Below are 72,089 nucleotides of genomic sequence, written 5' to 3'. Positions count from 1 at the left end.
AAGGATTGAAGGAGCTGAAGGGGTTTGCAACCCCATAAGAACAATACCAACCCAGAGCTCCCAGAGACTAGGCCACCATCCAAAGAGTATACATGGACAGACCCATGGCTCCAGCTGCATATATAGCAGAGGATGGCCTTGTTGGGCACCAATGGGAGGAGAAGCCCTTGATCCTGCCAAGGCTGGACCCCCCAGTGCAGGAGAATGTCTGGGAGGGGAGGTGGGAAGGGGTGGGTGGATGGGTGGGATAACGCCCTCATAGAAGAAGGGGGAAGGGGAGGAGTTAGGGGGGTTAAGGATGGGAAACTGGGAAAAGGGATAACATTTGAAATGTAAATAAATAAAAAAAATCCAATTTAAAAAAAAAAAAAAAGAGCTGCAGAAGAAAAATCACCCAGCAATGTAGGTGAAAAGGGAAAGTGGATGCCCAGAAGGTGACAGGGCAGCAAAACTAAAACATAGATTTATAGGTGTTGAGCAAGGAATACCAGAGGGAAATGTGTGCTAGCCATGGGGAGCTTTAGAAATGTCCAACCATTGAGTTAGTCAAGGTATGTCAAAATTAGCTGGCACATGGGTATCTTTCATTCAAGAATTCAGAGAGATTTTGGGCGGGTACGTCGCACACAACACCCACCACCCACCAGGAGCCACAGTAGTTTAACTAATTCACCGCTACACCATTTAGTTAAATACAGTTAAAAATAGCAGGTCTACCTCAGGGCCTATAACCTCCCAGACATAGGAATTTAGAAGGCTTACGGCAGCAGACATGACATTTCTTCTTGGGGAGCAGGACTTAAATCTAGTTAGAAAGTAGTTTGTGCCACCATTTGCCAGTGGGTGGGTCTTGTCTGTCATGTCCACAATGTAGCCTGCAGAATCCAGCTCTGAGTAAAACAATTAATTCCTTTTTTTTCCTCAGAAGCCTGCATAGCATCTTCAGGCTCAGTGAAAGCTAGCCAGAAGAGAGGAGGTTTTCCCAGCCTGTTTGAGATTGACTTCTACGCATCCTGGATTTGATCTGTGTAGGACTTTCAGCAATCAGGTCTCACCATGTAGTTATAGTGTATCTCTGATAACAATGCCAATAACCATGTTGGTATAGTGTGTATCTGATGGCAATGCCAATAACCATGTTGGTATAGTGTGTATCTGATGGCAATGTCAATAACCTGCATTGTTTTAGATACCTCTGAAGCCTCCCTCACCAATAATTCCTAAGGAGGTTGCCTATGTTTTACACTACAATGTTAATAGTCCATGTCTTCTGGGCTAACCATGCAGGTTAATTCCACTTAAACTCTTGTCCTCTTACAGTCATATTTTGAAGTTACACTGATAATTCATAGGTTTTCACATATATCCTTGGTTTTGGTTAACTGACCAACAACCCCTTCTCTCTCTCACCCTCCCACCCTTGCTTTAATCCTTTAGTTCTCAATGTCCCCCTCTTATGTCACATATAGTCTACTATACCTTCCATTACATTTTACCTGGGTTGTGAGATAGTTGGCTTCCACATGGCTTTTCATGGATCTTCATTTGGGGTTGGCTCTCCCCCAACCCATGATTTCCTCCATCCTGCTATACCCCTTCCTCATTTAGTCTTTCTGCTCTCAGAATTCCACCATGATGCTGTCCTCCCCACTCCTTTATCTCTCTCTCTCTCTCTCTCTCTCTCTCTCTCTTTCTCTCTCTTTCTCTCTCTCTCTCTCGCACACACACACACACACAGACACACACACACAGACACACACACACACACACACACACACACACACACACCTTTTTCTTTCATGGCCGCTCTGGGAGGCAGGATGTGGGAAGTCTGACTGCTCTTACCCCTAGCCTTGCCAGGTGGGTGCTGGGCTGTAGCAAAACAGTGAGGCACTGCTTAGGCTGGGAAAGAACAGTCTGAGGAATGGGACAGCCGAAGCTGACTCAGGGGTCCCCAGGCCTGTGAAGAGGCTGGGGCCATGGGGTTCTCTGGAAGTTAAGGAAGAGCTGAGAAGGGAATCTAGGCCTGAGGCACGGGGCCTGGGGAAAAGGGGAGCTCCTGCTGGTCCCACAGGCTTGACAGTCCGTAGTTCCAAATCATGTATTGCCATGGTAGAAAATGGCTGTGTAAAGCCATTTCCCAGGGAGGAATGTCTGGGAAGGAAAGCTTATTGGCTAAACCCTCCAGACCTCTTTGTACCTCATTAGAATGGGGATCTTTGTCTTGAGCCTATGTGACCACAGGTCATGCCTTTTTCCTCATCTACATGTGGAGGGCCTTGGGGCATTGCCCTTAAGTGACTTGTGGCCATAAATCCATGAGAGACTGTGGCTAGTGACAGGGGCCTAGTGCCCCAGAGCATGTGAATCTCCTACTGTCCCTTCAGGGTCTCTGGGGCTTCTAGCCTTAACTCAACCAAGGACCAGGCTACCTTTCATGGTCCACTTCCCCACAACTGTTAACATGATGAAATATAGAGTCACCTGAGGGCCAGCCTCTGAACATGCCTATGGAGATTATCTTCATTAAGTTTAGTGGGAAGAATTACCTATTACAGGTGGCACAGTTTCTGGGTATTGGATCTTGGACAATATAAAAAGAAGTAAGCTGAGACTACACATTTGCTCTCTGCTACTTGACTGTGAACACAGGTAATAAACTTCCTCAAGCTTCTGCTGCTGTGCCTTTCCTACGATGATGATCTTTAGCCTTGAACTAGAAACCTTGAAAAGAAACACTTTCCCCCTTGTTTTGTCATTATATTTTATCACAGTAACAAGAATAGTAGCCAAAGCACGTGGCTATGGGGGAAACGATACCATCCATTGGATGCTGATTCATAGGACATACAATCTTCTGGAGAACCATGCATCAGTCCTCTTGGTTACTGCCACCTTGTTGAGGTTGTAAGTGAACGTTTAGCGGACATTCTACTACCCCTATCAAGTCCTCTGCTTCACGATAATGAAGTTAATTCCATGAACATAGGCTGCTTACATCTGATTTTCGTCTAGAGGCCAAGATGGGTGGTGAGGGTGGGCGATAAGAAGTGTTAACCTTGTCTTGCTCAGCATTTCCTTCAGGGAAAAATCCTTGCTGGATCCAATTGACAGTGGAAGATTAATTTCCTCAGGCAGGGCAAAGAAGCCAATGGAGTGAGGGAAAAGGTGCATCCTCTTTAAAATAGAGTGGCTACTTCCTCGGGCAAAATAAATCTGTCATGAGAATCTGAGAATTCAGTGGCCTCAGCCTCATCAAAGTCCTCCAACATATCTCCATTCCTAATTACAGGACCACATTCCTTTCCAATTTATGCCCTCATTTTAACTATTGACACCCTTGTGAGACCAGAACTTAAAAGTTTCATTATAACTCAATCAGTCATATTAATGAGAACTAGAGGTAGAAATTGATTAGGTGGCTTCAAGTGAAAGACCAGAGAAAAGTAACCAGTTTTTTGTTTTTGTTTTTGTTTTTGTTTTTCTTGGCTAAAAGCCAGAAATGTCCTTAAGAATGTCTACAGCCTTGTCCTTGCCAGACCCCAGAGATGCCAGAAGTATTTACCATGCCAAAGGTGCCTCTGGCTCTGCCAGAACCAAGGATAGCAATGCTAGGAAGGAGTCTGCTTTTCTCTCCTCTCTAATGGAATCGTTGGTCTCCCTTTCCTGGAGACCAAACTGAGGCTATGACTGAAACCTTGAAGGAAGGGGCTCTGGGAAAGGGAGTAGAGGCAGAGAAAGAAAAGGGACAGAGAAAGACAGAAAGAGAGGGGAGAGGGAGGAAGAAGGGAAGAAGCTGGTCAGGAATACCTGGGAAGAGAGGAAGAAAATGGAGAGGGGGGAGGGTAAGAGAGGGGAGAGAGGGGTAGAGAGGAAGGGAAAGAGAGAGGGAGAGAGAAAGGAAGAAAGAGAAAGAAGAAGAAAGGAAGGAAGGAAAGAGAGAGACAGGGAGAGGGGAAGGGAGAGAAAGAGAGAAAAGACAGAATAAGTGAGCCAGACTCATACCTGGCTGTTGCTAAGTAACTTTTGGGTAGAGCCTAGAGGAAATGCTAACAGTAATTGACTACCACCTTTTTATTCCTTACTTTTCTAGAAGTAACTGATCAGAAGTTTTACCAAGTCACTAATTCCTTTATCAGGACCATCAAATATATTTATCTCGCACAGGTCATTAAATGTCAGTGCTTTCTACACTAACTGGAGAGCCTCTAGTAGCTTTCACTATAATCGAAACTGAGAGTCAGTTCTAGATGCTACCGATCCCACTAGAGAAAGCTGTCCTTAATGTAGGATCCCTCTACACACAGCAAATGTTAGTCAGGGCTCCTTAGAAGAACAGAACTCATCGAACAGGTAGGTGTGTGTATGTGTGTGTGTGTGTGTGTGTGTGTGTGTGTGTGTGTGTGTGTGTGTGTGTGTGTGTGTGTTTGTGTGTGTGTGTGTGTGTATGTATGTAATGGGGGTTTTATATTTGCTTACATGCTAGGGCCTGAGTAGTCCAATCATGCCTACCACATCATGCCTACCGCATCCTGGAGAAGCCTTTGTCCACAAAGCTGGATATAAACTATCCTGATCTGGGGTTGAAGGCCAGGGGGATAACTGGAGAGCTACTGGTCTGTACAGAAAAGCTAGGCTCACTACCTAAAGACTATACATGGACTGACCCTGGACTCTGACCTCATAGGTAGCAATGAATATCCTAGTAAGAGCACCAGTGGAAGGGGAAGCCCTGGGTCCTGCTAAGACTGAACCCCCAGTGAACTAGACTATGCGGGGAGGGTGGCAATGGGGGGAGGTTTGGGAGGGGAACACCCATAAGGAAGGGGAGGGGGGAGGGTGATGTTTGTCCGGAAACCGGGAAAGGGAATAACACTTGAAATGTATATAAGAAATACTCAAGTTAATAAAAAAAAAAAAAAAAAGAAAAGAAAAAAAAAAAAAAAAGAAAAGCTAGGCTCTGTCAGCCAAGAATGGCCATGGCAGTGAGACAGATGCTACCACCAGCAGGAAGAGGAGGTGGGCAAGCAGCCCTGCTTCATCCTTCTATCTCTGGATAGAAGGCACTGGAATGTGCCGCCCACTATGGGGAAAGCCTTTCTCCTCTCAGTTAACCCTCCTGGGTGCACAGTCACAGACTCTCACAGAGGCGTGCCTCTACGTTGATTCAGGCCCACAGTCAACACTCAAGAATAAGCATCAAACATTTTTGTTGTTGTTGTTGTTGTCTAAAAGAGCATGTGTCAAAACTCAAGCTGCCCCTAGACTTACTATAAGAACAACTGAATAATAAAATGTGTGGCCGTTTATTTTTTTACATTTTGACTTGACGTCTGACAAAATTGCTTTTCTTGGCATATTTAATTTAAAATGTGCGTGTGAATATAAACATATTTAGGATAAGTTTTGACCCTGTAGTTACGTCGTTCACACTGTAGGAGCTATTGGCCTGTCTGCCTGTGTTCACTCCTCATTTTCCTGCTGCTGTTGCCTTACTGTGGCTTATCTCAGCCAAACCTAAAAATGTACAGATATTTAAGAGTTAATTCTTAAAAACACCATGGGGTGGCTGGGGGCGGGGGTGGGGGGAGAGGGGGGACTGAAGATCAGGGAGGGGAGTGTCATTTAAAAACCAAGCATCTCTTGCATGGTTGGTATGAGAAGCAAGACCCTCACACCATAATAATGAATTTGAGGCTTCGGTTATCTTGAAACACAAATTCCTGGAAAGAAGCTGTGTCTGCAAACCTGATGGATTAGAAGTTCAGTGGTGTGGAGGGGTTGGGATGATGCAGGTCCACATTCATTACTATTGATTTTGGATACCTTTAGGCCACAGAGAGCCATTCCTCGCTCATCTCTGTGTCAGACCTTGCATCCTGAGAAGCAGATAAAAAGCTGTTCAGAGTGTATTATCTTAACAAAGCCCTGTTCTCCACCAGTCAAATGGATGAGAACCCTGCCTACCAGATCACATATAAGGCCAGAAGCTGGGAGTTCTCCCTCTAGTTGTAGAGAGCTCTCCGATGCTCCCACCAATTGATGCTAAAAGATTTATGACTTCCCTTGTTCTGTCCCCATAAAAACATCATAAAACTGCTCCTATGCTGTAATACGAAATTCGGGATAACTTAAATCTGTGTTCCCAGGCCACAGTCTTATGACTATGTTTCTGTGTAGGCCACCAAAAATGAGGTCATTTCATCATCATTTCTGCAATGCTGGTTGTCAGCCCAAAGGAGAGTGAAAACGCCTGACTCATCAACTTGGCACAAATGAGGTTGTAGACTCTCCCTGGAGCCTGGTTCGAAGTATCCAATTTATTTGTTTCTTTTATACTTAGTTTCAGCTTGCCTTACCTAATGTATATCCTGGGGCTTAGCATGCCTGCTACTTCCCTGTAAGGTGGTGTTAGGGTTCAAACCTGAGTCAAATGACTGACATGTCTATTTAACATACCAAAGTGAACCCTGGCTACCAAGTTCTCCCTGCAATCCCTCACTCCCTACCTTTAACAGCCCCCACCCCAACTCTGGCTGGCCTACCTCACCCCTTACTCTGAATTCTCCAGTCCAGAGGGCTAGGCTGCTCTTCCCTATATAATCCCACCATTTTGATTACCCACTCTCTTTGTACCTTTGAGCCTCCGGGCTGCTGTCTACGACTCCCCTCTCTCCCAACTCCTTTCCCCACACTCCTCTGCCTACACAACACAGCTTAGTCTGGTCGTGACTACTCTGGATTCATCCGGATGTTCCTGTCTATGCCTCTAACTACACTCACCCTTTTATGCACAATAAATATTTTCCTACAACATACCTAGGACCAGTCATGTTCTCCTTTTCCTTTCCTTTCTGATTTCTTTTTTTTTTTTTTTACTCACATGGGCTCAGTTACAAAGCAAACTGTTAGTAACTTTTCAATCCAAAAATAAACTCAAAACACCTAGGCAGGCAGGCATCGTCTCCCAGGTGTTAATCCTGCAATTCACACACACACACACACACACACACACACACACACACACACACACACACACACCCCACCACCACCACCACCAACAACAACAACAACAACAACAACAAACAACCCTCCACCATTTTGGCTAAAGTTAAAACAAGCATTTGTTAAATATTAAATACTGAACAAGGATGAACTTTGGTCAGGACTGTTCACTGGAATTTCCCAGCTGGAATGGCCTGGAGACACATGTTGCAGGGGCTTGTAAGGACAAACTTGTAGGCCACCACACTTTCCCATGAGGCTTTGTTATTTCCCAAGACTACAATTTCCAGCATTCTAGGAAGTTACCTGGTTCCTAGACATGTGGGGATTACAGGTTAGTTTTGGGAATCACACAGAAAAGGCAGGAACCTAGGGCCTCCTGCATATTTGATGTTGGTATTTAGTCTAGGCTACGCCCCCACAGTTACCTGGCAACAGACAGGTGTGCCTGACTCATTCCTGACCCTCCTGACCTCTCTCCACCTGCTCCTGGCCGGCCTGCCCATCTATCTCTCTACCTCTTCCTCTCTCTCTCTCTCTCTCTCTCTCTCTCTCTCTCTCTCTCTCTCTCTCTCTGTGTGTGTGTGTGTGTGTGTGTGTGTGTGTGTGTGTGTGTGTGTGTGTGTGTGTCTTGGTCTCTCTCTCTCTCTCTCTCTCTCTCTCTCTCTCTCTCTCTCTCTCTCTCTCTCTCTGCCTTTCTTTGTCTCTACTACCCTTTCAACTCCCCTCCTATGCCCTGAATAAACTCTATTCTATACTATACCATCTTGTGGCTGGTACCTCAGAGGAGGAAGAGATGGGCCCACAGAGGCACCCCTTCCCCCACACTATACCATACTGCCACCAAACATATCTCTGTCCTCTCTTATCTTTTTATAAAACACAACCCAGGCACACACATACACACATATGCAGGCAGCTACCAAAAGGATACAGGTTGTTTTATTTTGTTTTGTTTTGGTTTGTTTTGGTTTGGTTTGGTTTTGGTTTTGGTTTGTTTTGTTTTGTTTTGGTTTGGTTTGGTTTGTTCTGGTTTGGTTTGGTTTGTTCTGGTTGGGGTTTGGTTTGGTTTGGTTTGGTTTGTTCTGGTTGGGGTTTGGTTTGGTTTGGTTTGGTTTGGTTTGTTCTGGTTTGGTTTGGTTTGGTTTGGTTTGGTTTGTTCTGGTTTGGTTTGGTTTGGTTTGGTATGGTTGGGGTTTGGTTTGGTTTGGTTTGGTTTGTTCTGGTTTGGTTTGGTTTGGTTTGGTTTGGTTTGTTCTGGTTTGGTTTGGTTTGGTTTGGTTTGGTTTGTTCTGGTTTGGTTTGGTTTGGTTTGGTTTGGTATGGTTGGGGTTTGGTTTGGTTTGTTTTGGTTTGGTTTGGTTTGTTCTGGTTTGGTTTGGTTTGGTTTGGTTTGGTTTGGTTTGTTCTGGTTTGGTTTGGTTTGGTTTGGTATGGTTGGGGTTTGGTTTGGTTTGGTTTGGTTTGGTTGGGTTGGGTTGGGTTGGGTTTTGGTTTGGTTTGTTTTGGTTTGGTTTGGTTTGTTCTGGTTTGGTTTGGTTTGGTTTGGTTTGGTTTGTTCTGGTTTGGTTTGGTTTGGTTGGGTTGGGTTGGGTTGGGTTTTGGTTTGGTTTGTTTTGGTTTGGTTTGGTTTGTTCTGGTTTGGTTTGGTTTGGTTTGGTTTGGTTTGTTCTGGTTTGGTTTGGTTTGGTTTGGTTGGGGTTTGGTTTGGTTTGGTTTGGTTTGGTTGGGTTGGGTTGGGTTGGGTTGGGTTGGGTTTTGGTTTAAGTAGGAGCAGGGGGGGTTGTTTTCCATACCTGGGCATATTGTTTCTGAAGGTAGAGCTGAGGTCAGGCAAAGATAAGCTGTTCTTTTATAGCTAGGGGCTACTGCCCAGTACAGCATAACTCAATTTCTCATGCAATTTTTAAAACTGGGCAAAGCTGGGTGTGGTGGCACAGGCATGCCTTTAACGCCAAAGGCCACTTGAGAGCCACAGGCAGTTGGAGCTCTGCGATCACAAGGGCAGCCTGGTCTACAGAGCAAGTACCAGGACACCCAAGGCTACATAGGGAGACACTGAAATAAATAAATAAATAAATAAATAAATAAATAAATAAATAAATAAATAAAACCAAATATAAAAGAAAAGAAATGTGAAGATGGACAAAAGACTATATAAGCCATTACTATTAAGGGGGATTTTTTTTTTAATTTTATTTAAAAATTTTTTATACTCCAGATTGTATTCCCCTCCCAGTCCACCACCCTGACAGTTCCACATCTCATACCTCCTCCTTTACCTCCCCCTCTTCCGGGGAGGCTCCACAAGGATGTTCCCACCCCACCCACCCCACCAGACCTCTAAACTTCCTAGGGCCTTCAGTCTCTTGAGGGTTAGGTGCATCTTCTCTGAGTCAACCCGGACCCAGGAATCGTCTGCTGTTTAAGAGTTGGGGGCCTCATCTCAGCTGGTGTATGCTGCCTGTTTGGTGATTCAGTGTCTGAGAGATTTGGGGGTCCAGATTAATTGAGACTGCTGGTCCTCCTACAGGGTCGCCCTCCTCCTCAGCTTCCTCCAGCTTTTCCCTAATTCATCTCAGGGGTCAGCAGCTTCTGTTCATTGGTTGGGTGCACATATCTGCATCTGACTCTTTCAACTGCTTGTTGGGTCTTTGGAGGGCAGTCATGCTAGGTCCCTTTTTGTGAACGCCCCATAGCCTCAGTAATGGTGTCAGGTCTCCCGTTGAGCTGGATCCCACTTTGGGCCTCTCGCTGGACCTCCTTTCCCTCAGGCTCTTCTCTATTTCCATCCCTGCAGTTCTTTCAGACAGGAAGAATTATGGGTCGTAGTTTTTGACTGTGAGATAGCAACCCCTCACTTGATTCCCTGTCTTTCTGCTGGAGGTCAGCTCTACAAGTTCCCTCTCTCCACTCTAGGGCACTTCATCTAAGGTCCTTGAGAGTATCTCACCTCTCAGGTCTCTGGTACATTCTGGAGGGTCCCTCCAACTTTCTACCTCCCAAGGGTGCCTGTTTCCATTCTTTCTGCTAGCCCTCTGTCATTTTTCCCCACCCAATACCTGATCATATTCTCCTCTTCCCTTCCCTGTCTCCTTTCCCACACAGTCCCCTACCTCCCTCTCCGTCCTGTGATTGCTTTCTTCCAAATAGGATTGAGGTGTCTTCACTTGACCTTCAGCTTGTTAAACTTTTTGAGTTCTAATGACTGTATCCTAGTGTGAGGAGCTGTCCGAGGAGCTGTCCTCACAGAGATGTGAGGAGCTGTCCGAGGAGCTGTCCTCACATATGTGAGGAGCTGTCCTCACAAACTCCATTACAAGATGGCACCGGCATCCGGCAGAACGCACCTAGTAAAAAGGGCAATACGCAGGCGCCTGGTAACGTCCCTACTCAAAGGGACACGTACGTTTTGGTACGTCATCTGGCATAATTGGCAGCGACCAGTCAGAGAGTGACACGACCTAGGCGAGGATAGTTTCCTATATAAGGGACGGTTATTCCTCACTCTCCGTCTCCGCATTGTAAGCTTATGCTCTCCCTCTCAAGACGCATTAAAGCTTTTCTGTAGTAGGATCCTGTGTGTGCCGCGTCGTTCCTGCTGGCGAGACGTAGCGCGGGACATCTGGTGCCGAAACCCGGGAAAGACCTCACCATCGTCAGCACCTTCGGAGATCCCTTGGCGACAAGGAGGATTCAGAACTGCAGGTAGATACGTTCGGAGAGGCAGCCCTCTCTTGGACTTTGGTCTGGGGTTGTCACCGCCTTGGGAAGGATTTGTTGAGGCTATAGTATTTGTCCTGGGAGCCACACTATTCTTTATGTTCTGTTTTCACCGTTTTCGCTGTTAAAAGGACGATCACAGCAGCTGAAGGCGCGTCTCAGTCTCTCGTATATAAGTGAGCTTCGCGCAGCTCCCTTTTACCTTCGATTTTGACTGTTGAGGAACAAGGACGCGATAAGGCCGACGTAGATAAGCGGCACCGTCCGGGGAGGTGCGTGTAAGACTCCCGTACATAAGAGAGCAGCGTGTCCGTCTCTACCCTTTCACCTCACGCCTTGTCAGACGGACGTAGATAAGCCGCCGGCGTTCCTGGCCCATCATGGGATCCTCACAGTCTGTGGTCACGGCCTTGGAAACAGTGTTAAAGCAGAGGAACATCAAAATTGGAGGAGGAACACTTAAAAACTTTGTGAAGGAGGTGGAGAGGGTGGCGCCTTGGTTTGCCTGTTCAGGCTCGTTTACGATTGCCTCATGGAACAAACTTGGAAAAGACCTTGACAGAAAATTGGCGGAAGATGATCTGCGCCTAGGGACCAAAGCTATATGGAAGCTGGTTAAGAATTGTTTAAAGGATGAAACGTGTAAGGCAGCAGTAGTAGAAGGACAGGCCACTCTCGAGGTAGTCCGGGAAAGTCTGTCAGAAACCGAACGTAGTGAGAGGTTGGGCGCGCGCAAGAAAAAAGACGTCCTAAGAAAAAGTGCCCTCCCGGTAAGTCCACAGACAAGGGAGCGTTGAAATTTTCAGATTCCAGCACTTCCTCCTCTACACATAAACCAGGAGGAGGAGCCAGCCTATACCCTGTGAAAGAGCTAGAAGCGCTGAACCTCGACAGTTCTGAAAGCTCTGAAAATAAAACCTTAGACTCAGAGGAGGAGGCCGAGCTAGTGCTGTTAGTATTCTTGAAACCGCCAGTATAATTAAAACCATTAGTAAGGTGGCAGATGTTTTCCGAAAAATCCAAATTATCCTATTAAATAGAAGATTCCCTGTATACATTACTCATATACGGGCCCATTCTGGACTCCCTGGCCCAATGAGTTCACAGAATGATTTGGCTGACAAAGCCACAAAAATGATAGCTGTGGCCCTGGCCTCTCCTTTAGAGGCCGCTAAAGCCTTTCATGGCAATTTCCATGTCACCTCAGAAACTTTACGCCACCGCTTCTCTATAACTAGAAAAGAGGCACGTGATATAGTCACCCAATGCCAACAGTGCTGCCAGTTCCTCCCAGTTCCTCACATCGGGGTCAACCCAAGAGGAATACAGCCATTGCAAATCTGGCAAATGGATGTTACTCATAATTCTACTTTTGGAAAATTTCAGTATGTGCATGTATCTATAGACACATGTTCTGGCATTCTACATGCCACCCCACTTACAGGAGAAAAAACAACACATGTCATTCAGCACTGCCTTGAAGCATGGAGTGCTTAGGGAAAGCCAAAATGTGTAAAAACTGACAATGGCCCCGCCTACACATCTCAAAAATTCCGTCAGTTTTGTGCTCAGATGCAGGTTACCCACCTGACGGGCCTGCCCTACAACCCTCAAGGACAGGGAATCATAGAGCGTGCTCATCGGACGCTCAAATCATATTTAATAAAACAAAGGAGGGGAATTATGATAGAACTCCCCCCAACACCCCGAGTGGCCACTGCTCTGGCCCTTTTTACCTTAAATTTTTTAAATCTTGATGAAGCTGGACAAACAGCGGCTGAGCGACATTGCTCAGAGCCCAAGAGGACAAAAGAATTAGTCAAATGGAAGGATGTATTAACAAATGAATGAAAAGGCCCGGATCCTGTTTTAATAAGATCCAGGGGAGCTGTCTGTGTTTTTCCACAGGACAATGAAAATCCCATATGGATCCCAGGACGACTTACTAGGAGCATCACAGCAAGTGATCAAGAAGGGACTGGGACTCCTGCACCTCCTCACTCTTCTTCCATGGATGCCAGCAACGGTGCAGGGCGAGCTACGATGGGGAATAATGTCAACCTTTCCACTCCCGATGCCGGTGATGTACCACTAACAGGGATTTAGGGTTGGCCTATTTACCTAAGGATCCACAGGTTGAACGACTAAAAGAAAATAGGACTATTCCCCTTAAGGGCAGCCTTTGTTTTGGCATATTCAACAAAACATCTTTTGATCTCCCTTGCATTATGTTATGTAATCAATCTTCTGCTTGGTTAAGGGAGGCCACATGGGGAACTGGTGAGGAGGACATTGTGGCTAACGCCACAGTTCTCTATGGTGGTGGCCTTACATTGCGTTACTGGTAGCTGCACTGATCTTACGCCCATGGCGATGCTACTTGGAGGAAAGGGCGAAAAGGGACGGTTGTCATTTTCCTGGACGGGGAACATCAAACCTGCTGCCTCTGTCTGGACAGCTACTCATATAAAATATCGCAGTAGTTACCCGCATGCCTCGCTTTATCCCGATCCCTGTTGATGCCCCGGGGACCATGACCTTATTTAGAGGAAAAAGAGATTTTGGTACTTCTGCAATTATTGCTGGCATTATTGCTACGACAGCAGTCGCTCCCTCGGTTACTGCCTCGGCATTGGCCTTGTCAAAATTCAGTACAGACAACCCAAACTATCAACGATTTATCGGCCACCATCTCTGTGGCTCGGGACAGACAGGCCTCAGCCAATACTCAGATATAGGGAGGCCTTATGCTTGTCAACCAACGTATAGATCTGGTCCGAGAGCAATTAGACATTCTATGGCAACTGGCCCAGCTTGGCTGTGAGCAAAAACTCCCAGGCCTTTGTGTCACCTCCATATAATATGACAAATTTACCTGAGCTGCTAATCAGTCTAAGAGTCTTTCACAGCATCTGTTACAGAATTGGACCTCGGAGTTTGAACAGACACTTCGGGAGCTGAGAGCGACCATCATTCAAATAAATTCTACCCGACTGGACCTGTCTTTGACGGAGGGATTGTCGTCCTGGATCACCTCAGCAGTCTCTTATTTCAAGGAATGGGTGGGAGTGGGACTTTTTGGAGTGATCCTCTGCTGTGGATTAGTGTTACTCCTCTGGTTGCTTTGCAAATTGAGATCTCAAACAAGAAAGGACAAAGTAGTGATCGCCCAAGCGCTTGTAGCCCTTGAACAAGGAGCGTCAGCCGATATCTGGTTGACCATGCTCAAGCAACAGGTCGCCGGCTGGACAGCTCTTGCACTCCTAGAACCTCGGTTCATTGCACAGGATTAGAGTGTCCGGCTTGAGCAGCCCATGAGGGGTGACGAGCTTAGCATCGCACAGGGAAGTTCTACCAAATATGCTCCCTGGAAGGCATGTCATATTACATGAGGGTTTCTGCCCCAGTTTTCCCTCCCTCGAAAAATGGCAGTGCGATGGGTCGGGAGTGCCCTGGGTCCCAACAACAGCCTAAGGGTATCTCTCTTGTACAGGTTCGCCAACTTCGTACGAGGATATGACCTCTGTCTTCACCCTCCTATATCTGGGTGTCCTGTTTGCTTAAAAAAAAAAAAAAAAAAAAAAAAAACAGAAAGGGGGGAGATGTGAGGAGCTGTCCGAGGAGCTGTCCTCACAGAGATGTGAGGAGCTGTCCGAGGAGCTGTCCTCACATATGTGAGGAGCTGTCCTCACAAACTCCATTACAAGATGGCACCGGCATCCGGCAGAACGCACCTAGTAAAAAGGGCAATACGCAGGCGCCTGGTAACGTCCCTACTCAAAGGGACACGTACGTTTTGGTACGTCATCTGGCATAATTGGCAGCGACCAGTCAGAGAGTGACACGTCCTAGGCGAGGATAGTTTCCTATATAAGGGACGGTTATTCCTCACTCTCCGTCTCCGCATTGTAAGCTTATGCTCTCCCTCTCAAGACGCATTAAAGCTTTTCTGTAGTGGGATCCTGTGTGTGCCGCGTCGTTCCTGCTGGCGAGACGTAGCGCGGGACATCCTAGGTATTCTATACTTCTTTAAAGCTAATATCCACGTATTATTAGTGAGTACACACCATGCATGTCATTTTGAGTCTGAGTTGTTTCACTCAGGATGATAATTTCTAATTCCATCCATTTACCTGCAAAACTCAAGATATCCTCATTTTTAATAGCTGAATAGTATTCCACTGTGTAAATGAACCACATTTTCTGTAGCCATTCTTCTGTTGTGGGACATCTGGGCTGTTTCCAGCTTCTGGCTATCACAAACAAGGCCACTATGAACATACTGGAACATGTGCCCCTGTGGTATGAATATATTCCCGAGTGGTATTTCTGGGTCTTCAGATAGATCTATTTCCAGTTTTCAGAGGAATCTCCACATTGATTGTGGTCTCATGGAATGAATTAGGTAGTGTTTCTTCTGTTTCTATTTTATGGAATAGTTTGAGGAATATTCATATCAGGTCTTCTTTGAAGGTCTGGTGGAATTCTGAACTAAATTCATCTGGCCCTGGGCTTGTTTTGGTTGGGAGGTTTTTAATGACTTTTATTTCCTTATGGGATATGGGCCTGTTTAGATAGTTTACCTGCTCTTGATTTAACTTTGGTATGTGGTATCTGTCTATAAAATATTCCATTTCATCTAGATTTTCCATTTAGTTGAGTATGGGCTTTTGTAGTAGGATCTGATGATTTTTTGAATTTCCTCTGTTTCTGTTGTTATGTCTCCCTCCCTTTTCATTTCTGATTTTGTTAATTTGGATTCTGCCTCTGGGCCTTTAGTTAGTTTGGCTAGGGGTTTATCTATCTTGTTGATTTTGGTTTGTTGATTCTTTGTATCATTCTCTTTGTCTCTATTTGGTTGATTTTAGCCCTGGGTTTGACTATTTCCTTCCTTATTCTCCTCATGGATGTGGGGGAATTTTTTACTTTTAATTTTAAACATTTTAGATTTTTTAAAAAGGACTTTTAAAACTTGAGAACTGGTTACAGAATCTGCTTTGTGAGCTGTCAGGAAATGAAGCACTAGAGGAATGACAGCTAAAATTGAGTGGTTTTGTCTATTAAATATATACCACATCAGAGTCCCTTTATCCTGGAGAAAACAGACACTATCAGGTACTTCTAACTGACCCTGTACCACAAAACTTCATAAAATGAACTTAGATTTATATATCTCACCTCAACCTTGGGCAAGCTCTCTCTGAGAGCATGTCTGTACGAATATAGTATCAGAACTGTCTGCGAGTTCCTGGCTGAAATGCAGAATTTCTTGCCTGGCAGTTGAGCCACTGTTAGAAGGAAACACATCTGCTCCGGCTTCCCGCCTGGGCACGAGACCCAGCTGCAGGCTCGTGCTGTGAAACTACTCTATCTCTAGAGGTTATGAGAAGAGACTTTCACTTCTGCCAAGTGTTCCCTGAGTCCCAGGTGTTTGTGGCTGGTGCTGGGGCCCAAACTGTCCTGTGACCCTCCCCATCCTACCCTATTATTGCCCCTCTATCTATCGGTACATGACATTAGCAAGTCTTACAATATGTCCATCATTCTCCTGTAATCCATCTCAGGGTCTTCTTAAACCACGCCACTCCAAAACCTAACACTCGCATACTCACTGGATGACACTCGGGTTTAACTGCATCAACGACTGAGTACCAACAAGCAATTCAAAACCTCTCTAACATTTACTTGGAAGGATTATACAACCTCTCATTAGTCATGCTTCTGCTTAATACACTTTACTTCCCCAGGACCCTGCCTTATCTGAATAGAGTGATCTTATGTAAGAAGATTCTATTTTTTTACTAGTTTCATAAAAACATTCTTTTATTATTCAGGTTATTTCTCCAAAGGTAAAATGAGCTGATTCAAACCAGATTGGATTAGATTAAATGAAGATTTATTGGGAATCCGCTCTCAGGTGAATTCACTGACCCCAAGGACAAAGGAAAGGGATGCTGAGAGAACCTGGAAGTCAGGTCTGTTTTGATATGTAAAACATGTACCTCAGTCCCTTGTCCCCGGGGTCTGAAACCACACAAGTATCATTTGGGCTGTTTCCTTTATAAAAAAAAAATATTAATTTATTTTATGTATATGAGTACACTGTAGCTGTCTTCAGACACATCAGAAGAGGGCATCAGATCCCACTGCAGATGGTTGTGAGCCACCATGTGGTTGCTGGGAATTGAACTCAGGACCTCTGGAAAAGCAACCGGTGCTCTTAACCGCTGAGCCATCTCTCCAGCCCTCCCAACGCCCCACCTTCCCAATTTGGGCTGTTTCAAGTCCACATTTTAAATTGGCAAAGGCTTATTTTAAATCTCCCGGAAGGAATTTGTGGTACTTTTTTTAAATCCAAATTTTAGAGCTAAAATTTAACTTCTTAGTGTGTGTGTGTGTGTGTGTGTGTGTGTGTGTGTGTGTGTGTAGACAAATGGCTGAGGTGTCTACTAACATAAGTGGACTGACAACAAAAGAACAACATAAACTCTATTTGTCTCCATTTAAGGACCAGGCCTGATTTCTAGAAGAAGGCCATAAGGCACCAGCTTCAGGAATAGACCCTAAGTCCCAGGATAGCCACAAGAATGGGAAGACATCTTATCCCAGGATGGGTCACCTGTGCTGGACAGTCCTACCTCATCCTGTAGTTAAAAAGTTCATGACATAGGAATGTAAACCACTGACCAGCTGACCCCTGTGACCTCCCCAGCACCCACCAATGAAATTTTAGATTACCCAACCCACTCTAAATATAGAAAAACTAATAGAGTAGCCAATCTAAGTTATACTAATGTCGCCACTTTGGCCCCTACCAATTACACAGAGATTACCTAATCCTTCTAGGGGGTTCCCCTGGTCACCTATAAGAAAGCCTTCGTGCCTTTGTCTGGGGTCGCCGTTTTGGAGAATGGTTGACTCCTCATGCTGGCTGTATATCAAAAGGCAAAATAAATGCTCTTTGTCTTTGAATTTTATCTGAGTCTGGGGTCCCCCTTCAGCGATTTTCCAACCCTTACAACAGGAACTGCCAACATCTCCCAGCAACATAAGACCATGGCAGTTTTGGAGGTTTTTTTAATCTCAAAATGTTTAGTCTGGGCATTGTTTCCCCTTACAGGTCACATATCCATGTGTGTACACACACACACATTTATATGTATACATACATACATACATACATACATACATACATACATACATACATATAAATGACCTGTAAGAGGCAACAATGCCCAGACTAAACATTATGAGATAAGAAACCTCTAAAACTGCCATTGAGTTCATTTTGTGTTGGCCATCCACTGTTGGGCAGGGAGTCTGTCATTAAGAGTGGTTTGTTTATCCAGTGAGATGCTATTGGACAAGACTAATTTTTCCTTTGTGAGCAGTTACTAACTGGAGATAGCCTCTGAGTTAGGGATTGGGGCTTTTGTCCAGTTCCCCTCTCAGTGCTGGACCTCAACTTGCTTAGACCCATGGAGGCTGTGTACATGGCCACAGTCTCTGTGCGTTCATATTTATGACGATCCCACTGTGTTTAGAAGGCCTTGTTTCCTTGGCGTCTTCCATTCCCAGTGGCTCTTAGAATCTTTCAGCCTCTTCTCCCACAGGGTACCCAGAGAACTCAGGGGAGAAATCTGGTGGAGACAACAAGGTTGTCTCTGCACGTTGCCCAGCTATGAGTCTTTGTGTTTGTGCCCATCTACTGCAGGAGGAGGTTTCTCTGGTGATGACTAAGCAAAGCATTGATGTGTGAATATAGAATATAGTAGATAACATTAGGAGTGATTTTATTACTGCATTCCTATAGTAGAACAGTAGCATTTAGATTTCCCCGAGGTCCCTGGGTTGAGCTCCATCTCATGAACTCATCGAATCGGGTAGAAACTGACTCCTCTCACGAGCTCTGTGTCGCTATCTCACCAGTTTACTTTGTAGGCAGTGCCACCGTTGTGTGTCAAAGTTTTAGTGGCTAGGTCGGTATTTACCTTTTGCCTCTGGCAGCATGCAGAGTACCCTCCAGTATCATGAGCCTTAGTCAGGAAAAAGTGAAGGCTGTAGGTAGGCACCAGCTCTATTTCTCCGTGTTCAAAGAGTTGACGCTAAGCTTTTGCTACTGTTAGGTTTGGGGTTTGCTTTGATTTAATTTGTAACTTTGCCTTGCTACTTCCCTCTCTGTGGTGGTTTGAATAGGAATGGCCTCCACAGGCTCATATATTAGAATGCGTGGTATTTAAGGGATTAGGAGATTAGGGATTAAGAGGTGTGGCCTTTTCAGAGTGGGTGTGGCCTTTTTTGGAGTAGGTGTGGCCTCGGTGGAGGAAGCATTTTTGACAGGGGCGGGTTTTATGGTTTCAAGCCGGGCCTGGTGTCATTCTCTCTTCCAGCTTCCAGCCAATCTGGACGTAGGAGTCTCAGCTAGGACCATGTGTGCCTGCCATGATGATAAAGAACTAAACTTCTGAACCTGTAAGGAAGCCCAAACTAAATGTTTTTCTTTATAAGAGTTGCTGCGGTCATGGCGTCTCTTCACAGCAATAGAACATTGACTAAGATACTCTTAGAATAAGAAAGTATTTAGACTATGTCTTAGGGTTTCATTGCTGTGAAGAGACACCAGACCAGGGCAACTCTTATAAAGGACAACATTTAATTGGGCACAAGATAGGAAGCTGAAAAAAAAAAAAAACACAGGGGAAACTATAAACTGAGAGTCCCTCCTCCAAAGGCCACACCTCTTAGAGAGTCTCAATCTAATTCACTGATTATAACTACCAAGATGAACCTTTAACCTCAGCACTGGGGAGAGAGAGGCAGGCAGGCCTCTGTAAACTCAAAGCCAGCCTTGTCTACATAGCAAGTTCCAGGGCAGTCAGAGCTATGTAATAGAAAAACCCTGTCTTTAAAAGACCAAACAAACAAACAATAACAAATGAATAAAAAAGGAGAAGAAAAGAACAATATTACCATACTACCATCATGGTGGAGAGTGGTATGTTGTATATGTGGATCCAAGTTATCCTTTAAAAAAAAAGAATTATATAGTTTTATTTTATTCATAATAGTGTTTTTGCTGGAATGCATGTATGTGTACCCCATAAACCAGCAAAGAACAGAGAGCATTGGATCCCTTGGAACTGAGTTATAGATGACTGTGTATAACCATGTGAGTGCTGGGAACCAAACCCAGGTCCTCTGTGCTCTTAACCACCCAGACATTTCTCCAGCTCCAGAGCTCAAATTTTCTTGAACTACTATTAGCTCCACTCATTGCTGATCTCTGTGGACGGCAAAAAGTTCTTGCTCACAGATAAGCACTAGGAACACCAGTCATATAGAATATGCAGGGTTTTCTCTTCAAAATAAGAGATATATAGCCTGTTTTCCACCTAGAAGGCTGGGAACAGGTAAGGTGAATAGTCTGGTAACCTCTGTGCTATCTGTATGGCCAGGACACATCTAGCTCCCCCAAACCAAGGCAACTCCTATAAAAGAAGTCCTTTAATTGGGTGCTTGAGTACAGTTTTCAGAGGGTTAGTCCATTATCACCATGGTTAGAAGCAGACAGTAGCTGAGAGCTTTCTATCATGATCCATAGGCAGAAAACAGAGAGAGACTAGACATGGTGTGAGCTTTTAAAGCCTCAAAACCTACTCCCAGGGACACACTTTCTCCAACAAGGCCACACCTACTTCAAAAGAGCCACACTTCCTAATCCTTAAGCAGTTCACCAACTAGAGACTTAGCATTCAAATACATGAGCGCGCAAGGCAGCCCATTCTCATTCAAACCACCTCAACCATATACCTGGCGTAACCACTTATGTGCCTGAAAAGTGCCTTGACATATGACTTCTTTTTCTGCTGAAATAACAAAACTCTCCTGGAAGTAGTTACCACGTTGGAAAGTAGTCTTTAGGTAATCTAATCCATGTCCCAGACAAACTCCAGAATAAACTATTTCTGATCCCTTTGAGGTGAGAGCTCTGCTTCTGCACTGACATAATATAGCCATGGGACACGAGTTCCTAATTGCCTTAATTTTATATTTGGTACAGTGGTAGGGAAAAGTTATTGCTGGATACGTGGTTGTGTGTGGGGGCACAAATGAAATGCAGAGGCATTCTGCCTGTGTATTTGTAGTCAAAATTTAGCCAACTGCTGCTTTGGTAGAAACCCAGGACAAAGCACAGCCCGAAAGCTATGGCCTCGCTCAAGTTAGAGCGGAGAAGTGACTTAGAACAGGGAGCAGTCGCACCTCCACACTACCCAGAAATCCACTTTGCAGTTATTGGTTTCTCCTCCAAGCACATCTGTCTCTATACCTCACTTCACCCAGAGCTTCATACTTGCTAAAAAAACATCCTTCATCCTTCTACCTCGAGATTACACAACTACAGTCACAGAGCAGCACCCTCAAGAAGAGAATCCTGGCTGCAAAGCAAAAGCCCTTTCACTTTCTTAGTCACCTGAGGTCACACGGTCACACGGTCACACGAAAACTCACTCAGAGCAGGATCTTTGAACAGAAGTATTTGGGGCTTGAGTCATGTCAGCAGTGATTTGCTGAATAACTAATGGTGGTCTAAAGGGCCTTGCCCTAAAGTGTGCATATTTTATATTGTAAAAACATAATAATGAGACAAAGGACTAGGTCAAGAACAATGCTGATTTGCCTCTCCATTGCTTCCTATCCCCAGTAGTCCTCTGTTCCGCATTTTACTTCCCCATTCGTTTACCAGTAACACAAGAATACATTTAACTAAAATGTTGACCAGACTCGACAGACAGAATAATCCTCTACAGCCACGGTCAAACACCTGGTTAGAGCCAGACAACTGGGTTTCATTTCCTTATGAAATTTCAGTAACTCGTTAATCAAAACCTGACACTACCCAAAACATCCTTAATCCCCAAAACCACTCCTTCTATTGTTTAGATTCATATTGATGTACTAATTCTTACCTTAACTACATTTTCTTGCTAACGTAGTTTGGTTGAAACAAAACAGATAAGAAGGCTGGTGCAATGGCACACGCCTTTAATCCCAGCGCTCGGGATACAGAGGCAGGAAGATCTCTTGAGTTCCAGCCCAGCCAAGGCTACGAAGTGAGACCCTGTCTCAAAAACAAACAAACAAACAAAAACAGAAGACTGTTTTACATAATGGAATCTTGTTCAGGGCTACAGAAATGAAATTATAGTACGAGTAGAATTGGAAAGTTTTATGCTGAGTGAGGCAAGCCAAGCCCAGAAAGACAAACACTGTATGTTCTCTTGTTTGTGCACCTTAACTTCAAATCTCTCTGTGTGTTTGAACCAGAACGAGTGTAAAAAGCCAGCAAACTAGAAAGGGGCCAGCAGGGGAATCAGATGCCCAAACGGAGGAGGGGCAGCAGAACATGGGTAACATGAAAGGCGATGGGCCCACCGAAGGTTTAACAGGGATGGCCGTATGAAATAAGGAGAAGAGGAAAGTTAACCAAACAAAGGGTGTGTGGAAAAGCACCATAGAAACCTATACTTTGTAAGCCAGGCTGCTCCTCCAGAGGGCCAGAATTCCATTCCCAGCATGCATGTCATTAGGTCACAACTTCCTATAATTCCAGCTGCAAGGGACCCAATAACTTCTGGCTTCTGAGAAGCTCACATTCACCCGAACGTTTGCACATACACATAGGTGAAAATTATATTATCTCTAACTGTTTGTGTTGGGACAGAGATAGCCTACGTGGCTTAAAGATAAAAATCCCAGAGCACAGTGGGAAACATCTCTTTACCGCTGGCAGTGGAAGCCCCAGAAGTTACCAAGCAACAAGGAGCTTACCAGAATTTGATGTTCAGATGTTATTGTTGAGTATACCACACCGTTTACCTGTGTGACAGGGTGAAATCGAGATGGAAGCGAGCTTGAAGCTTCCTCGCTGCTGGCTAGATCATAATGCTGGACCGTGTTTTACACAGGCTTCAGCGAAATGACAACATTTTCCCCATCTGTGAACCCCATGGATACAGCACTAACACTCTTGGCAAGATGTGCCCAGCAGCACAGTCGCATGACGATTACTGGGATAACCTACCTCTCTCTGCCTGTATCTGAGGCCTGCTCCACAGAAGGGACACATGCCTGCTACCGTAAACCTACTCAAAAGCTCATTTCTGGGAAAGCCATAAGGAGGTGGCAGGGTGGCAGGGGACTGGGGGGGGGGGGATTTACTACCTGCTCTTTAGTTAATCTCACACAGCCTTCCAAGTGTCTACGTCTGTAGGCAAATGCCACTCTGAGCCTTAGAAAAGCTTTTCTGCGGTGAATAATGTATTTTGTGAACGGAGCCTCACTGCTGCTCAAGGTGCCTAAAGAGGACATTTACACCACGTCCTCTAAGGCTCAGGCATATCACAGAAGAATGTGAGAGCAGGAAGACAGGGAGAAAGGCTGTCATCCAGGAATGACATAAACACTACAATCATGACCTCATCACAACGGTGGTGGCCAGCACTGGCTTGCACAAGAGGGTGTGTCAAGACTCGAGCCTGACTGGGAGGCGATGGGGGCAGTCATTGCACTCAGTTATGCAGTTACTGGTGAGTCCACCAGGCTCCAGTGGATCCTTACAAACACAGGCTCACACAGATGACCCTGGTTAATTCGGCAGGTCACAAAACAAAAAGAAATGTGGGAAAGGGATGTGTAGAGAGAAAGAGGTGCTGACAGGATTGGGAAGGAGATACGAAAGGGTGAGTGGTGATGATAATCAGAATGTGTTTTGTAAATGATGAAGTCGTAGATGAACAAATTTAATTAATAATAAAAGAACTGAGAAAAGAAAGTTTGGGTATATGATTGAAGTTCTGCAGTGTGGAAAAGTCTGAGGGCACCATTAGCACCAACGTGATCCCCTGTGATATTGATTGCAAGTGCACACTCATTGCCAGGTGACTGCACCTGATGCCTCAGGGGGTCCCATGTGAGCTCCAACCTTTGTACCAGATTGCTGTGGATCTGCAGGGCACAGAGGGGACTCCAAGGTTTGGCATCAGCATAAGCTTAGCTAACACCCATACAGCAGGGACCCTTTTGAGGCCCTGGACATAGGACACCGAGGAAAGGGAAAGAGGCACTGAATATTTTCATATTTTCATGAATCAAATCTCTTATGGAAATTTGCCCAATCGTTTCCAACTGTTCCAGAAAGGAAGGCTACAAGAGTGCTGGCTGGAGGCAAGATCATCTAAAGATAGAGCCCATGGCTGCTGGCAGTCAGTGTGCACACTGTGTTCTGCGCCTAAGCCCAAATAACTGCCTGTGAACAAGAGGAAAAGTTCAGGCATTCTGTGTGTCTCCAGGCTGCAACACCGTAAGCCACAACCAAAAGGGAATATGAAAGGGAAAGAAAGGGAGGAGTGTCTCCCACACTAACACAAAGTTCCTAAGGGCTCCAGGAAAACAGAAAAAAAATACAAATTAGGAAGAGAAAGATAATAGATCACCTCCCATTGGACTGTCCAGATGTTCCCGGTGCAAATCTGAGTTGGGAGAGAACCAGTGGAGTGTCCCGGAATACCTGTGGACGCATACTGGGTCCTACATTTGGGTGCAACAAAGTGGTCTGGGGACTCAGGGTTAGAAAGAGAAAGTGAGAGCTTCGGAGTTAGCTCAGCGGTAAGAGAACTTGATGCTCTTTGCAAGGACAACTAACTGGAACCCCAGCACCAGTGATCCAGCACCCTCTTTGGCTCTTGTGGGCACGTGCATTCATGTGCACACACCCACAAAAACCACAGACACATACATATAATTAAAAACTAAAGTAGACCCTAAAAAGAAAAGGGGAGCAGAGGAAATGGTAGGGATGAAAAGATTTAAATTATTAGGGAAGAAGGTAGGAGTGGGAGGGAGAATCAGCTGAAACAAGAACGTACTGGGGGAGAGTGGCATAAAAGCCTATTTTATGAACTAACTAAAATGTGTACTCTTCTTTAAAGAATTTGAACAGGGGGCTGGAAAGATTGCCTGACAGTCCAAAGCACTTGCTGCTCTTCCAGAGGACCCCCAAGTCTGTTCCCAGCACCCACATGGCCACTTGCAGCCATCTTTAACTTTATTTCCAAAGAATCCACTGCCCCCTTTTAGTCTCTAGGGCCACTGCATGTATGTAGTGCACAGACATACATGCAGGCAAAACATCCACACACATGAAATAAAACTGGATCTTTAAAGAGAGAATAGAATATCACAGTGGTACCCACCTTTAATCCCACCACCAGGAGGCAGAGGCAGTCGTATCTTTGTAAGTTTGAGGTCAGTTTGGTCTACACAGAGAGTTCTAAAACAGCCAGAGCTACATAAAGATACCACGTCTCAAAGAGAGACAGAAACAGACAGACAGACAGACAGACAGGCAGGCAGGCAGACAGACAGACAGGCAGGCAGGCAGGCAGGCAGATGTGTGCTCACACAGAGAGAGACAGAGAGACAGGGAGAGAGGGAGAGAGGGAGAAAGGGAAAGAGAGAGTGAAGGAAAGAGGGAGGGAAGGAGGGAGGGGGAGAGAGAGAGAGAGATTGAATAGAGAGAGTTTCACTAAGTTTTCTGTATGGTCAGATAATTCTGCTCTCAAAAGCCATAGGCTCATGTTATATAACAAAGATTGACCTTGAACTTGAGATCATTCTGCCTCAGTTTCCCAAGCACTAGGATTATAAGAGTTTGCCACGTTTAGTTCTGAAAGTTGGAAAAAAACCTTAAGCATGAAGATATATTAGAGCTAAGACCTGTTAATCAGATAGCTCCATAAGGTTAAGGGAGAGAGAGAGGGAGAGAGGGAGAGAGGGAGAGAGGGAGAGAGGGAGAGAGGGAGAGAGGGAGAGAGGGAGAGAGGGAGAGAGGGAGAGAGGGAGAGAGGGAGAGAGGGAGAGAGGGAGAGAGGGAGAGAGGGAGAGAGAGAGAGAGGGAGAGAGAGAGATACACCCCGGGTTTTATTTTTTGAGTGACATCCAGGGACTGGAGAGACAGCTCCATAGATAAAATCTTAGCAGCACACTTAAAACTCCAACAAACGGGAGGATCCCAGCCCGCAGCAGCTCTCTGCTCCCAAACCCCGTGGGAGAGAGACCTCACCGCCTGATCAGGTGGGCACTCCTGAGGCTGCAGAGCAGAGGAGACCACCAACACTGCTCACCCCTGCCCACATCCCTGGCCCAAGAGGCAACTGTATAAGGCCTCTGGGTTCCCGTAGGGGAGGGCCCGGGAGCGGCAGGACCCTTGCGCCTGAGACACCGCCGGAACCTGAAGGAAACAGACCGGATAAACAGTTCTCTGCACCCAAATCCCGTGGGAGGGAGAGCTAAACCTTCAGAGAGGCGGACACGCCTGGGAAACCAGAAGAGACTGCACTCTGTGCACATCCAGACGCCAGAGGAAAACACCAAACTTCATCTGGAACCCTGGTGCACGGAGGCTCCCGGAAAGAGCGGCACAGATCTTCCCGGTTGCTGCCACAGCGGAGAGGACTTGGGCAGTACCCCACGAGCAAACTTGAGCCTTGGAGCCGCAGGTAGGACCAACTTTTCCCCTGCAAGAAACCTGCCTGGTGAACTCAAGACACAGGCCCACAGGCACAGCTGAAGACCTGTAGAGAGGAAAAACTACACTCGAAAGCAGAACACTCTGTCCCCATAACTGGCTGAAAGAAAACAGGAAAACAGGTCTACAGCACTCCTGACACACAGGCTTATAGGACAGTCTAGCCACGGTCAGAAATAGCAGAACAAAGCAACACTAGAGATAATCTGATGGCGAGAGGCAAGCGCAGGAACCCAAGCAACAGAAACCAAGACTACATGGCATCATTGGAGCCCAATTCTCCCACCAAAGCAAACACAGAATATCCAAACACACCAGAAAAGCAAGATCTAGTTTCAAAATCATATTTGATCATGATGCTGGAGGACTTCAAGAAAGACATAAAGAACTCCCTTAGAGAACAAGTAGAAGCCTACAGAGAGGAATCGCAAAAATCCCTGAAAGAATTCCAGGAAAACACAATCAAACAGTTGAAGGAATTAAAAATGGAAATAGAAGCAATCAAGAAAGAACACATGGAAACAACCTTGGACATAGAAAATCAAAAGAAAAGACAAGGAGCTGTAGATACAAGCTTCACCAACAGAATACAAGAGATGGAAGAGAGAATCTCAGGAGCAGAAGATTCCATAGAAATCATTGACTCAACTGTCAAAGATAATGTAAAGCAGAAAAAGCTACTGGTCCAAAACATACAGGAAATCCAGGACTCAATGAGAAGATCAAACCTAAGGATAATAGGTATAGAAGAGAGTGAAGACTCCCAGCTCAAAGGACCAGTAAATATCTTCAACAAAATCATAGAAGAAAACTTCCCTAACCTAAAAAAAGAGATACCCATAGGCATACAAGAAGCCTACAGAACTCCAAATAGATTGGACCAGAAAAGAAACACCTCCCGTCACATAATTGTCAAAACACCAAACGCACAAAATAAAGAAAGAATATTAAAAGCAGTAAGGGAAAAAGGTCAAGTAACATATAAAGACAGACCTATCAGAATCACACCAGACTTTTCGCCAGAAACTATGAAGGCCAGAAGAGCCTGGACAGATGTCATACAGACCCTAAGAGAACACAAATGCCAGCCCAGGTTACTGTATCCTGCAAAACTCTCAATTAACATAGATGGAGAAACCAAGATATTCCATGACAAAACCAAATTTACACAATATCTTTCTACAAATCCAGCACTACAAAGGATAATAAAGGGTAAAGCCCAAAATAAGGAGGCAAGCTATACCCTAGAAGAAGCAAGAAACTAATCATCTTGGCAACAAAACAAAGAGAAGAAAAGCACACAAACATAACCTCACATCCAAATATGAATATAACAGGAAGCAATAATCACTATTCCTTAATATCTCTCAACATCAATGGCCTCAACTCCCCAATAAAAAGACATAGATTAACAAACTGGATACGCAATGAGGACCCTGCATTCTGCTGCCTACAGGAAACACACCTCAGAGACAAAGACAGACACTACACCTCAGAGTGAAAGGCTGGAAAACAACTTTCCAAGCAAATGGTCAGAAGAAGCAAGCTGGAGTAGCCATTCTAATATCAAATAAAATCAATTTTCAATTAAAAGTCATCAAAAAAGATAAGGAAGGACACTTCATATTCATCAAAGGAAAAATCCACCAAGATGAACTCTCAATCCTCATCTTCGGTTGGTTTATATACAAGTGTGCAATTCCTAGGCTTGAAAGTAAAATGATGCTATCTGGTGCTGGATAGAGGAGCCTTATTTTTTATTATGGCAGCTTGCTATTTTCGTAACATGGTTATTTGGTTGAACACAATAAAGTACAGTAGTAACTGGAAAAAAAAAAAAAGACTCCAACAAACGTCAGGAGCCAGATGCAGAGGCAAGCATCTGTGATCCCTGCCCTTATACAGCAAGGTAGCAGGCAGGGCTAGGGATCGTCCAGAAGCTCAGGGGCCGGCTGGCCCAGCAGCAGGAAGAGAGGTTCTTCCTGACCAAGTGAGAACTGATCTCCACAAATAAACAAGTGCAAGGTAAATGTCTACTGAGAGATGGAAAGGAGAAACTCAGAGAGTCACTAATTCATTCTCCGCCCAGACAGAAATCTCCACAAGCCTTGCTTTCCAAGTATTGACTTTCCCATCTAAATGCATGAAGAAAAAGCAAGGTGCCTTCCGTGGCTTCACTAATCTTTGTAACAAAGGTCACCCACAGTTCACCCTAAAAAGTATCTAAATTTAGAGATTTGCTACTGGAGCAAAACGTCCATGCACCAGTAATAGAACAAGACAGGCTTTCCAAAGTATGCCAGGTATGTGCTTGCAATGCTGTCACTGCGGGACCGGGCTCTGTGCCTGTGTGCTGGTGACCTGGGAGACCTCAGCCTTTTCTAGGCCAGTTACAGAGTGATCTAGAACTGCAAGCAAATAGACATGGCTTTTCACACACATTGAAAAGAAACACTCAGGGGCTTGAGGTGTAAGCCCAGGGACAGATACCCCACCAGCATTTGTGTTACCGTAAATTTGGTCCTCCAGCACTCAGCATTATGAATAACGAATAAATAAAACTGTTATTTCAGTACTTCATACATGCACATAATAGGTCTTTTTATGTCAAATTATTACTAGAAGAAACACAGATCTCTTCAACCTCTGACCCTCTGACCTGTGTTCTACAGCTCAGAGTCAACCCTGGTTTAAGCTGTCACGTCACCTTTGTGTGAGGATACTATAGGGGCAGAAACACACTTTCATACACCTTTAGGGGTCAGGACTCTCATTGGGTGTTCAGAGGGCAAGCTTGTGTTTGTTCATTTGTTTTGTTTTTGATTAAATTGGCTTTAGTGTAACAACATCTACAGATCAGCTGTTTATTGCTTCATTGTAGTTTCCCAAAACATTTTTTAAGATTTATTAATTTATTATATACAAGTACACTGTAGCTGTCTTCAGACACACCAGAAGAGGGCATCAGATCTCCTTCAAGATGGTTGTGAGCCACCATGTGGTTTCTGGATTTGAACTCAGGACTTCTGGAAGAGTAGTCAGTGCTCTTAACCACTGAGCCATCTCTCCAGCCCCCCAAAACATTTTAAATTATAGTTTTCAGAAGGGATATTGAAAGCCTATTTCCATGATACTAATGTATCAGTCCATGATACTAGTGAATCAATCCATGATACTAGTGTATCAGTCCATGATACTAGTGAATCAATCCATGATACTAGTGTATCAGATTACCTTTCTTCCAGCTATTTATGATCTTTCTCAATATTTCTAAATACAGTCTAGTTTTATGATAAATTATATTTCCCCACCTGAAAGAGTAAACCCTCTTCCCCACAATATCCTTTGTGCAAGAAGGAATGTATAATATAGAATAACAAGTCTAAAGAGGATCTTCTGAAGCCTGGGTACCTGAAGGTGGGCACATGTCTACAAAACCAGCACATGGGACTGAGGGAGGAGGAGTGCTGAGTTTTAAGATCAGCCTAACAATAAAATAAATGAAGACTATTTTAAAAGCCAGGCAAGGTGGCTCATGTCTATAACCCCAGCACTTGAGAAGCTGAGACAAGAGAATTGCCACAAGTTTAATGCCAGCCTGGGCTTCATAGTGAGTTCAAGGTCAGCCTAGGCTACAGAGAGCAACCCCATCTCAGTATCAAAACCAAACAAACAAAATAGGATCCTGAGAGGCAAGTTTCATAAAACCTTTGTCCTCTAGCCATCCGATGCTTACATTTACCTTGAGTTGCACCTATAGTTAGCATATGCTTATTTCCGTGAATTCTTTTAGCTTTCATTTCTGAGTTTCTTCCTTAAAACTTGCTTTTCCAAGTCAGTATAAGAGATAGTACATCTCTTTTAACTGTCCCTTTACTTTCTTCTTTATAACTCCTGTTCCTAAAGTACAGGACAAATCATAGAAGGAAGAAACTATATAAGAGGAGCTAGAAAGGTGGCTTAGTAGTTAAGACCATGCAGTGTCCTTGCAGGGGACCAGGGTAGGTTCTAGCACTTGCCTTGGACTAGGGGATCCTCTGCCTTCTTCCTGGCCTCTGTGGGCCCCAGCACTAATGTGGTACACATGCAGATCCTCAGGCACATAAACGTATACGTAATGAATTAGTGAGAGAAAGAATGCTGCTGACCATTCCTGATTGTTGTTAAATACTCAGTATATCCCAAGTACTGCACATCTGCTTTTTTTTCTTATTTAATCCTCATAAGTATGCAAATTAGACACTTTTAGCTTAATTTTATTTTTATATTTTAAGTGTTTTTATATTTTAAATATCTATTTTTTGGTTTGGTTAGGGTCTTGCTATGTAATCTAGGCTGGCCTCAAACTCCTGATTTTCCCGTCTCGACCTCCTCAGAACTGAGATTAAAAGTGTGAACCGCCACTCCCAGACTTATCCTCATTTTGAAGTTGAGAAAATAGTGAGTACTAAGATTCAAAACCAAACCTCTGACTATATAGCAGGACTGCAAACACCGAGTATACAACTGACAAAGTGCTGGGCTTACGTAATGGGATAACAAAAGCAACATGACGGACGTAGGGTGAGCTCTGGGCTATCTGGTGTGGGAACTTTCTGAGATCTCGAGGAGAACTTCAAAGAGGTTGTGCTCCTTCAGGTGGATGCCTAGACAGAGCCTCTCATGAGCACAGCATCAGCTGAGGTGACAGAATGAGTCCTGGGTCTGGAGGCTGCTGCTCAAGCTTTAATCATCACAGTTTCTGAAGGAAGTTGGTGAGACTTTTCAAGAACAGAAGGGGAGGCCCTTCTTGTTTAGCTCCTCTCCTTCATGATAGCTGCAGGATTCATGGAATGACTGTCGTCTAAGCAATCAAAGGACCACAAGTGGACAAGACAAATTCTTAGAATCTGTTGGGATCTTCAAGGAGAAGAGTGCCAAGCATAACAGGTCAAGCCGAAGTCCATACATGCCTTTACAGGGCATTGGAGCAAGAGTCTGGAGCCAGGAACGTGAATCTATACAGACTCTGTGGTGGTTTGAATGAAAATGACTCCTATAGACTCATACATTTGAATGCTTGGTCCTTAGTTAGTGGAACTATTTGTAAAGGATTAGGAGGTGTGGCCTTGTTGGAGGAAAGGAGGGCTTTGAAGTTTCAAAACCCAAGCCAGAGCCACCCAGGCAATTAATTATTCAGAGTTTCCACACATACACTCCTCTCTCTGCCTGCAACTTGCAGATCAGATATGAGCTCTTAGCTACTTTCCCAGCACCCTGCCTAGCTTGCCTGCCACCATATCCCCTGCCATGATGATCATGAATCAAGCTTCTAAAACTGTAAGGAAGTTCTCAAAGTACGGCAGCTCACAACTGTCTATAACTGTAGTCCCGTGGGATCCGATGCCCTCTTCTCGTGTGCAGGCATACATTCAGACAAAACACCCATATACCTAAGACATAAACAAATAACCCTTTTTAAAAATAAGAATGAATAACGGCAGAGGGAGATAACATCATCAAACTGGGCACTCACACGTCCCGGAGAAACCAACTGGGGAAGTTGAGGCGGTCAGTCAGCGGGAGTTCCAGTCAGCCGGAGTTCCAGCGTCAGCCTCTATCCATGAATGAGCTTCCTGTGGCTGAACTTCCAACTTCTTTTTCCCACTCTTAACCTCTCTTGGAAGTGACTCACTTTCTAGCTGTTTTCAAGGGCACAATGATTCTTATGTTTTACTTTCGGGCTGTTTTTACTGTTCTCTTCTCTCCCTGCCACAGAGTCAGGGAACTTCATCCTCAGATAAGGGACCTCGGAGGACACTTTAGACAAACATCCGTGGGCCCGAGTTGGGAGGGAAGGAACACCACTTCCAGTGCCAGCTTCTTGGTAAGCTCAAACAGCGCAAAGCAATTTACCAGTGCAAGCAACCCTGGTTCCATCTGCAGCACCGCATAGGCTGGACACGGCAGCGTATCCTCAGAATCCTAGTGCTCAAAGTGCTGCCTTCAGGAGGCAGAACGGTCAGAAGTTCAATGCTGTCCTCAGCTATGTTGCCATTAGAGCCCATGCCTTCTGAGTGCCGGACCCCAAGCTGCCATCAAGGCACAGCATATCCAACCCCACTATCATCTACAAGTTCAAGGTTATTTGACTGCTGGCATATTTCGTGGGTCACATTAACCAAGCCATCCCTCCCTACCCATAGAAAGAGTGACCTCGTGACCTTGTATAGTCCAAGTTACATAAGCCCTATTATTCTGCCTTGTTCATTTAGCATAGGCCACATATCAACTAAGCCAACTTCTTACAATGTAAGATGCTCCTTACTCAGAAATCTTTAAGAGTACACACCTTGCTTCTTACCTTGAATGAAACCAAGGTTCTAACTTTGGGCTCTACTGCTTGCTGCATCATTAATAAAATGCCTGCCTGAAAAATGAATGGGTTCAGCATCTCTCTCTCTCTCTCAAACCCCACCTTCCAAAAAAAAACCCTATCGATAGTGAGTTGGAGGTCAGCCTCAGAAAGGCCCTGTTTTGAAACCTAAATAGGGGCTGGGGATTTAGCTCAGTGGTAGAGCGCTTACCTAGGAAGCGCAAGGCCCTGGGTTCGGTCCCCAGCTCCGGAAAAAAAGAGCCAAAAAAAAAAAAAAAAATGAAACCTAAATAGAGGACTTGAAGTGGTGGGCCCATTGGTTTTTTTTGTTTTGTTTTGTTTTTTTCCCCAGGGCTGGGGATTGAACCCAGGACCTTGTGCTTCCTTGGCACCTTGTGCTTCCTAGGCAAGTGCTCTACCACTGAGCCAAATCCCCAACCCCGGTGGGCCCATTGTTAAAAACGCTGGTTTCTAGGTTAAAGCACTGGCTGTTTTACTAGAAGATGAAGTCCAGAATCCCAGCGTCCTACACGGTGGCTCACACCCTCTGTAACTAACTCCAGTTCTAGGGAAACCTGGTGCCCTCTTCTGGCCTGCATGGGCACTGCATCCAGGCACATGGTACACAGACCCAGATACAGGCAGAACACACTTACATTTAAAAAATAAATAAGGGGTTGGGGATTTAGCTCAGTGGTAGAGCGCTTGCCTAGCAAGCGCAAGGCCCTGGGTTCGGTCCCCAGCTCCGAAAAATAGAAAATTAAAAAAAAATAAATAAAAAAAAATAAGTAAATAGAACTGGAGATGTGACTTAATGGCCAAGAGCACTTATTGCTCTAGCTGAAGTTCGTCTCCCAGCACCCACATCAGGTAGCTAGCTCCCAACTGCAGCTCCAGGGGGATCCAAGAACTCTTGACCTTTACCAGCATCTGCGTTCAGATAGCCAATACAGACACACATATACAAAGGATAAAAAAAAACAATTAAAAAGAAAACAATTTACAAAGGAATCCTAGATACTGTTCCTTCAAGTTAAGTATCTTGTTTAAATCAATTTGGAGAGAAGGGAGAGGAAGGAAAAAGAAGGGAGGAGGGGGGAGAAGGGGAGAAGCGGAAGGGAAGTGAGGAGAGAATATGAAAATACATCTTGTCTTGACAAGATACAACCAAAGGTAAGGATTCTCAAAGCTGATAGCACCAACTGGTCAAGCCAGTGTGGCAAGCAGTTTTATTGCGGGCCTAGCCGTGAGCTTTAGAAAAGTCAAAGAAAAGTTTCCCCTCCTACAGGAAGTACGCAATAGGCATTTTTAAAGGTAATTAGGACAGTAAAGGAGGCCTAAAAGCTTATCAAATGGCCTGCCTGTTAACGCTCCTCATACCTCTACCTTGTGGCAACACACCTTCCTTTTAACTGAGGCACAGCTGTCTTAATGACCTGCAGACGGAAGAAATACATGGTAACTTTTATCAGAAGCCAGAACTAACCAAACGTTTTCTTTTTTCTTTCTTTTTTCTTTTCAAACTGTTTCAAGAGTAGAGGACGATCACCCTTGAAAAGGAATCTCCTAGAAACAAAACGTCTTGAAAAAGATTCCATGTGCCTCGGAAAATAAAGGTTTGTTACAATTTTTGTTCGACTCCTGGGTCAGATTAAGACAAAAAAGGTGACGTAGGCTCTAATAGCGACCTTGACAGATTTACAAAGAAAGCATACTCTACACTATACTAGAAGCCAGGCTTCTTTCTAGTACATTCCACCTCTCAGGCCCTCTGATTTCTCAAGTATGTTAGAAAGTGTTAATTAAAACAAACAAGCCTAATTCCAAGCTCTAAGGTCGGCTAAGTCCTGGTCTTGTGCTTTGACTTTGGGATGTAAAGGGCTCTTTGAAGATAATCAACATACCACTCGGGCCTTGGTCAAGATGCATTCCTTTAACCTGATTCTACCTTAAATAAATGTTTGGAATTAGCAGCCGGGGGTTGGGTTTCGCCCTCTAGCGGAACCTAGGTGGCTTGAGAGCCCACTGGCAGTAAGAACTACATCTCCCAAGGTGCTCCGGGAAGGGGGACTGCCTCCCCCCCCCCATTGGCCAAGGGTGGGTGACGCTAAGTGTTTTGGCCCGACGGTCACATGTTTCCTTTGTTATGAGCGAGACTGGTGGTGGCTCCAGGAGACAGCGGCGCTGCAGGGACCGCGGGGGTCGCCGCTCGTGCCGCTTCCAGCCTGCGCCGAGAGGTACCAGGGTGGCCGCTTTAGGCGGCTTGCGACTGCGGCGCTGATCCCCCGCACCGGCGGGAGGGAGGCGAGGCCCGGGGCTGCCAGAAACCCGGTGCGGCCTCTGGCGTGGGGACCGGGCAGGAAGGAGCCCCGCAGCAGCGATGGGTTTCGGGTAGAAGCGTCTGGAGTGCTACGGCCTGGGACCTGACGTTTCCGTTGGGTGTCCGTGGGTGCTGTCGCGGAGCACGGATAAGGATCGGGGTGCTGGGGCCACAGCAGCCTGCGGGGTTGCGAAACACGCGGGGCGTGGTCACCTGACCGTTACCCGCCCCCGCTGAGCCTTTGTTTACCGGGAGCACGGCCTCGGGCGGTCCCGGGGGAGCCCCCTCCCGGCTGCCCGCTTCCTTCTCCGTGGGCCTTTGCTTATTTTAGTTCCCAATGTTCCCGCCCCCAAATCCTGAAAACCGGAGGCCAAGATCATTCGAGCGGCCGGGATTGGGCGCTGCAGTCGGGATGGTCCGGCGGGTTCCGCGTTTTTATTGGCAGGGGATGGTAGGTGGGTGGCTCGTGCCGGGCAGTCCCGCCCTCGCCTGAAGGTGACCTGGAGGACGCGGGTGCAGTCAGAGGGGAGCAGCGGGGAGTGGGGGGGCGGGGGGGGGTGGGTAGGAGGGGGCGTGCCCCGCGGAAGCAGGGGGCTAACCCGGAGTTGCTGGCATAGAGCGTGCAGTGACTGGACAGCGCTCAAAGTGAGGTGCTGCGAACTTGCCCTTGCCTGCTCTGTCCAGCCTTTGGTGAACCACAGGGCCACGTTGGAGAAGCTTCAGCTTCAGCTCTACCGGATTTTAGTCATAAGTCAGTTTTTTTTTTTTTTTCTGTTAGTGTTCTCAGCTGACATCTGGCAGGTGGTTGATAACGGTTTGGTGTTTTGTTTTTCTTTATTAGGATTTGATATCCAACCCTTGCTACTTAAGATTTAAACAGTGGCTTTTACCTTTAAAAAAAAAAAAAAGATAATTTGAGGTTATTCACCTAAAAGTTTTTTGGTTTTGGATTTTTAAGTGAGCTTTCTTAGTTTCCCCTGATTGGAGATTTCCAGCGCACACAGTTTAGTGTATTATATTAGTCTTCCAGAGAGTTCAGATGTTTCTGAGAAGTGAGTTGAAGGTGTGATTGGAAAACTGTACATTAAGATCACTGAAAGCCCAGTCATTTCCAGCCAGAGGATATTAAAGGTGGTTTTCCAAAGCTCTTCAGCTCAGGGTGCAGTTAGATTTTGTCATTTTATCGCAGAAAAGTTGAGCTTCCAAAGTGAAGCAGGTATTACTGGTACACAGCCTTAATATACTTTTAAAAGATTCCGTGTGGGTGTTTCACCAGCCTGTATCCAACACCTGCATTTGGTGTCAAAAAAGGCCAGAAGAGAGGTCAGATTTCCTGGAACTGAAGTTCTAGATGGCTCAGGTTGTCAGCTGCCTTGTTGGTGCTGGGATCCAAACCTGGGTCCTGTGCAAGAGCACTGCTAAATCATCGCTCCAGCCCCTCTTAAAAATTCAAGTACTGATGACTGTGTTAAAATAAGAAGCCGGCTGGTCAGAACACATAGTCACTGGTATACTGAGGTTATTAAGTAGATCTTAATATATACATACATAATATATATATTATATGTACATATATACAAATGCAATCCAGTATGCTTTAATACAAACTACCATTTGATAAGTCGAGTTTCTTTAAACAAAGCCTGTGACCTAGCCTCTAAACAGGAAGAAGAAAACAATATTCTGAGAGCTATCGGTTATATCTTAGACTTTCCTGGCTCTCTTCCAGATTGCTAAAACCTTAATGCTTTTTCAGTGTGCTCTTTTAACTTCCTTGTTTTCCTGCCGTTTCATTAAGAGTCAGAGGTCAAGCCTTTGGAAAATAAATACTTAGCAAATATGTTGCAGTATTTATTCTTGTATGTACTTTACTCTTACCTGGAAATTTTAGGACAGCTCTCTTATCAAATATGTAGGTGTGGACTCAGTAATGAAAAAAATGTCAATGAAATGTCCTCAGAAGCATTTATACAAAAAATGATTTCATTTCTGTTGTGACTGCAACAATGATACTAGACAGCTGGATGTTTTTAACAGTTCTGTTCTTCACGCTATAAATACTCCCATAAGCTCAACAAGCTGAATCCCCTGTGGGTAGTTCCAGTTATTTGAGAGACTAAGGAGTTCAAGACCAGCCTGGGCAACACAGACTTGGGGGGTGGGGGGCCAACAACAGAATAGCTAATTACCTTCAAGAGTTGTAATTCTTCCAGGACAACACGTGCTTGCGCATGCACTCGGTCTCTCTGTCTCTCTCGCCCCCCCCCCCCCAATACTGAGGACTGAACCCAGGACCTTCACACATGTTAACCACTGAGTTCTCCTTAGGTGGCTAAAGAGAATGAAAACCCTATTACTGAAAACCCTATATTGCCTATAACTGGGGTGGGATCTGGAGTTTTCACCAAGTCTGAACTATACAGGAAGACTCTGTCTCAAACCAAAGGGATTAGATTTTGTTGGCATTTCTAAAAATATTTCTGAATAAAAATCATTGACTTCCACGTGTTTTTGTATATTAAAAGGCCATTTAGAATCCCAGGTCACAGGTCATTTTATAGGCACCGTAGCTGGTTTTGTTGTAATAAGCCAAAACTAGTTTTGGTAGCAGAAAAGTAACTGTCAGAATTCTGTTTCTTCCTCTCATTCATAGCAGGAACTTGTTTTATAGTCCTGGCTGACCTGGTGCTTGCTATGTAACTTAGAATAGTCTCTGATTCACAGTGGTCCTCCTGCTTCAGCTTCGAGAGAGCTGAAGTTGCCAGTGTTCTCTTTCTTGTTTTGCTAGGCCTTTTATTTTTACATAAAAATGCAGTAAGGATATGGGTGTGGATAGAATTGTTCCATGCCAGGTCTAGTAAAGAGCATAAGTCAGGCAAAGCCTTTTCAGGCCGTAAAAATGCCTGAAATTTATATATTTTTGTAAATTTTTATATCTTATATAAGTTTCATATTTTATATAACCTTGTAAAATGTATACAAATATGTAAAAGCCTGCTTGGTTTAGCATAGTACTTTTGTAAAAGATTTAGTCCATTGGAAGCGTGTGCTACCATTGTTATACATTATCATTAGGTCTTTAAAGATGCGTCTCCTAATTAACCCTTTCTTGTTTTTTGCTTTATCCGTGGTTCAGTTTGATAAAATGTAGTGTGGAGTATGACAGCATGGATGGTTGGCACATTGTTAGGGACTATAATAGCACAATGCCATTTATTTTTTGTGTTCTCATCTTTGTAAGGCCCTCGTTGGTCCATACTGTATGTCTGTAGCCTCTTTGTAGAGGATTCTTTTAAAGGAAAACAAAGCTTTTGTGTTGCTAGATTGTAAACCATACCTTATATAGCGCTTCCTGCCTTTGTACCTTGACCACCTCTGTTTCCTGCACTTTACCTCGTCAGATCTTCAGGATTACCTGAGTAGTCATTCTGTACCTTTAATCCCAAAGGCAAGCAGATCTCTGTATGTTATAGGCCAGCCTGGTTTACACCAGGTATCCTGGTTCCAGGGCTACTTAGAGAAACCCTGTCTCAAACAGAAACCAAATAACAATTTAAAGAAAAGAAAAAAGTGGGCTGGAAAGATGGCTCAGTGGTTAAGAACACTGACTGCTCTTCCAGAGGTCCTGAGTTCAAATCCCAGCACCCACATGGTGGCTCACAACCATCTGTTATGGGCTCTGATGCCCTCTTCTGGTCTGTCTTAGGGCAGTATGACAGGGTACTCACATACATACAATAAATAAATAAATCTTTTTTTAAAAAAAGGAAAGGAAAAAGCATAAGTATTACTTAAAAGTCCTGCAGAAAATGCTGGACGAGTTGTTTTCTATTTCCAGGGGTATAATTCTACACCAAACACAGAATGAGAGGCTCTGTTCGCATTTGTGCTTGAGATTTCTGCTACAGAAATGCTGAGAATTTGGATCCGTTTTAGTGTTAATCTTGGGTTCTTGTTTGATTCTAGTCTTAGCCAACCCTATACTATCTAAAATTGATTTCGGAACTAACCTTTACTACCCTGGTGTCAAGACAGTAGTGAGACTCTCTTACTAAGGACTGGTAAAGAATACTTACTTAGGTAGGACTAACCATCGCCTGACTTACCAAGATCCAATATTCTTCATCAAGTATACACCTAAATTATAAATTAGACTGCCTAATGAAAGTAAGGAAATATATAAGATAATATTCATGTCCTAATCTTAGCTTACTCTGGGTATAAAGATGTAAATATAGGTATTTTGGGTTTTTTGTTTTGTTTTAAGTTGGTTACTTATATTTGGTTTTAATATCGACTTTTGAATCTGCCTAAACTTAAGAATGTACAAGTTCTCTTTACAGATCAGACACCAGAACCAACCAGTTGAAGTTAAATGTCATTGCTATTCTATGTACTACTCTAAATCCTGGTGTGTACATTTAAACATTCTTCTCCATCTCCTACACACAAACACACAAACATGTACATTTACACATAAACACATGCATGCATGACACTTGTACACATACACACACACACCCAGATACGCATGCACAATAGCTCACAGAGAGAGATTGTGCTGAATTAGTTGTGTAGACATTATAAGGCACAGTAAAACAGAAGGATTATGTATTACAGTTATTTGATAAGTTTGAAGGTTTTATATAAAGATGTATATGATAAAGGCTTAAAAGTAGGTGAGGCTTTTCTCTGTTTTTTTCTTTTTTTGACTCTGAGACTTCTCAAATTGATTCCATAGTTATGTGTAGTACAGAATGAATAAACTTTGGTCATGTTTGGTTTTGATATCAACTTTGAATCTGACTAAACTTAACACATCAACTCTTAGAGTAACTTAAGTCTATCAAATCTGAATGAAATGTAGTTTGTAGGCATTCTTAAAATAGTCAAAGTGGGGCTGGAGAGGTGGCTCAGCGGTTAAGAGCACTGATTGCTCTTCCAGAGGTCCTGAGTTCAAATCCCAGCAACCACATGGTGGCTCACAACCATCTGTAATGGAATCCTCACCTTGTGTGTTGAAGACAGTGACAGTGTACTCATAAGATAAATAAACAGATCTTTTTTTAAAAAAAAAAAAAGTCAAAGTGGAATTATAACCGGGTACACTTTTCATCTCACCATCAAATTTAGCTTAACCATTTCTTACTAATGCACTTGAGCTGATAGCATCTGATTTACATGTCACTGTTCTCTATTTTAGGTGTGAAAATTTAAATAACCTGAGTACTTTGCCTGGGGCTTTGGTCAAACAAATGCTGAGAAGGTATATTTATATTTGTTGGCTGTGTAAACATCATTACTAGTTTAAACCATTTCGTTTCTCTAACCTGGGGTCATTTGGTGCTGGTGTGAATAACAGTGGCCAGTTCTGTCTAAGACAGACTCAGGCTGTGTGCTGTGTGCTGAGGCACACTTGTAATCCCAGCACTCAGGAAATGGGGCTACGTTTTTAACTAGTGCTAGTTTATTTGTAAAAACAATAGATAAGTAAAACTTTATTTGTAGAAATGGGAAAACGATGACTGGTTAGTTATATATGGAAGACTGAAAGTTAAACTTTGAAAGCATATCATACTGTAAAATGACTCTGCAAATCATTTACCCTGTGACAAGTAGTAAGAATTTGTATTTGGTTCTGTTGTGGAAGGCTGGTTGATGGAGTGTTCTTAGAAAGCTCAGAGATAGCAAGGGGTTCTTTGTTCTATTTTGATCTTTTGTAATTTTAGTTTTGTTTTTGTTTTTGAGACAAAGTTTTCATGTACGCATGGTTGTCTTGGAACTTGCTCTGTAGACCAGGCTGGCCTCAAACTCAGAGATCCACCTGCCTCTGCCCACCAAGTGCTGGGATTAAAGGTGAGTGCCACCACTGCCTAACAAGAAGCAAGTTTTAATCAACCTCTATGTTCCCAAATTTACCTAATAATTCCATACATTGGCCTAGCTACAGAAAGCAGGCACATGTTTTCCTATAGGTGTCAAGGAAGTTCAAATGTGTATGGAGCCCACAAGGTCTGGTCGGTGAGGGGTTTTTTTTCTTAAGGTGGTTTTGTTGTCTTAAGGCTGGTTGGTTGGTTTGAGTGATTTGTTTTGATTTTTAGACAATAGATTCTAAGTCAGGCTGGCCTCAGACCTTCAGCCATCTTCCTCTGACTCATCAGGGCTAACATTGTAGGCATACATTGACATGCCCATCTTCGAGAGGTTTCTGTTGTCAACACCAGTAGTCATATCACTAATTAAGGTCCTAATTGTTTATGTGAATTTTTTGATCCTGAAATACAGAGGTGATGATAATGATGATGATAAACTAGGTAAGCTAATACAAAGAATACGTCCTTGTTTTTTTGGATGCTTGATTTGGGACACCTGACTTAACTAATTTAACCATAATTTGAATCTAGTCTAGTGAAGATTCAAATATGAATTCCTTTCCCTGTCATAACCCTTTTTCTGTGTATGTTTGTTTTGAGACAGGGTCTCATGTATCCCAAGCTAGTATAGAACTCACTCTCTAGCTCAGGATGACCTTGAACTTGTGATGCTCATGCCTGCCAGGGACCAGCCTCAGCTTGGTTGGGAGTGAGAAAGGGGTGTTTGGGAGCAGCAAAAGAACAGCTTGAAGTCAGTCGTGGGTGCAACCTGACAGCTCTGTGTTCTGTTTGAACTGGCTTTCCAGACAGCTAACCTCTTGCATACCAAGCCCCGTCTTCATTATTTACATAACAATTCAGTCATTTACCTAGGGACCCTTTTGATTATCCCTCAAATCAGCATTTTATGGTCGTAGCCCCTTGGTTCTTAGAAAAAGACAGAAAGTACATTTTTTCTAACATAGCAAATGTATTTAGAAATCTGCCTGCCTTTTTAAGCGTAGACAATAAGCTAGCAAGGTAGGATCCAGGTCTGAGATTACCATTCCCACCACCCCTGGACCTAAATTCTATCTGTCCCAGGCTGACCTTGAACTCAGAAATCTTTCTGATAAGCTGGTTCATTAGTGTCCTGCCTTTGTTCTTTTAGGTTCATGAAGCCCCTCATACAATTTATATTGCATCCTTATATTTTGCATAGTTGAGAAATTATACATTCTTGAACTCATGTTTCAGAGTTCTTTCCCACAGACTTACAGGCTATCCTGAAGGTCACAGCATTTACCATTTTGCTGAGGAACACATTCTCAGCTCCTGAACTCATGCTGTTTCTAATTATCATGGAGTCACTAACCATAACAGGAAGAACATTCCCCAAAGGAGGGATATGAAAATATGTACATTATTATACAAACAAGCCTCATGGAGACCCAAGTCTTGCTGACTCTGTACCAGGGGCAGAGAACCATTCCATGGCCGTGCAGGACTCAGCACCTGCCACTGCCACAGGATGCCACAGGATGCCACAGGATGCCTACAGGATGCCTACAGGATGCCTACAGGATGCCACAGGATGCCATGCTTGCAGGCTTATACCTCCATGCTTGTTGATCTGGACCTCGCCGTCCTCATTCTTAGAGGACATCAAAGAACATTATATTCTTTAGTTATTTTAGGACTATTAAGTGCTAAAAATTTAGGTTAGAGAGGAATCTAATTTGGCATTCTGTTTATGCTACTGCATATTGTCATTTCATGGTTTTTGCTCTATTGAACTCTTCTAAAGACTGGATGTATTAGCAAGATAGCCTGTTTTAAGCCCCTCCCCCAGATAAAGTGGATTACAATATTAACCCACCTAAGGATAGAAAGAAGGAGGCAGAGGTGTTTGTTTATTACCTGTTTTTGTGCTGGTTGGTTTTTTTGTTTGGGGAGTTTTGTCGTTGTTTTTCAACTTGACACAAGCAAGAGTTATTTGGGGAACTTCAGTTGAGAAAATGCCTCCATTGAGTTGCTTGTAGTTGAATCTGTAGGATACATTTTTGATGATTGCCATAGGTGGACCCAGACCACATGGGGGCAGCACCATCCCTGGCAGGACAAGTGGTGCTGGGTTGCATAAGAAAGCAGTGGGCATGACATGGGATACAAGCCAGGAAACAGTACTTTATGGCCTCTGCTTCAGTCCCCCTCAAGTTCCTGCCCCGACTTCCTCAGTGATGGAGTGTAACCCTGAGAGTTTCAAGCAGAAATAAACCTTTTCCTCCTCAACCTGCTTTTGGTCATGGTGCTTATCATAGCAATAGTAACCCTAACGAATACAGTTTTCTCCAAACCTCCATAGTAAGTAGGTCGTACTGCGTTACAGTGTTAAATACAGCGTTGGTCAGACCCTGCTCTTGATCGCCACAGTCCTGTGTTGTTTGTTTACTATGCTGAAGGCACACATGTGCCACAGAATGTATCTGGATGTCAGAAATGAGTTACAGGAGCCAATTCTCTCCCCCTGCATTGGTTCTGGGCATCTAACTCAGGTTATCAGGCATGTGGACAAGGACCTAACCCACGGAGCTGTCTTAACTGCTCCCATCTGTAACTAAGAAACATGTCCCAATCCCTCAGAGAGTAACGAAAGGATTTAGTCACTCCACTGAAGAAGTTCTTTTCTGTTCTTTTAAGACAGGGTTTTACTTAGGTAACCTTGGCTGGCCTTGAACTCACTACATAGCCAACCATGACCTTGAACTCTTGAGTTTCCAAATATATACCATGGTTTATGTGATACCAATCCCAAGGCTTCATGCATACTAGGCAAACACTCTACCAACTGAGCTATGTCCCATTCATCTCTGTAATGAAATATTCTAAACTATCTAAAGATATACTGAGGTTTAGTTAAGGGCCTTTGGTTTGCTTTAAGTATTTTCTGTTAATATAACACTGAACATCTCTGTAAATAAATTATTCCACAAATTCCTGATTATTTCTTTGAGAAAATGGTGGAAAATAAGGCTGGTCATACAGTTTACGTATTTTAAAAGTACAATGATAGGTAAATTCTAGCATTGGTATACTAAGATAATAATTGTTTATGTTAAGATTCTGGCTGTAAGCCATGCCTGTGGGGTGTGCCTGTAACTCACAGCTCCCAGGAGACTGAGGCAGGAGGAGTTCCAGACCGTCCTGAGCTATGTAAGGAAGACCTTGTTTCAGATAAGCCAAAACCAGAGCTAACGGATGCGAGGGCAGTTCTGCATGCTCTTTTCTCTGTGCCATGTAGGACAGGTGGACACTGAGCATTAGGAAGACAGTGTTTAACCCTTTGAGCTGAGGACCACTCGAGTTCAAGGTCATGCTTATCTATGTAAGGTGTTCAAGACTAGTCTGATCTACATAGAGAACTCCAGCAGGCCAGCCAAGACTACATACAGACGGATACACTAGGATACTGCAAAGTAACTCTTATGTTCTAATCCTGCAAATGGAAATTTTTATCAGTTTTATTAAAATGAGCTAATATATATTGTAGAACATAATAATCATGTGACATATATATTCAAAAAATGAAATTGTCTAAATATTTTTATTTTGTTTTTAGCTACATAAAGAAGATCCCTCGGAGCCATTTCTCAACAATTATATAGTCAACTGATGTAACAATGGTACTAATATTGGGACGCAGATTAAACAGAGAGGATCTTGGGGTGCGTGATTCCCCAGCAACCAAGCGTAAAGTTTTTGAAATGGACCCCAAATCTCTGACAGGTCATGAGTATTTTGACTTCTCTTCAGGATCATCCCATGCTGAAAACATCCTCCAGATATTTAATGAGTTCCGAGACAGCCGCTTATTCACAGATGTTATTATCTGTGTGGAAGGCAAAGAGTTCCCGTGCCATCGAGCTGTCCTCTCAGCCTGTAGCAGCTACTTCAGAGCCATGTTCTGTAATGACCACAGGGAGAGCCGAGAAATGCTGGTTGAGATCAACGGCATTTTAGCCGAAGCCATGGAGTGCTTTTTGCAGTACGTGTATACTGGGAAGGTGAAGATCACAACGGAGAATGTCCAGTATCTCTTTGAAACCTCCAGCCTCTTTCAGATAAGTGTTCTCCGTGATGCTTGCGCCAAGTTCTTAGAGGAGCAGCTTGATCCTTGCAACTGCTTGGGAATCCAGCGTTTCGCCGACACCCACTCACTCAAAACACTCTTCACAAAGTGCAAGACCTTTGCATTGCAGACTTTCGAGGATGTGTCCCAGCATGAAGAGTTTCTCGAGCTTGACAAAGATGAACTTATTGATTACATCTGTAGTGATGAACTTGTTATTGGTAAGGAAGAGATGGTTTTTGAGGCAGTCATGCGCTGGGTCTACCGAGCGGTTGATCTGCGAAGACCGCTGCTCCATGAGCTCCTGACGCATGTCAGGCTTCCTCTCTTGCACCCCAACTACTTTGTTCAGACAGTTGAGGTGGACCAGTTGATCCAGAATTCCCCTGAATGCTACCAGTTGTTGCACGAAGCAAGACGGTACCACATACTTGGCAATGAAATGATGTCCCCAAGGACTAGGCCACGCAGGTGAGAAGGTGCCTTACAAGTGCAGTTGTTGTAACGTTATTTTAAACTCCTGACCTCAGTCTCAGTGTACTCATTTGAGTGTGTGGCTTAGACGAGACATACGCAGTCGAAGGCTTATTTGGTGGTTTAGGGGTGTAGGTTAGTTTACAGAGGACTTACCTACATAAACTGGGCATGGTGGCACATTCCTGTAATCTAGCACACAGACAGGTGGATGAGAGTTAAAGGTTATCTGCAGCTACTATGTAAATCTTTCATTTCCAGTCTGTACTTAATGTTGGTCTCAACTTTCAATGACGTTTTTAGTGTTTTGTATTTTAAGTGTATATATTAGGTAGCTTAGGCTGGCCTTAAAAATTTATGTAGACTGACACTGAACTCCTGATCCTCCTGCTTCTCCCTCCCAAGTACTTTATGTAAAATATAAATATGTATATGCCTTAATAATGATTTAAGATCATTATTATAGATTTATTTAGCAGGGTGTATCTGTATGGCTGCCCACTCCCCAGCATGTGTGTGGAGTTATTTTCTCCTCCTACCTTTACATGGTTCTGGGGATACAGTGGGCCCAGGCTGATGTGGTAGCACCTTTACCCACTGAGCCATCTTGTCAGCCTAGATTTACTTTTCCAATAAGATTTTTATGTGTATGAGTGTTTGTTTGCCTGCAGTAAATCTGTATACCATATACATGCATTACGCATAGAAGCCTAAAAAGGGCATTGAATTCTTCAGAACTAGACTTAAAGACAGTTGTTAGTCCCCGTGTGAGTGCTGGGAATTGAACCCAGGTTCTCTGGAAGAACAGCCAGTGTTCCTAACCCGTGAGCCATCTCATGAGCCCATTATCTGTCTTTCGTATGTATGAATGTTTTGACTGCATAAATGTAAGTGCACTGTGTGCATGTCTGGTGTGTCTTCACACAGACTCTTTATTGATTATGGTAAAAGTGCATGACACAAAATTTACCATGAAACCCAATTTCAACCATACAGTTAGCATTGTTAGATATAATCAGCTTATTGTGGAAACAGCATTTATTTTTCTATTCTACCCCAATTTTCCTCCGAATTTAGTGAAACTGTTAAATGCAACACTTTTTTTTTTCCTGTGTGCATATATGTGTGGCTACAAGAGCAGAGGACAACTTGCAGGAGTCAGTTCTCCTGCCTTGTGAGTCTAGGAATTGAGTCAGACTTGGCAGCAAGAGCTCTGTCCAGTGTGTCGTTGCCACAGCCTGTGTGTCCCTCCTAAAGCTGATGTCTAATCTGCATTAAACCAGTCTACCACCAAGCTTCGTCCCTGATAAAAGAAGTGGATAAAAAGGAAGTAGGGGCCTGAGGCTGTAGCTCAGGGCTTGACTGGGATGCCTGAAACCCTGGGTTGGGTCCCCAGCACCAGGTAAACCTGGGATAGAAGAACATATCTGTAATCCCTCCCGTCACTCGGGGGAAGGAAGGCTCTGGAGCTGAAGTGAATCCTCCCTGTATACCAAGTTCAGAGTCGAGTACAGAAGACTTTCTCAAACCAAAGCAAAAGCCACATGTGGTGGCACATGCCTGTAACCCTTAGCTGAAAAGGCAGAGAAACAAGATCACTTTGAGTTCAAGGTGACATGGTCTACATGGCAGGTTTTACACAGAGCAGAGCTAGATAGCAGAACTCCCCTGCTGGCCAAGCTTAAAAGAAGTAAGTGCGATACAGTATTCCGGTACAGAATGCATAAAAGACAGACAGACAGAGCTGGGGGATTCTGTATCCAGAGGGTGGATCTCTTACCAGGTTAAGGCACCTTCAGCTGGGGACCCGGACTCAAGCGCTGGGACCCCAGGGCTGGAAGGAGAGAGCCAAATACCAAAGATGGTCCTCTGCCTCCACGTACGTACCACGGCATGTACTAACCACACACATACTTACACACGTTAATAAATACATGTCCTAACTCATGTCCTAACCACACACATACTTACACACGTTAATAAATACATGTCCTAACCCATGTACTAACCCATGTACCAAAGATGGTCCTCTGCCTCCACGTACGCACCACAGCATGTACTAACCACACACATACTTACACACGTTAATAAATACATGTCCTAACCCATGTCCTAACCACACACATACTTACACATGTTAATAAATACATGAACCTGGGTGTGGTGCTGTGTACCTTTAATCCCAGCACTTGGGAGGCAGAGGCAGGAGGATCTCTGTATGCCAGCCCGGTCTACGTAGCAGGTTCCAGGACAGCCAGAACTACCTTGTTAAGTCTCACTGTAATTAAGACTGACAGATTCTCACCTTTTCCTCCCAAGTGCTGGGATTTTAGCATAGGGTTATACAGGCATGAGCCACCAGGCCCCCTTTTGCTTTTGCTAAAGGGTCATAATTCATGCGGGAAGCCCAAAGTTCCTCACTGTCTTGAGAAAACTGAACAGCCTCAGGACAGCATAATCATCCTCTTTTCTAGAACTTTCTACATACAGAGTATCGCTCCAAAAGGGAAGTCACTCATTTTTTCCAAACCTACATTCTTGTGACAGGTAGAATGTTTTATACTTAGGGGGACCAATTAAGGTGTGGGGGTTTAAACACTAGGAAGAGCTAAGAGTTTGTAAGTTCATTGTCTTGCGGTTAGGCCCAGCAGTTAATTATATACATGAGTCCCAACTTGTAACACGTGCATGTGTTCATTCTTGTGGAAGTAGGTGCAGTATGCTGATGAAAGTCAAATGGGAGCCATGAGAGGAGAGGAGTTTCCATCAGGGTGTGGGGAGAGTAATAGAGTGCATGAAAGTGGGAGGAGCTGCTGAGTGGAGAGGATTGAGGTTGGAGGATCCACCAAAGTGAACGAAGCGTGATGAAAAGATCACCAAGACAGCCACTGTGTGTGCTGATTTACTTTTTATGTGGGTGGTTTGCCTGCATGCTTGTCTGTACACCATGTGGGTGCAGTTCCCTCAGTGGCCTCATGAGGGCATCGGATCCCCTTGGAACTAGAGTAATGGGCAGCATGAGCAGCCATGTGGATGCTGAAACCCAGGTCACCCTGAGGGAATCAAACCCAGGTCTTCTGAAAGAGCAGCAAGTTCGCAGAGCTGCTAAGCCTGTCTCCAGCCCCTGGTTTCTAATTTATTTTTATTTTATGTGTATGAACATTGTGCCTCTGTGTATCTAAGTGCACGTGTACACGCCTGTTCCAGTGCGTCTTAACTAAGACATTCTCCCATGTAGCTGAGCTGTATGATTCACCATTACTACATGTTTAAACGCTTTGAGATCAGACACTTTACACAAAGTATTCATTGAGGGTTTCCTGTTACTCCTGAGACTCCAGAAAAGCCAACTCCACTATTTTGAGCCAAATTTAAAGCAAGTTTTATTAAATATTAAATGCTGACCAAGGGATGGACTTTGGTCAGGACCATTCTCTGCAGTTTCCCAGCTGAGAATGCCCCCAAACCATGCGTTGCAGGGGTTTATAAGACAAGCCTATGGGCCACTCTACTTTCCCATGAGGCTTTGTTATTTTGCAAGAACTGCAACTCCCTGCATTCCAGGAAGTTATCAACCTCCCCTCCACCTGACCCTTAGGCCATCCTTGGAACTCCTTCTCAGATAATACCTCTGTTACCGGTTTTAACTTCTTTTAGAAATAGTCTTTGTATAGAAATATGTGTGTAGCCACATCTCCTGCCTTTCTGAACAGATGGTACACGGTATTACTGTTCCTTGCCTTGGTTTTACCACTTAACGGTTCCTTGGTTTCCTTTTTTATTGCCAGTATTGGAGGCTTAACTGAAGGCCTCGCCCATGCTACTTTCTAGGACTGGTTGTAAAATTGTGTTTGAAGCTGTTCTGTATGACCATGCGTTGTTGTAAAATTATAAAAAAAATGGCTGTCTTTTACCCCAACTAGATCCCGCACCATAGTGCCCCAAGATATGTGCTGATATCTTGCCAGAAACACATCCCAACTCCGCGGCATCCCCACACTCTCCAAAACTCAATCCTCCATAAGAAAGAACACACAACACAATAACCTCTGACCCAACTGATAAGATATAATTGCCCACCTAAACATACAAAGCCCTGTACACATCCATCCCTTAAGAACATTCGTAACAACCTGTAACACAGAGTGGAATCTTAATGTCAGCCTCCATGTTCTCTCCACAGCTTCTCTCCCTCCTTCAGTTCCAGTCTTCTCTTCCCTCAAACTTTTCTCCGTCCATCCTTCCTTCTCATCCAGTGACAGGCCTCATTCTATCTTGCACCTGCCTTCACCTTATAACATCCTACAAACACATAAAGATCTTTCATTTTTGTCTTATTAAAGACGCTTCCTAAATTATTGTCAAGAAATGTGCACACAAGTATAGTGTCCACAAAGTCGCCAGAAGAGAACGTTAGCTTCAGAGAGGTGGAGTTAGGCACTTGAGTACCCTGACAGAGATGTTGGGAACTGACCTGTGCAGGACCAGCTCATGCTCTGAAGCACTAGCCGTCTCCAGCCACCTCTGTTTCCTTCTCTCAAGCAACATTTGAGTAGTACTCTTCATGAACAGGACATGATTTGAATAGTACTCTTCATGAACAGGACATGATTTGAATAGTATTCTTTATGAACAGGACATGATTAGGTTTTGTTGTTTCATTTTATTTTATTGAGAAAGGATCTCATTGTGTGTCTCTGACCTGAAAGTTAGAGATGTAAACCAGGCTGACCTTGAACTCACGGAGATCTACTTGCCTCTGCCTCTAGTGTTGGCAGTAGTGTATTATTGTTTGGTCACTCAGAATGAGTATCCACTTCAGCCAATTTTAGGAGAACTTTATGGCCACAGGGAGTTGAATAGCGAAGCAAAAAAAGTGTTAACTGAAAACCATACCTATGTTAAGCTGATCAAACAACCAGTAGTGACTACTAATAGCAAGATATTATAAGGGTCCCTGCAAGCTCTACTGTCAGCCGAGAAACCACTGCAGGAGTCAAGAAGGACTTAGCTATCTGGGCTGGTTCAAGGAGTTGTGACCTCAATCAGTTTATTTTTGATATATTTAAGCTCAGTACAAGTTTGGAAAAAAGTTCCCATGTAACAATTATCACAACAAAGCTTAGGACATGAACTACTCCTTTGCATCCTTAGGACATCAAAACTCCTTCGCAAAGTCCATGTGGTCTCTTCCATAAGGATGGGTCCTGCTCACTGAGAATCTGTTCACGACAAGGATCTAGTGGGGAAGGGTTTGTAATAAGTATAGTTGTAAATTCTTTTGTAAGTACATAGGACCCCTTTTATAGGAATGTGTTCTGTTGATTGAGAAACAGTGCTTGGGAGTCTGTAGGATTCTGGTGAAGCCTGGCTCTATAGGTAAAAGATCACCAGGTTATAACAGTATCCACTTAAGCGTTATGGGTGGAAAACAGGTATGCACTTCCCTTCCACTTTAAGAGAAAAGCCTGCATATATAGCATTTCTGGTTTCTCTAATGCTTATCTATGAGCAAGAGGAACTCATGATGCTATAAGATATATTTTTCTTTTGTTTTTGGTACTAGAGATAGAACCCAGTGCTTACTCTGCAACTAAGTTATTTCCCTACTCCTGTTATCTTAGTGGTTTTTATTATTACCTTGACAGTTTATTTATATATATATATATATATCATATATATTATAAATACATATTATGATCCACTACCCCATTTCCTACTCTTCTACTCTCCCATTTCTGCTACCCTCCCCAACTACCCAGCTAGCTCCTCTGCTTTTGTGTATGCTCAGAGCATATGTGGGAGAGCGTTACCTGACACTTGGTCGACATACCCAAGACTTACTACTGAAGAAAGTGACTTTCTCTCCCCTGACAGTCATGGATGCCAAAACAACTCAGGGAAGCATGGAGCCTATGGCCCTCCTCCATCCATGCTGAAATGTCGAACAGTCCAATCTTGTACAGATAACCAGAGGAGCTGCTGTGTGTTCCTTATTGCTGCAACCATTGCGTGTCCAGAAAATCAAGCTGCGTCACACTCGTCCCCATTCTCCAGCTCCTGGAAGGGTGTGGTGGCAATCGTCTCATTCAGGGACCTGCACTTAGCAGTCACTTGTTCCCAGCACTTTAACCTGCTGCCTGCTGCAAGGCTGAGAGCAGCAAAGCCTTCGTCAAGGCTGAGAGCAGCACTGTGGGTCTAAACACGAAGACTTAAGAGGCAGCCTGACCTCGTGTCCACAGCCTCACTGTGGAGCGCTGCCTCCTTATGAGCCTCCCGCCGCGGCCTCCCAAAGCTGGGATTAGAAGTATGTGACACCATGACCATGAATTTACTACCCATTTACATGATGATCATCCTCATCCTTTTGGTAGTGAACCAGTTTCAACATCATGACATCCAGTAGTCCAGCATACAGATTTAAGCTGTCTCTGAACTTTTACCTTAAGTCACACGTGCGTCATTGTGTCTGTGTTTAAGCACATCTACCATTAGTTCCCCATAGTGATTTTTAGATAATTGCTACTTTACAAAAGTAAACCTTGTGAGTCTTGGTCACTGTACGTCTGTTTTCCTTATAAAAGCCGCCTGCCTGGGGTAGTTCCCAGTGGAAAGCTCTGGCACACAGACTCCTGTGTCCTGGCCCAATTTAGTGATAAGAAGATCAGGTTGTCTGGGGGCAGATCTAATATTGACTATGAGAAACCAGTTCACTTGCTTCTCTTCTAGTCTGTGTGTGTCTGTTCTGCCTGGTGGCTGAGACCAGAGGATGACAATGTCAACAACTCAAGGCTAGCCTCAGCAACAGTAGTGAGGCCCTGTCGCCACAAAGAAAAGAAAGAAGGAAAAACAAGTCAGGCTGAAAGTTTAGGTTGGTGAAAATTTAGGTTAGGCCAAAAGCTTGCCTAGTGTGCCCTGGGTTCAAAACCAGAGCCACACAAAAAGAGAGGAGAAAGGAGAAGCATCATCTAGCAGATTAAATCTGTTAAAGCTGCCGGCTCAGCATGTTATAGTCAAGTCTCTATGGGTTTTTTCAGCTAACAGCAACTTGGAAAAATCACCCAACATTAAAAATTTTCCTGCCAAAGACTCTGTAATGTTCAAGTCAACATCGCTAAGACATAAGTTGAGTGGTTAGAGCGGGTGTTCACTCCTGCGGTTATGATTATTCTTCTGCTCCTTCATCATTTACATAGTTCTTCTAGGGCTGGCCATCCTGCCTTTAGACAATGCAGTGAATTGATAATGTTCTATCTTACAGATTGAGAACTCTCAGGCTGCTTAAGGTTTAAAGTCTCATACTCACCTTTTTTAATGGATGCATGCATGTTGTAATGGTGGAACCTACAGACGTTTTTTAATTTTCTTTGATTTCATATATCCCTAACTGGACAGCATGAGGACCTTGCAAATAAAATAACTTATTTCTGAAGAAATACTCTTAAATACATTGATGCTGGCTTTATTTTTAGAACTAGCAATAAGGAAAAGTTGTTCTTGCCTTGAAAGCCCAGTGACTATGTTTCAGACCCTAGTACAATGACAAAACAAAAGGTTTAAAAAGTCAAAACCTGGGGCCGGAGAGATGGCTCAGTGGTTAAGAACACTGACTGCTCTTTCAGAGGTTCTGAGTTCAATTCCCAGCAACCACAACCATCTGTAATAGAATCGGATGCCCTCTTCTGGTGTCTCTGAAAACAGCTACAATGTACTCATATAAATAAAAAGTAAATAAATCTTTAAAAAATGTATTCAGACCCTATAAAAGCCAGGGTGTTATCTCTTGCCTTTAATCTCAGCATTCAGAAAGCAGAGTCTGGTGGATCTGTGTCTCAAGACAGTCTGGTGTACATAGTGAGTTCCCAGCTAGCCAGAGTTACATAGAGAGACCCTGCATCTAAATCAAGCAACCAACCAGAAAGGCCAGGTTTGGTGGCTGTAATCACATCACTCACTCACTTGTATTCTCAGGCTTAGGCAGGAGGATCATGATGTTTAAGCCAGCCCAGACTATGTATTGAAGCTATTTCCTTTACGAAAAAGAGAGAGGAGGAGGAGCAGGAGGAGGAGGAGTTTATTGTCAGGGTCAGGCTGGGAAGGTGGCTCATTTGTTAAGAGCACTTGATACTCTTGCAGGGGACCAAGGATTGGTTCCTAGCATCCACATGGTGACTCATAGCTACCCCTAACTCTGGTTCCAGGGTATCCAGAATCCAATGCCATTCTTTGACCTCCATAGGAACCAAGCACATGCATGGTGCATGTGCCTACATGCAGGCCAAACACCCATGCATCTAAACCTAAAAACTTTTAAGAGGAAAATTCTTGTGGCTATTTTCTGTGGCATAGTGATGTCATTGTTGAGTGATGTCAAAGTGCGTCACAGGCAGCCGGCACTGTTCATCACATCACAGGACAGACTTAACTGCCTGTCGTGGGGCTAGGGCTTTGAACAGTCTTGATTATGCTTTAATGTATCACCTAACTGTTATCTGTGCATTCTTAATAATAATTATTTTAGGTCTACTGGCTACTCAGAGGTGATAGTTGTGGTTGGAGGCTGTGAACGAGTTGGAGGATTTAATCTTCCATACACTGAGTGCTATGATCCAGTAACAGGAGAATGGAAGTCCTTGGCCAAGCTTCCAGAATTTACCAAATCAGAGTATGCTGTCTGTGCACTGAGGAATGACATTCTTGTTTCAGGTAAATACAAAATTATTGCAGAGGCTACGACTTTCAATTGAGTGTTTTAAAATAATAACGTCTTACTGAGTATAAAATGAGTATTTCAGGTAAACAGTTTTATACATCAAAACTGAAAAGACCTTTTGCCCTTGAAAACAAGAATTACTTATAAAAGTTCTACCAAAAAATGGTTTTGGTCATGATATTTTGAATGCTGTGTACTCTAAGAGTATATATGTATTTTAACTGCGCGTGTGTGTGTGTGTGTGTGTGTGTGTGTGTGTACATGGGGGAACATAGAAGTGCCTGCAGGATCTCCTGGAATGGCACTTGTAGGCGGTTGTAAGCTGCCATGGGGTTGCTGGGTACTCAGATCCTCTGGAGAGCAGTAACTGGTCTAATCACTGTAAACTGTAAAGTTAGAAGTATTCGTACAATTAAACATGTTGAATTTGCTTGTTTTCTGAAATTATCTCCCCAAGTTTATCAATTAGAATTTATAATGAGCATATTTATTAGACATGACATAGTCCTAAAAGTCTGATAAAATGATAGATTTTCAAAAGGTATAGCTGATATCTGTGCTTGAAGCCTGTAGGCTGACAACAGATTATCGCAGATTATACTTTACTCCCCAGCGAATGACTCTGACTTACACCTAACTTTCTGTGGTTTTTACCTCTTTAGAATTACCCCATTTGTAGTTATCTGATGCCTGGTTTGTAAGACTCACTCTCTGTGTTTTATTATTTTGGAGCTTATAGTCATTATTTCTCAAGGTAAGAGTTGGCAGACTTTAAATCTGCTCGGTATGACTATTTCTCTTAAGCTGTAGAAGGTTCTGAGCTTCTTGAATTGAACGGGTAAATTCTGCTTCATCACCCGTGTTAGTGGCATGGCTCTCCTGGTTGTATTCAGTGACATTACCACATATGCATTGTTTTACATTTCAAGGTGGAAGAATCAACAGCCGTGATGTCTGGATTTATAACTCACAGTTGAATATCTGGATCAGAGTTGCTTCTCTAAATAAAGGCAGATGGCGTCACAAAATGGCTGTCCTTCTTGGTAAAGTAAGAGAAAAGGCTTTTTATTACTTCTGCTGGTAAAGGTCCAAAAGAAATGCCACAGCTGCATCTTGCATTTCCCTCTGGGTGTTTTGGCTTCAGACGGTATTTCCTTCTATTACTAACCAAGATAAACTAAAGACATAAACAATATAACACTGTGCTTTTTGAATAGATATTCTGTTCTCCCAACTTCACATTTGTAGCAGTACGCACATTTCTCACACACTGGAATCCAAATGCTTAAGAAGAACTAGAAAGGCATTATATCAGATTACAAAACCAGGCCAGTGTCTGGTCCACACAACCTTTTCCCTTTTACTGACTTTGGCAGTCAAGCAGAAAAAAGGTTTATCTCAAGTGGTATATTTCGCCTTTTTCATTTGTGCAAAAGGAGATAGAACTAAGATAGACTCTCCAACGTGTTTTGTTTACTTTTTGTGTGTGTTGGGGAGGTAGTTGTGGTGGCATGTGTTCTGTGTTGTGTGTGTTCATGTGTGTGTGCCCTTGAAGGCCAGAAAACTGTGTCAGATCCCCTGAATCTGGCTGCTGGAAGTAGAACCTGGGTCGTCTGTGAGAGCGGCAAGAGCTCCTGTCTGCTAAGCAACGCTCCAGCCCATGTGCACTTCTTTTCTCTTTTGAGATAAGATGACATTACACATGAGAAAGAGGTGGCATTGGCTACTGTGGACGTACAGGGGCACACAGAGATAAGTTGTGGACAGGTTTAAATCACAAAGTGTGAAGTTTAGCCCAACTCTTAAGCATTCGTTCATTGATCGTCTGTTCAAAGGATTGATTGGTGATGTTTTCAGAAGGTTGACATGTGGTTTGAGGAACTATGAAATGATGCAGAACCTTGGATAGATGGTAACGATGGAAAACAAAAGGAAGGGGTGAGAGATCCTTTGGGAGACCCAGGGGACTTCACAGTTAATCCCATGCAGCAAGAAGAGTTTATAATTGTTCATTAAAAGAAATGTGCTGTGAAATGAAATCTTGATTGATGAACTTTGTGATAGACCCCACGATATACAGGGATGGCTCTGCACGTAAGCCGTTACTGAAAGCCGTGCTTGCTGTTCGAGCCGTCATGTACAGGTGTTGCCCAACCTCACATTATTCATGGACAATGCTGAGAAAGCCCTGCTAGTAACCTGTCTTGGGTACTTTTCTAGCTGCGTTAGGCGCTGAAAGATGGGCCTTGCCTTCAGAGAGCCCACACTGCTGACCCCACCTAGTGCTGCACTTACACAGCTTTGTTACTTTGTAGTCAAGTAGCTCGGTGTTGGGGTTGGGGATTTAGCTCAGTGGTAGAGCGCTTGCCTAGCAACAGCAAGGCCCTGGGTTCGGTCCACAGCTCCAAAAAAAAGAAAAAAGAAAAAAAAAAGTAGCTTGGTGTTCAGGGAACAAAACAGGACAAACCTTATCCCCACAGGTATGGCAAAGACTTGTTCTTTAAAGGGGATGGAAAGGGGAAAAAGGTCAGACATAGCACAGATACACAATAGGGAAAACAAATACACAGTACGCTTGTGGGATTAAAATGCCACTGAAGGAAACAGCAGAAAAGCGCTGTAATGGCGGTAGTCAGAGGGGTGCTAAAAAAGTAAACAGGCTCAGAAAACTGAGCTAAATACACTGTAGTGACAGCTGTCAAGGCCTTGGATGAAAGAGTTCCTCTAATTTTAACAGAGCAGATAAACATTTTAGACTTGCTAATTAAGATTCTTTTCCCTGTATCTTACATATAGGTATATGTTGTTGGCGGTTATGATGGGCAAAACAGACTTAGCAGCGTAGAATGTTATGATTCCTTTTCAAATCGTTGGACAGAAGTTGCTCCACTTAAAGAAGCCGTGAGCTCTCCTGCGGTGACAAGCTGTATAGGAAAATTGTTTGTGATTGGTGGGGGACCCGATGATAATACTTGTTCTGATAAGGTAAGCCACATGCTTAAAGAAACTACCCATGCTATGTACAGAAGGGAGAGACCGCAGTCTCTTGTGGCTACGCCACTAAATGTGGGGGAGCTTTTTAAAAATTGTCTGGTATTCTGTTCTTTGAGGGAAAAGCATTCAATTCCAAGTTGCCACAGTGATAACATAATGTAGCCAGTAATTTTCTATGTGTAACAAATGGGATTAAACCTTTTTAAGGGCTGGAGAGATGGCTCAGTGGTTAAGAGCACGGACTGCTCTTCCAGAGGTCCTGAGTTCAATTCCCAGCAACCACATGGTGGCTCACAACCATCTGTAATGAGATCGGATGCCCTCTTCTGGTGTGTCTGAAGACAGCTACAGTGTACTCACATAAATAAAATAAATAGATAAATCTTTAAAAAAAAAAAAACTTTTTGAAATGAGCTAATCTCAGGGTTAAACTTTACTGTCATCTACAGGATTTAAAACTTACATACAGCACAGAAAATTCATGAGCAAAGGTTAGGCATTAATTATTAATACGTCATGGGGCTGGAGAGATGGCTCAGCGGTTAAGAGCACCCGACTGCTCTTCCAGAGGTCCTGAGTTCAATTCCCAGCAACCACATGGTGGCTCACAGCTATCTGTAATGAGATCTGATGCCCTCTTCTGCTGTGTCTGAAGACAGCTACAGTGTACTTATATATAATAAATGAATAAATCTTTTAAAAAAATTAATACGTCATTTTCTTGAAACCTTTGAAAGCAACTAAAAAAGAGGGGAGATTGCCTGAATAGTGTGACTAGACGATGGCCCAGAGCAGCAGCCGGTCCTCCAGCTCTGGGACAGAAGAACAAGTTCCATCCTGGCACAGCAGCAGACTTCATGGCTATGCTAGGGAAGAGCGTCCGAAGGCTGATTGCCTTAGCGGTGATAATGAGATTTCAAATCAATTTATTTCCTTACTTAAATGTTAATTGTCATCAGCTGTTACGGCACAGTGGGGTGAAGGTGCTGACCCAACCTGACGATCTGGGTTGCCCTCCCAGACCCTGTAACACTAGGAGCGCAGCAGCTCCCCAGGTTGTCCTGCAACCTTCCCATGGGCACTGCGGTGATCCATACAGAAGGTGACCCGTTTACAGGTCATCGAGGACGTATGCTGAGTATAGCATAAAGCGAGTAAACTAAGTATACTAAGTTGAGCTTGCATGCTCTCTTTTGAAATAAGGACTCCTTAAAAGCATTAAGAATTATATTCAGGTTGAGACATGCTTAATTTACATGAAGCAATTTCAGAGAAACTTGAGACTTGATTTTAGTGTACATAAGTCAATCTGAAGGCCATTCCTCCTGGGGGAAAAATGTGTGTATTTTGTTACTATCTTCTGTTTGGTAATAAATTAGCCTTTCTTTGATTTTTTTTTTTTCAAACAAAGGAGTTTTATCCTTGACCAAGAAGCAAGAATTTTCCTAACACATATATTTTATTAATCAGAGTAACCTCATTTAATTCTTTGAATTAACAGGATATAACTTTTAACTGTGTTTCTATATATTGACAGGTTTTAAAGCAATTTACATATTTATTTAGATATTTTATTCTATATTTTCTGTATTACTAGGTCCAATCTTATGACCCAGAAACCAATTCTTGGCTACTTCGTGCAGCTATCCCCATCGCCAAGAGGTGCATAACAGCAGTCTCTTTAAACAACCTGATCTACGTTGCTGGTGGACTGACCAAGGCCGTGTATTGTTACGATCCAGTCGAAGACTACTGGATGCACGTACAAAACACGTTCAGCCGGCAGGTAAGACGGACAGTCGCAATGTGATTATCTACTGCAGTCTCACTTTCCAAGTACTTCGTAATTCTTAAAATTTCCTCTCAAGGAGTTGTGTTTGTTCTTTGTTTATGGTTTTTGGTGCTGAGATTGGGTTCAGCTTCATGAACACTAGGCAAACACTCGACACTGAACTATGCTCTGCCCCAAGGACTAGCTTTAGCAAACTAACTGTCTTCTCGAAAACACAACAGGAAGTACCCGTTATGTTTAGGCTTATGATTTAAAGAAATTCACCCTTCACCTTTTTTAGAATTTCATCCCAGTCTTCCTACCCTTTCTCTTTCACATTTCAGAAGAGGAGGAAATGGCTCTCTGTTCATAGTCTTACTGGTTGGTTGTTATAAAGGAAGTGGTTGGTTCAGATTCCATTTCCACACATCCCACTGTCGCCCCAGCCCCCCTCTGTCTCTGCTACGTCAGAAACTTGAGGAGTCCTAGCTCTGCTCGCCTCCCTCTTACTACCAAGTGCTGCTCGTCTCCTCATATCAGTAAAGATGATGTCGAGGGAGAGAGCACAGGCAATTGAACGTGTTATCATGTGCACAGGAATGTGAGTGCCCAGAGAGACCAGAAGACCGGCCAGTGCCCTGTAGTTTCAGTTATAGGCAGTTGTCGGCGTTAAGTGTTCTTAACCAGTGAGCCAGCCATCTTTCCAGCCCGCTGTCCCAAAATGTATTCCATCCATCCATCCATCCATCCATCCATCCATCCACCCACCCACCCACCCATCCACCCATCCATCCATCCATCCATCCATCCACCCATCCATCCATTCATCCATCCATCCATCCACCCATCCATCCATCCATCCATCTACCCATCCATCCATCCATTCATCCATCCATCCACCCATCCACCCACCCATCCATCCATCCATCCACCCACCCATCCATCCACCCATCCATCCACCCATCCACCCATCTATCCATCCACCCATCTATCCATCCACCCATCCACCCATCCATCCACCCATCTATCCATCCACCCATCCATCCATTCATCCATCCACCCATCCATCCATCCATCCACCCACCCATCCATCCATCCATCCATCCATCCATCCATCCACCCATCTATCCATCCACCCATCCACCCATCCATCCACCCATCTATCCATCCACCCATCCATCCATCCATCTACCCACCCATCCATCCATTCATCCATCCACCCACCCATCCATCCATCCATCCATCCACCCATCCATCCATCCATCCACCCATCCATCCATCCACCCATCCACCCATTCATCCATCCATCCACCCATCCACCCACCCATCCATCCATCCATCCACCCATCCATCCATCCATCCACCCATCCACCCACCCATCCATCCATCCACCCATCCACCCACCCATCCATCCACCCATCCACCCACCCATCCATCCATCCATCCACCCATCCATCCATCCACCCATCCATCCATCCACCCATCCATCCACCCATCCATCCATCCATCCACCCATCCACCCATCCATCCATCCACCCACCCATCCATCCATCCATCCACCCATCCATCCATTCATCCATCCATCCACCCATCCATCCATCCATCCATACATCCATCCATTCATCCATCCATCCATTCATCCATCCATCCTTCTATCCATCCATCCACCCACCCATCCATCCATCCATCCACCCATCCATCCACCCATCCACCCACCCATCTATCCATCCATCCATCCATCCATTCATCTATCCATCCATCCATCCATTCATCTATCCATTCATCCATCCATCTTTCCTTCATTCCTTCCTCCTGCCTGTCCATCCATCCATCTATCTGTCTCCTTCCTTCCTTCCTTCCTTTCTTTCTTTCATCTTGTTAGCTATATTTTGTCTTTCTTAATTTGATTGGTTGGCTAGATTTTTGCTTGCCTTCCTTCCTTTTGCTTCTTTTCTCCTCCTCCTCCTCCTTTTCCTCCTCTTCTTTTTTTAAAACAGGGTCTCACTCTGTAGTCCTGGTTGGCATAGAACTCCCAGATCTGTTTTCCTCACCCTCCTCAGTTCTGCATGCCTAGTCTCCAAAGACAAATTCTTAAAAGTCTCTGGTAGTCATTCCTTTGTTTGTTTTTAGTCTCCTATCTTTTTTCCTCTAAGTCTTTAAATATGAGTGTTGCTTAGCCCTCCTTCCTGTGACTTAACTCTAGTCTATTTCTGAGTTACTTCATCTGCTGCTCACAACTAATCTTATTTCAAATACCTGTTTCCACCTGCTGTGTGGCCTTGCCCATGCCATGGTGTGCCAAGTTTTCAGACTTACAGAGGAATCTGCCTGCTTCTCTCATGCTGTCTCTATCTTGACTTCCCAGAATCCTTAGCTAGGTTTTTTGACTGTCTCTGAAAGAGAGAAGTGCACACATTGAAGCTGTCCTTAGAGTTCTGTCCTCTAATTGGTCTAGCTTCTCTAAATCAGTTTGCTACCAGTTATTTTCCAACGATTTTCATTAAGTCCCCTTAATGAGAAGCAACTGTAAAGCTCACCACTTCCTCCTGAACCTTCTGATGTCTCATCTCTGCTTTGTTCTTAGCCAAAACACCAAGAAGGGATTGCTTTGTTTTCTCTTTCTCCCTCTCCCTCTTCCTCTCCCACAGCCCTCTCTCTTACAGGATCTCTCTGTAATAGCCCTGACTGTCCTGGAACTCACTCTGTAAACCAGGCTGGGCTCAAACTCAGACATCCACCTGCCTGCCTCTTGAGTGCTGGTATTGAAAAGTGTGTGTCAGGGGTTGGGGATTTAGCTCAGTGGTAGAGCGCTTGCCTAGGAAGCGCAAGGCCCTGGGTTTGGTCCCCAGCTCCGAAGGAAAAAAAAAAAAAGAAAAGTGTGTGTCATCACTGCCAAGCTGTGGAATTTTGTAAACCATTTATTTGTGTGTGTGTGTGTGTGTGTGTGTGTGTGTGTGTGTGTGTGTGTGTGTTACCGCACATGTGGAGGTCAGAGGACAACATATAGGATTCTACCATGTGGGTCCTGGAAAGGAACACACAAGTTGTTAGGATTGGCAGCAAGCATCTTTTAGCCAGAAACCCATTTACCAGGTCTCCCTTATGGGGGGGGTGTGTGTGTGTGGTGTGTGTGATGTGTGTGTGTATGGTGTGTGTGTGTGATGTATGTGTGTGTGTGTATGATGTGTGGTGTGTGTGTATGATGTGTGGTGTGTGTGTGTGTGTGGTGTGTGTGATGTGTGTGTCTGATGTGTGGTGTGTGTGTGATATATGTGTGTGTGATGTGTGCTGTGTGTGTGTGTATGATGTGTGGTGTGTGTGTGTGATGTGTGGTGTGTGTGATGTATGTGTGTGTGTGTATGATGTGTGGTGTGTGTGTTGTGTGTGTGTGTGTGTGTGTGTGTGTGTGTGTGTGTGTGTACACGTGTGCATTCAGTGTGTCTAGGTGCCCCCAGATAGCAGAGAAGAGTGTCGGGTCCCTAGAATGGCTGCTGGGAACTGAACCTGGGTCTTCAGCACAGGCGCTCTTTAGCACAGTGCCATCTCCAGCCCCTGCCCTGCCTCTTTTTTTTTTTTTTTTTTTTTTCGGAGCTGGGGACCGAACCCAGGGCCTTGCGCTTCCTAGGCAAGCGCTCTACCACTGAGCTAAATCCCCAACCCCCTGCCCTGCCTCTTTAAATGCTTCTTCCTGTACTGGAATTAGAGCCTCACTTCATCCATGTGAATGTCAGCCCTCATCATACAACACTCATCATACAACCGGGCCAGAGGAAGATTCGCTCTAGCACCTCCCCTCTCCTGTACTGTGTTAAAGCATACTGATGTTTTTTTAGTTTATTGTCAAATCTTTTATCTTCAATAGTTAATTGGTTTTTTTGTTTGTTTGTTTTTTTATATATTTGGTTAAACAGGAAAACTGTGGTATGTCTGTTTGTAATGGTAAAATCTATATCCTGGGTGGAAGACGGGAAAATGGAGAAGCCACAGATACTATTCTCTGTTACGATCCTGCGACAAGTATCATCACAGGAGTGGCTGCGATGCCCAGACCAGTGTCCTACCATGGCTGTGTGACTATTCATAGATACAATGAGAAATGCTTTAAGCTCTAACAATACCTCACACAAGAAGCCAATGCCAATCCAAGAGGAAAGTTTTTAAAACGACCATGTGCGAACACAACTTTGTGCCATCTGCAAAAAAGAAATAAATAATCCTGTTGCCTTTCTGACCCAAACACCAGACTTCAAGCTGTCAAATGTCAGTCCTTTTCTGTAATGGGGTGGGGTGGATTACAGTGAGCCAGGACCTGCGTCTATCCCAGCACCCAGAAGGCAGGTTTCTATACTTTTGAACCCAGCCTGGTCTGCATAAAATGTTCTAGGCCAGCAAAAGTAAGAATTTGGCCTATGATTATACTTTTGCATTTTTGAAAAACTAGGTGGGGTAGGCAGTAATGCCCAGTGTAAACTTCTTAGGGATTTGTGGACCCTCTTTCAGGAATGTGTCCTTTTTTTGTCAGTTTTGTAGAAAATATTGCATGACTGAAGCTTCATTTAGGTTGAATTGCCTGATGTTAAGAATGTTTAGAACTCATTGTGAGGGGAGGAAATGAGTTTGTTTGTTCGTTGTTTTAACCATTTATTTAAGTTATGTGCATTGGTGAAAGGGGATCAGATCCCTTGGAACTAGAGTTACAGACAGTTATGAACTGCCCTGCCATGTGGGTGCTGGAAATTGAACCCCAGACCTCTGGAAAAACAGACCGTGCTCTTAACCACTGAACCATCTCTCTCCAGCCCCCAGAAATGAGTTTTAAATATCTGTCACGGACTTTATCCCTGCCGGTTAATTTTATTGAAGGCTTTTTGGGGTTTTGTTTGTTTTTTCCTAATTATAAAAGTGTAGTAACAATTCAGCTACCATAAAACACCAAATTTTATGACTGTATAGACTGTTCTCTGATATTAAATACTTTGTGAGCTTATGTAGGAGATAGAAAAGTAAGAAAATTTAAATTATACATTAGTCCCTAAGGAAAAATTAAAGTAACTATTGAAAAAAAAAATGTGATCCACTTTGGTTCTCAGGGTATTTAATGAATCATCTGTGAGTCCACTAAAGGAGTTCTTCCCTCTAAACTAATCTAGGAGCTAACGTCCCGCTTACGGGCAGGCGGGTGTCTGTGTCCAGGGTGTTTCCCAGGCATGGCAGTGCACACCCGTGTCCAGGGTCTGGAAGGTACATCGAAAGAAACCAAATGGGCTGGACAGAGTGTTAGTGAACACTCACTGCTCCCAGCCCCTATCAGGTGGCTCACTAATTTCTGCAGCTCTAATTCCAGGGAATCGTAACACCTTCTGGCCTCCCTAGATATCTACAAGCATGTGGTGCACATACATTCACACAGGCACACATGTATGTAAAAGAGATATATCTTAAGACAAATATGCATTTTGTAATACTGAAAAAAAAAGAAAGAAAGGCAAGAGCAGGTTTGCTCCCTACCCAGTCTGGCAGAGTTTGATCTTACGATGCTTTGTGAGTGCCACTCCGCTCGCTCGTTCACTGCCATGTAAGCAGTTGTCAGTCTAGGAAGGCTGACTGATTCCTTAACATCCTACAGTCACTCTTCTCAGTGGGGCCACGTGTTTGTGACTCTGACCAGCAGCAGTTCTGGTCTTCAGAGAGAAATCTCTTATTGGGGAGAGCTCTTTTATTTGTATAAAATACTGATCAACATTTTCAGATTTCTATTAAAGTTTTCCCTCAGGTTCTTCACCTCCATTTTATAAAACTTAGTACTTTTCAAAGGGAAATGTGAAATTTTTCTTAGAAATATAAGTAAATACAGCAGGAATTAGCATAACTAATTATTGTAACTTCTGTGTGGACAGATAACGATTTACAATGCCCTAGGCTGCAGCAGGTCTCTCACTATAATATACTCCTTGTTGATGACAATAGTGTCACTAGATTTCTGTTCACGTTAAGGCAGTCATCAAAGCCTAGCATTGGCAGACAACTTCTTTCTCAGCTTAGGAGAATACAAACGTTTTTAAGAGTCATGCTTAATTGGAATCCAAATTCTGAGAAAAATGCTTACAAGGTATATTTGGGAAATTGTTGTCACGTCATAAATGGTGAGTAATGTAACACAGCTAAGGAAGCAGCTCCGAAACAGTCATCTGTCAGTCGACAGACAGACGTACGGATAGTCAAGGGTATCTGTACTGTAATTTTATAGTAAATATCTTCATTAGACTTCTGTTAGAGAATGGAGATTGTTTGGTTCAGAAATTCTTAAACAGTAAAGTGTGTGAATAAAGGTGTTTTATAAATGCTTAGGACTCTGCAGATGCTAACTGTTATGTATGTGTGTAAGATCATGCCCATTCATAAATACATATATAAAACTCGGTCAAAATAAATTTGTATCTTAGTATTTTTGTCTGTTGTAAAAGTATTATCTACTTGTATCTTGTAATGTTTATCTTTCATATATCTTGTTTATTGTAAATTGGAAAAAAATCCTCAAAATCAGAATTTGTTTAAACACATTACTTTTTCTTTATGTTGCAAATTATATTAAAAGTTACCAGAAAGTACCTGAATCCTAGAAAATTAACTTTTTAAAGATACCCAGTTGATATTTTAACTTCCTTTAATTTCTTTTCTTTGCTAATTCTTGATAAATAATGGTGGTAAGCCCCGGTTTAAGAAAAATAATTTTAGAGTATAATTAGTGCATTAAAAGGGATACATCAACCATCTTGGAGTCAGACTATCTTCATTTTGTCATCCCATAATTGGCAGACTTTCTTTTAATGGGTGGTTTCTATGAGCCCCTACGTTAGTATGTGTTTGTGTTTACATGCAGATAGTATGGTTGTGTACGTAGATCACAAACACCCAATGATTTTTGCAGTTTAATTATCAGAAATGTATAAAGTCAAAAAGTAGTTGATGACATCCAGTTCAGTTGCGAAAGACTAACTTGGAACATTTCTGGAGTACTCTAGTGTTAAGGCAGGCTCTCTGTGGCCTGTGCTGGCCTCAAGCTCTTGGCAATTCTTTGCCTTCTGAGAGCTGCAGTTAGAAGTGGAAGCCAGCACTAGTTTTCTAAAGAAATCATTTCGTCTGAAAGTGCAGATAGATCTGGTCCTAAGGATCTGTGCGTCTGTGTGACAGCAGTGTTACCAGGTCGGAAAGCAGACCTGGAGAGAGGTTTGCAAACATCACTTGCGGCTGTGCAGATGGAAAGGACGTAGGTTTTGTGGATCAACAGAAAATTACAGTTGGTTGTTGTGTGCACTTTTCCTACGAATCCTCCTTCAAGTCTTCTCCATGTATTGCACAGGGTGGCCTGACTTCCTCCGTTTTCACCGTACTGTCTGTCCCCATGCTGACTTGACTAACAGATAGGAGTTGGATTTTCAGTAGCCGCTTTTCATAGATTATTGGGATCCAGGTGTTTACTCCGTTTGAATCAGGTTTCAAGACGCCAATGCTCAGGGAGGGCGTTAGCTTGTCTGTGTTGCCCATCAGGGTGTGCAAAAGTGCTTTCCCTTAGATACCGTTCAGTTGATGGCTGTAGACTAAAATGTTTGAGAAACTTGACCTGTATCAGTGGTTGAACATCTGTCCTACTCGGAAGGATGACAGTGCTTTGTGAACTGACACGTTCTCCTGGTGAATATGAATTGTTTCTGCGTCTGCTGTCAGACTCCCATTTTGAAACTCAGGAAAGACAAAGGTGGGTCTTCTGCTTTTGTCAGTGTCCAGACCAGGTGTGTACTGCTTTTTCCTGATCTGACAGTAGGTTTTTAAAAACCACTCTGAGAGCCCATATGCAAAGAGAAGAAGGGAGTTGAATTGTTTGCGTGTGCCTTTAATGCCTTGAGGTTTATATGGGAAAAGGATACATCGTACAGACTAAATGTGGTACCAAGTAAACAGTAATGTGCAGAAGCTTCCTGTGGACTGCCTGCCTCATAGTCCACCCAAGACATTACTAGTTAAAATGACTTGATCTGGCTAGAGTTAGTGGTACATAGCTGAGTGTGGTGGCAATGTCTGTTATTCCAGCCCTTGGGAGGTGGGGCAAGAGGATCAGGAAAGTTCCAGGACCAGCATGGCGACAGAGAGCCAGTTTGGGGTCAGAGTTGGCCATGTGAAGTCCCGTGTGAGAAAGAGTATGGAGCTCATTGGTATTCTGTAGAGAGATGGAATGGTCTCATTTCACCCATTATTAGGTAAATAATTCACCAAACCACATGAGCATCATGAAAATCCACCATACCACGTAACCAGAATGAAGCGTTTTGGCTGACCTGGGATGCAATAGGTTTGCCTAGCCAAGTATGCTTACTGCCACATCTAGTGCTAGGCGTCAAACAACATTCCAGGAGTACAAACTATAATACCTGAGATGTTTCAAAGTATTTTAGACATCTTAAAGCCTTACATTTGTCAGTGGGTTGGAGAGATGGCTCAGTTAGGAGCAAGCACTAGCATTTGCTGCTCTAGCAGAGGACCTGGGTTGGGTTCCAAGCACCTTCACTGTGGCTAACAGGTGTCTGTAACTCTAGGTCCTGGGTTCTAGTACCCTCTGGCCCCCACAGGCACACATGGGCACATATATTACATGGAGATGGCCATGGTACAGGGAAAGCATACACATAAAAATAAGTTATCATTAAAATGTTGAATATGAACCTTTTACATTTGTGTGGTTGCCTTAAATATAAACAAATAGCACTAAAGGTGATCATAACATAGAAAGTAAAATCACAACTTTATATATTGTCCCCAAAGAGGTTTTGTTTTAATGTCTGTGCCTTAAGCTACCCAGTGCCATCTCAGCCTAATAAGCCACAGTACTGGTTTTTTGTTTTTTTTTTTTGGTTTTTTTTGTTTTTTTTTTTTTGGTTCTTTTTTTTTTTTGGAGCTGGGGACCGAACCCAGGGCCTTGCGCTTCCTAGGTAAGCACTCTACCACTGAGCTAAATCCCCAGCCCCCACAGTACTGGTTTTTGAGGGCCTGATTTTGCTTTATCTTTTGAGTCAGGGTCATATGTAGCCTAGGCTGGCCTAGAACTTTTGCTAAAAATGATACTGACCTCCAGTCATTCTGTTTCCTCCCGTGCTTGAATGACAGTGTGTGCCACCATGCTTGGCTGCGTGTGTTTCTGTCTGTCTGTAGGTTGGTTGGTTGTTCAGTTGGTTGTTTTAATGGAGCCCTGGCTAACCTGGAACTCAGGATATGGCCAGGTTGACCTTGAACTAATGGCAGTCCTTCTGCCTTTGTCCATGAGTGCTAGGATTATGGGCTTGAGCCACCACTCCCAGCTGTTCTGAAATTCATTGGAGTGCCAGCTGCCTGCTTGGTGGAAAGAGAATGTTAAATAAGGTCGTTGCTCAGAGTTTTACATTTTTAACTTTTGGTACCTAGGTGCTTTGTAAAATACTCAGATAAATACCCATTAAGCTCTCCTAAGGTCATTTGAAATAGTGAAAAAAGTACGTGTAGTTATTTCTGCTTGTCATTATATCAATAGTTCTGCTCTAGGCTTTTTGAGAAAGCAACTTCCTCTTCATCTCCCCACCCCCACCCCTACCCCCTGCAGTGTCTAAGCCTCCAGAGCTGAGGTAAGACTTTCAGATCTGAACAAGTGTATGTGCTTTACTGTAACTGCCTCACACCTCTTGCCTAGAGTTTGAATCTTCACAGTGAGAAAAGAATGTTTTCTACGTCCTTGTCCTCAGTTCCGCTGCAGTATAGTAAATGCTTACGTTTTTGTTTAATTGCACTTCTTCCGTAGTTTAAATTTTTAAAAGTTGTATCTAATGTCTTTTAAACATTATTTGACTATATGGTTACATTAAATTTTGTTTACCAAAAATGAGTTTTTAAGTTTGTTTTTTTTAATATTCCCAAATGATCGTATTAAAAGGGACAAGGGGAAAATCAGATGTTTGTATTTACCAGAATAACCATAAAATAACTAAGAACATAAACAAGAAACCCAAAAAGTGACTTGAGGAAAGGAAGGGTGGCCAAGAAGAATACTAATGTTGGTGTGTGTTGAGCATGGCCCCTGGTGTAGTGGTGTTGAAGCGGGACTGTTCGTCTGAAGCAGTGTAGAAGTTTAATAAAGACGTGTTAATACAGCCTCTCCTGTGAGATATATGAGCACGGTCACTCAGTACCCACGGAGGGTAGAAAAGGGTGTTGGATCTTCTGGAACTTGAGTACAGCTTAAGCTGCCATGTGCCTGCAAGGAACTATAAATCTCAACCCTTGAGAGGGAGACGTTTTCAGAAATGAAGGCTGCTAGCCTGTTCCTGTTTTCTCTGCTTTACTGTCTGACGCTATGAAGATCTTGTTCATGTATGGCATTTGGCATACACGTTCCTACTGAAGGAAATTTGTAAACAGTTCTGGACACTGGCTCCTTGTCAAAATTAAGTGCTACCCCAGCTTTATGAGTTGTATCTGTGGACCAGCAGCTTTGTGGACAAAATCCTGCCCGAGTTTTTGAGATCATTTGTCCTCTTATCCGTTGTGATACCGGGGCACATTTCCATTCTGGAGGCACTTCATCAAAAGTCCAGTCTCCCAGCGAATGATGATACAAGCCTTTGCTCTCACTCGGGAGGCAAAGGCAGGTGAATCTCTCTTCAAGACCAGCCTACTTTACACATCCTGCTTACAGCCAGCATGGCTACACAGTGAGACCCCAGTCTTAAGAACAAACAAGAAATATGAACCAGTAATTTTAATTATCAGAGGTTGTCCCAAAATCATGCTCTGTTTGAAAGTTTAGAGTCACTGTTAGGGGGACGAATGAGAAAATGGGAGTCCATGTGGAAACCAAAGACCACTAAAAACAGAGAAATCTCCAGTGTTCAGAATCGGGAGTTGAGAACACTTGCTCCTGGATGGGCTGTTAACTTTCCTTCCTAGGTCCTAAGTGGAGGATAGGCTAGAAATGTGTGATTTATGTGGCCTTAATAACATGATACCGGCTTTTCCAGGACGATACCTCCTCTTAGAAGTCCTGTGGAAGCCAGAATACAGCAACTACATAGGCGAATGCCATTATTAAACCACTGAACTGAGAACAGGACCCTCGTTGAAGGAATCTTACAAAGGATTGAAAGAGCTTGAAGGTGCTTGAGACCCCATATGAACAACAATGCCAACCAACCAGAGCTTCTAGGGACTAAGCCACTACCCAAAGACTATATATACATGGACTGACCCTGGGCTCCAACCTCATAGGTAGCAATGAATAGCCTAGTAAGAGCACCAGTGGAAGGGGAAGCCCTTGGTCCTGCCAAGACTGAACCCCCAGTGAATGTGATTGTTGGGGGGAGGGCGGTAATGGGGGGAGGATGGGGAGGGGAACACCCACCTAAAGGGGAAGGGAAAGGGTTATAGGAGGAAGTTGGCCCGGAAACCGGGAAGGGGAATAACAATTGAAATGTAAATAAGAAATACTCAAGTTAATAAGGAAAAAAAGAAAAAGAATGAAACCTAGAGAAAGGCAGATAATTATGTATCGCTGCCCTTATAAGGGGTCAAATAGGTCAGTTCTCACAAGAACAGGTTGACACTTAGCTTTCTCGGATCCATCTCTGGCTTTCTGTGACCAGACCCTCATCATTCCCCACCCCAACCCCCGTGAGGCCATCTATGCTGTCATCAAGGCAAAGCCCCAACCCCCAGCCCCAGTAAGGACTGATGGATTGCCAGTGCCATGTCTTTGACCTCTGTAAAGCTGTCAGCACAGTAAGACTTTCAGTTTACTCTGTATAAACTACCCAGAGTATTAATAAGTCTAAATTACCTAATCAGTATCCAGCAGGAGCTGAGTGTGGAGGTGCACAACTTTAATCCCAGCACTCAGGAGGCAGAGGCAGGTGGATTCCTGTGAGTAAAGTGTATTCTAGTGTTTGGGTGGAATGTTCTTTAGCTATCAAGTCTGTTTGATTCGTGCTATCATTTGGTTTGTATATTTCTGGGCTTCGTTTGGAAAGCATTGATTGGTGAGAGTACAGTACTGACGCCACCCCGTACTGTTGCACTGGGGATATTGTGTGACTTTACATTAAAAAGTACTTGGCTAAGCATGGTGGCACATGCCTTTCATCCCAGGACTTGGGAGGCAGGGAGACCTCTATGGGTTTCAGGCCAGCCTTTGTCTATGTAGCATGTTCCAGGTCAGGGCTACATAGAGAAGCCCTTTCTCAAAAATAGGAGTGATGAGGGAAAGAATGAAAACAGGGAAAGCAGAAGGACCAAAAGAAGCAAATGAGATACAGGCTAAAAGTATAGAAAAGAATGACTTTAGACCGGGTCAAGAGAGACACACGCAGCAAATCCTAAATGGTGCCTGAGCAATGATCAGAAGCAAAACCCACGTGAGATTTGTGCACAAGAATAGAAATTAACTGATAGCAAATGAGAAGCAAACAGTTCTTACAGAGAGAACTGCTGGCCCAGCTGCTCAGAGCTAGAAGGTGAAGGAAGTTCTCAGTTTTCGAGACTGTGGTTAACAGGCTGCACTTGGTGTTGTGTAGGGATGGGGGCGGGGCATCAGCCTGTAATTCCTGTGTTCCCAGGGGTTCTGGCTTGTGAGGAAGGGAGGTCACATGTGCTTTGCTGAACTTCACTGTTGCCTGTTCTGGTCCTGAAGGTTTAGTGTACATGAGGAACAACCCTTGCTGTTTCTACTGTTCTCCCAGGGTATCTTGATTAGGATACCTAGTGTGTTTGTTTGTTTGTTTGTTTGTTTGTTTGTTTGTTTTAGTTTCTTAGGAAAATTCCACACTCATTTCCTTAGAGTCTGCCTCTGTTTAAATTCAGTGCACTCATTAAACCAGTAATGAGTAAAGTTCCCGTTCACCTCATCCTCATCAGCATGTGCCTTAGGGTTTTACTGCTGTGAACAGACACCAAGACCAAGGTAACTCTTATAGAGGACGTGTAATTGGGACTGGCTTACAGGTTCAGAGGTTTCAGTCCATTACTGTCAAGGGGAGAGCATGGCGGCATCCAGGCAGGCATGGTGCAGGAGGAGCTGACAGTTCAACATCTTCATCTGAAGGCTGCTGGCAGAAGACTGGCTTCCAGGCAGCTAGGGTGAGAGACTTTATAACC

The 72,089-nt window shown here is 43.8% G+C and overlaps 1 protein-coding gene across 9 annotated transcripts; it reads left to right on the top strand.

The window, feature by feature from the left end:
* Window positions 1–34,764: 34,764 nt before the first annotated feature.
* Klhl24 (kelch-like family member 24) lies at window positions 34,765–68,826 on the top strand. Of its 9 annotated transcripts, XM_063270472.1 has the most exons (9): window positions 34,765–34,906; window positions 40,193–40,255; window positions 40,738–40,845; window positions 44,461–45,441; window positions 53,966–54,150; window positions 55,087–55,205; window positions 56,954–57,142; window positions 58,749–58,937; window positions 62,834–68,826. In XM_063270472.1, the coding sequence occupies exons 4-9, from the start codon at window positions 44,522–44,524 to the stop codon at window positions 63,032–63,034; spliced, it is 1,803 nt and encodes a 600-aa protein (XP_063126542.1). In that variant the 5' UTR covers window positions 34,765–34,906; window positions 40,193–40,255; window positions 40,738–40,845; window positions 44,461–44,521; the 3' UTR covers window positions 63,035–68,826. The 9 variants fall into 9 exon arrangements, with proteins under 9 accessions (XP_063126542.1, NP_001381158.1, NP_852138.2 ...); NM_001394229.1 differs by lacking the exon at window positions 40,738–40,845 and having other exon boundaries at window positions 34,800–34,906; window positions 62,834–65,693; XM_039088275.2 differs by lacking the exon at window positions 40,738–40,845 and having other exon boundaries at window positions 34,852–39,400.
* The last annotated feature ends 3,263 nt before the right edge of the window (window positions 68,827–72,089 follow it).

Source organism: Rattus norvegicus, chromosome 11, assembly GCF_036323735.1.
Source record: "Rattus norvegicus strain BN/NHsdMcwi chromosome 11, GRCr8, whole genome shotgun sequence".
In the NCBI taxonomy this organism is placed as follows: Eukaryota; Metazoa; Chordata; class Mammalia; order Rodentia; family Muridae; genus Rattus; species Rattus norvegicus.
This window is presented reverse-complemented; position numbering and strand designations above follow the sequence as displayed.

Bases quoted from the DNA above. Each gene is read 5' to 3' on its own strand.
- Klhl24 (XM_063270472.1), top strand. From the start codon at position 44,522: ATGGTACTAATATTGGGACGCAGATTAAACAGAGAGGATCTTGGGGTG. The intron at 45,442-53,965 runs GTGAGAAGGTGC...TAATTATTTTAG, and splicing joins CCAAGGACTAGGCCACGCAG to GTCTACTGGCTACTCAGAGG. The intron at 58,938-62,833 runs GTAAGACGGACA...TTGGTTAAACAG, and splicing joins AAAACACGTTCAGCCGGCAG to GAAAACTGTGGTATGTCTGT.